The sequence below is a fragment of the Lactuca saligna genome, chromosome 1 (assembly GCF_052625555.1).
Source record: "Lactuca saligna cultivar CGN05327 chromosome 1, ASM5262555v1, whole genome shotgun sequence".
NCBI lineage: Eukaryota > Viridiplantae > Streptophyta > Magnoliopsida > Asterales > Asteraceae > Lactuca > Lactuca saligna.
In genome coordinates, this window is record NC_136417.1 from 39,484,763 (window position 1) to 39,556,851 (window position 72,089).

Sequence of the window (72,089 nt, forward strand, 5' to 3'; positions counted from 1 at the left end):
ATTGTCTCGTAGTTCTCCAAGTTATTATCACAAAATCAATTTTAACACATTCAAATGTGTCCAAAAAATCATATAATTTTTCCTAGACTCTACTAGGACTTCTTCCATGTGTATCTTCAATCATCAATTTTGCATAAACTCGGTTGGTGATGGAAATGTCATACGATGGGATAACTTTATGGATTATACCAAAAATATTTCTTTCTGCTAATTGAACGTGTACTTCTCCCGTACTAGACATATTATTTATTAGACGCATTCTAAAGGCATCATATCAGTCTTACGATATCTTCTGATAGGTACCATTCAGTATCGTAAGCCTTCTCATTTCGTCCATTCACTCAATTCACTACGAGTCTTCAGCATGATGTTCTGCACACCAAAGCAGGCATTTTGGTGTATCGAGACGAGAATATAGATAGAGGAAGATTTAGACGCGTATTCCTCCTTATTACTCCGAAAAGTTACATGCCGGTTCTAACATCGTAATTAAACGTTTAAAAATTTAAACACATAAAATTTCCAGATTCGGTCGGCAACAAACCATGGATCGGATCAAACAATAGCATAAAGCATAACAAGTCATTTAGCATATAAAAGCATTTTAGGCATCTTCCCTAATTAAGCTAGTGCTTGTGTCTATTCAAGTGTACTACCTAAAATATATCGGACACACTCCTCACGATCATCGCTTAGCATTCTATGTGTAAGTCTAGAAATAAATCCTTATTCCTAGTTCCTTTAAACTAATGCTCTGATACCAACTGTGACATCCCCATTTTCACGGCGAGAAAATACCGATTTTGTTTATACTTTATAAAAATCAGAGTACCTCTTTTAATAAAAATCTTGCAAATTTGTTCCTAGTAAAACATGATAAATACGTTATCAAAGCATTTCCGAAGAAAAGTATTTTGATTCATATTAAAACATTTGGGATGTCATCATTAGTACAGAAACATAATCATAAACAGAACTTACATTCATTATCACTAGTGATCTATATCTCCTTAATCTCTCAGTGTAATGTGACTTCATAACAACACCTGCGATATAAATAAACTGAGTGGGTGAGGTTGGGAAACCTGGTGAGTACATAGGGTTTTCAACCCTCAATAAATAAGTTTATTAACTTTATCAAACCAAACAAACCCGATTACCCGTTTCCGTTATCCTCACTTTACATCCCTAAAACATCTAACACAAGGGACCTAGTCTAAGGACTTTCATCGGGGTGACAACACATGCTTTGGGGGTTCCTTAGAAATTCGTGTCAAATAAGGCAACCATGTGGGGGATGGAGTACTACTGGTGAGCACACAATTCAAATAAACACACATTTCAAATAAACAACTACTGGTTGTGAACCTGCTAGCATTCCACTGGACTTTCTAGAATAATCCGTGGTTGTCATCTATACTCCGCTAGATGACTGGATCATCAATAACATCTATATCGAGGCCTCTCATTATTTTATTTGGTCACACAACAACTATTACATCTACCCATGTTTTACCCAACAATTTTTGTAGATATAAAATATATATACAGTTTAAATCATTTAAAACGTGTATAAAAATATTTCACCCAGCATAGACAACAAATATTCAGATAATATGCACACATAACACGTAATTCATATTAAATACTTCATATCTATGTGTAAGATGAAAGGGACCATGCACTCACTTGAAAAGGTGGTGAATCCGAACTCAGACAACGTTTCGCTTCTTAAAAATAATTTCCTTCGATGAAACCTAGTATTATTACCACTAGAGTTTAGTATATTATTCGTCGAGACTAATTTATAGTCTAGCTATTATTACTACTATATAAGCATTAAAAAATACTTATATAACCCATAATATGGTCCAAGTACTTATTATAAGTTCCTAATAACGTTACTATAATTAAATAAAAGGTAAAAAACAGCGTAAGCGTAGATCACTTACAACGGGTTTTATAGAAAAAACCGAGCTTTTCTTGGAGCAACATTCCCGAGCCGAAAAGTTCTTCTTCTCGGAGCCGTCGAGCACTCCGGGGCTTTCGCCTCGTGGTACGGAGGTTCCCTAGGCTTTTCGGGGGGTTTCGAGGCTAGAGAGGTTCTAGAGAGAGAGTAAAGAGAAGAAAGAATGGGAAAGGTGTGAATAAAATGTGGGTGAGAGAGGCTCTATTTATAGGGTGAAAATGGTTGAACTTGGTGCCACATGTCACCATCTAGTGGCAAGACTTGGGGAGAAAGCAATGGCCAACATTGTGCCACATCACCAATTTTCGCACAACACACTTCCGACTCCTAAAATCCGTAACTTTCACATACGACCTCCGTTTTTGACGTTCTTTATATCCACGCGTAGGTAAAAATAAAATCTGCAACTTTGATTTTGACTTTGTCGGTTAATTCTCGACCGATCATAAATTTAGCAGTACGAGGAGATTATACTGTTAAATGTCCGCGTAAAATTCATAACTTCTACATACAGACTCTGTTTTCGTCTGTCTTTTTACTATTGAGTTCCTATTAATGAGATTTTCAATTCTCATTTAGGTTGCATAGGCCAAAAACCGCTCGATCTAAAATTCGAGTTTCGGGTGGTGCACTGCTATGCTAAATGTTAGAAAATTCATAACTTCCTCATACGAAGTCAGATTTTGGCGTTCTTTTTATGGATGCTCTCAGTTTAACATATTCTACGACTTGTGCTTAGATTACTAAGGCTAAAAAGTAATATATCATAAATTCACTATTTACATCTCCCAGTGTCATGCTGGTTTTGCCGAAAAACTTCGACAGGTCATAACTTCTTTGTTATAACTCGGATTTCAGCGTTCTTTATATGTATTGAACCCTTGTAACATATACTACAACTTCGTTAAGGTTAATCCTTCCAAATAATCTTCCATAAAAAATCATTTTTGATGTTTATTGTCTCTAAATTGACTAGCCCGGATCTGCGGGCGTTACAACCTCCTTCCTCTCTCAAATATTATCCTCTTGCTAGTTGGTGTTTGTAAGCCAATTGAGGAGTTACACTTGTTACTCTAAGCTACAAGAACAAGATGATTCAAGCAAGCAACAAGAGGTAATTATCTAGATCTGATTTGTATCTTTAATTTCGAATTCTTCTCATTACATCTAGGATTTGAAAGTCTTGGATGAATGCATGTTTAATTATAGAAACCTAGATCCAAGCATTAGGGTTTACATGATCATATAGGATGTTCTTTTGGCTCAAACCCATCAAATTATAGACATAGTTTTTGTTTTTATACATTGTAAGGACAAGTTCCAAAATTTTTGTTTATTATCAATAAAAGTGAATTTTTTGTTTTATCTAGTTGGTTTACTTTATATTTACATACAATGGTATTTATGAAAGTGTTGGTTACATTTCTATTATTGGGAATGTTAATTGTGGATTTGATTCTTGTTATATCGCTTGTGGTATTTTCATAATTAACCAAGTTAAAAGGAATTCTCATCACCCAAGTTTCAATTGGATACAAACTTGGAGTCGTGAAATTTGAATTGCGTGATGTATGATAATCTTGATCGTTGGAAGATTATGACTAATTCATTGATCACATGTTTTTGTTAGTCAAAGTGAAGGACTAATGGATCTAGTACATGTTGATATCGACTCTTCAGATCCACCACAAAGGACGATAACTTTATTCATCATTTATTGTTGCTATAGTAAATATGGTTGTATTTACAAGATTAAACATAATTATGATGCTTTGAAAAGTTTCAAAGAGTAGCAGGACAAATATGAAGAATCTATTAGGCAGAAAGATAAAAGTTTCTCCAATCTGAAGGATAGTACGTTAGCATCATGTTTTATGATCATCTTAATGATTGTGGAATTATATCATAATTCATCCTCGAAGAACATCTTAGTGCAATTGTATGACTAAGAAGAAGAATCGGATATTGTTGAAATGGTTTAATCAAGGGACGAGTCATACTTCATTTCCAATCAAGTTTTAGAGCCATGCTCTAGTTATTACAAATCGTATCTTGAAGCTTATTTCGTACTAAGTAGGTTTATAACACCTTATAAATGTGGAGTAATAATGTTTTCTTACTCTAGCACATTTGGAATTGGAAGTTGTGATGTTTTTTATTAAAACAAAGGATAAATTGAGACCAACTGCATGAAGTGTTTTTTTATTGTCAGGAATCCACACCAACTTTTGAATATTTATTTTAGTTTGTCAAGGAATGTTCTTTGAGAGAAATTTATATGTCAAGAAGTCAGTGGGAGTCATATTTATCTTGAGAGCTTCAGGAGTCAATCAACAATGAACCTTTTAGTCATCACTAGCACACGACCTGAGGTTGATAATATATCATGTTCAGTTGACACATTCTTGTTTTTTGTGCACCTTCTAGTTGATTTGGCAATGCTTATGAGTTCTGTGGTTCTCATTTGACTGCTAAAGCAAATCACGTTAGTCAGTGAAAGTATATTGATCAATATGGGTGACCTGATTAACAACACAGAAGCACTGGTAAGCAAAGTTCAGTCCATGAAAGGAAAGATAAATTTGAATTTGGTTTTGTCATAAATCTTATCTTATGATTGTAGGCTGGAAATGGTATATTCACATAGATGGGAACATATACACCATAAAATCTAGGTGGCAAAAAAATTCACTCTAATTTATGCGAATAATAATGAGGAAACACTTTCGCTAGTAGATTTTAAAGATCTAATAAATATCATTATGGTTAGTGGTTGTGTTAATTGCATTCTCAAATTCATAATAGTGTTACGACATCCCTTTTCACAGTTTGAATTGTGAGAAATGGCAAGGAATTATTTGAACTTTCAAGACATATAACTATAATTCCAGAAGGGGTTAAACATACATATATGCTATCTAATGAAGGTGTATAAGCTTAAGAAGTATAGTTGAGACTAATCAAAGCATCACGTATCATAAATTTGCACTTCAGTAAGAAAGTCAAGAATACCGATTTGTAGAAATCCAGTTGATTTATGGGTACATGTGGAAGCTAGTGGGAGCATAATTATTATGCAAGTGAGAGCATAATTCTTATGCTAGTGGGAGCATAATTTTTATGGTAGTATTACAAGATGACAATACTATTTTTAGGGAACAAATTTTTCAATTTACAAGTTGCAAAGTTTGGAAATTGTTTCGCTATAGTAAGGCAAAAGGGATATGACACTCATACTTTGTTTCAAATCTAAAAGTTTAGATTGAAAGGTTTAATAAAACTTATTCATAAACATATATGAATATCATGTTGAAATGGTTCAACATAGGAAATTTGATATATGGAAATATTATAGCAAGAGACATAATAGATATATGGTCTTTATGTAAGACATAATGAATAGAGTCCCATATGTTTCGGATATAGGATCGATTACATGATATAATATTCACTTGTTTTGATTTTTCTGAATGCCTTGGGCAATGAAAGGGAAAAAGGACATGAACTTGATGTGACTAAAGTTGTTGTACAACTGTCAAGAACATTCTGAGGTTTACCAAAATATGATTGCTTGTGGACAGTTGGAGGTATGGTATTGCTTGGAAGGACCAGAGTGACAAATTTTAGATTGAGATGATTCTTGGTCAAAATTAATGTTCGTATGGGAATATGGAAATGTTTCCATAGTGGGGAGTTGATTATTAAAATCTACATGTGAGTTAGAAACTTTGATACAAGAAAGGTGTCCAAGGAGTGTACCTTGAATTTGAGAATTCATTCTTTGGAATTGTTTTTAGTAACAAAGTTCCAATGGAACATTCTTTAATATTGTTGGTTAAGTCTTTATGACTTTGAATCCTCGATATCATAGAAGGACAATGCATGTAAGGTTGGAATTCTAACACATTTTAAGTAATGACAAGAATTTGGGATTGTGAAATGAGCATCATTGGAATAGTGTCCAGTCGATCTATTTACAAAGGAATGACCATAGAGAAACATAGTATGCATATTCATAACATGGCATGACTGATGTTTAATTCAAGTGGTTAGTTGATTACTCAAAACATTATACAATTAATAAAGTCATAATTAATATGGTGATTAAATAAGACGAAATTGCATAAATGGTCCCTATGGTATGCATTTTTCTGGGGTTTTAGTCCAAACCGCAACTTTTTGGATTAGTGGTCCTTTTTTAGCTAGTTTCTTTGTGTTTTTGGTCCCTCAGTAAATTGAAAAGACTATTATGCCCTTCTCATATTTTTTATGTCTTTTCTATTTAATTTAAATGAAAAATAAATTAATTAACTAACTTGAGGTCCACATCTCTCTCTCTCTCTCTCTCTCTCTCTCTCTCTCTCTCTCCATTCCAAAAATCAAAAAGCCACCATTCCAATTCATGTCTGAGTTCATGTTCATGATTTCTAGGAAAACCACCATTCCAAAAATCAAAAAACGAACCCCAATTTCAAAAAGATATACATTCCCAGAAATAATAATAAAAAAACAGAAATCAAATGTGTGTTCTTCAAGAAACCATTTTTTTGTTTGTTATTCAACCCAGGAATCATATATCCAAGTGTTCATCTCTGAGTTTATGTTCTTCATTTTTAAGAAATCCATCACTACAGAAATCAAAAATCACAACCCAAATTCAAAAAATCATTTCATAAATCAATCAAAAAACGAATCCAAGGCTGCTAACACACGCCTATAGAACATACACACCCAAATATTAGGTTGCTCAAGGAAACTAAGGGTAAGAGATTTGGATTGTATAAAAAGAAGATACACAAACACATACATAACCTCTGGTGTCTCTCCTTTTATCTTTCTTCTTCTCAGTCACAAACCCAAACACCTCATCGAGTGTGGCATGTTCGAATTAAGAGCCAATCTTCTTCTCCAAAATCGATTTATAGTCTTCGATTTTGATTTCGAGGTCAAATGATAAGAATGATAGGCTGAAGAATGGGGCTAATTGTCATAGCCACGAAGAGGGTTTTAAGAAAGATATGAGAGATTTGGAGGAAATCTTATCAAACCTAAATCCTATGGCTAAAGAATTTTTGCCCCTTCACTCTTAGGAAAAATTATAATAGTGGTCTACTACAACCATTATCTATTGCTACTCACTTTGGCTACGGTGTTGTTAATGATTTCCTACTACAAAATAACCATACAGCTATGGTGCAAGAAACCTTAAAGGCATCAAAACATTAAAAAGAGAAAAGAGAAACCTATGGTGAGAAACTGTTGAATGTACAGATGACCAAAGCAGATGAAATACACAACTTCAATGGAGACCTAATCACAGCCAATAAATCCACTGCCTATGTATGTGTAGATTCTACTCTTTATCTTCCAGACTGTGTTTTGTGTTCTTAATTTTTTTGTGTGTTTATAGTTGGGGAAGAAGAAGCGGGGGTGGAGAGAGAGAGAGAGAGAGAGAGAGAGAGAGAGAGAGAGGGAGAGAAGTATGTGGTTCAGTTTACCGAAGGACTAAAATCACAAGCAAACTACCTTAAAAGGATCACCAACCCAAAAGGTCGTGGTTTGGACTAAAACCCAAAAAAAAATACATACCACATGGACCATTTTTGCAATTTTGTCATTAAATAATAAGAGTTTTATTCATATTCAATAGTTTTGAGACCATAGTCAATTAGGTTATTATTATGTTTCACTTTGCATGTTTTACTTCCTGAATAATTTCATTATTCGAAATTCCACAGTCACTCATACTTTTGGAGTAAGTGTTGAATTAAGGTTATCATGAATTTATTTTTAGATTATATATAGATATTAGATATAGAAATACTTTTGCTTCAATGTTCATGAGTACTTAGTAATGGGGATTTTATGTATTGGATAAACCCATGCTTATAGAATTTCTTCATGGATTTTATTAGGAGTAATTTTGAGACGATAATATCTTTTATTCTTGAAATAGAGATATATGAGTTGTTGTTTACGAATTAGCTATGCATTGATAATACGTAAATGCATCAGTAACTTGATGTTATAAAACCTATTGGTGTGCATGATTTAATGAGTAAATAGTACATGCATATAAGTCAAAGTTTATCCGTTCTTTTTTCCCGAATGGGAAATGTGATATCTTTGGGCCCCTCAGTGATTTGGTGTTGACTTATAAGTGCTAGGCCTAGCCAAGATTAAATTGATGTGTTTAAATAGAAGTCTTATATCCTCATCACAAATCAGAAATCAGGAAACAAAACTTGGACAATGAGATTGATTATAGTTCATGTCTCATGTCCTTATGATATCTTGTATAACGGATGGATATTTGATCACTTATCTTAGGATACGTAACTGGCTGGGTCAGAATTCGACAACGACTTTTGGAAGCTACAAGTTGTTGATCGGTTCGGAAGTAATATTGGAAATTATAGTTACAGACTTGTCCAAATAAGAGACTGTTGGATTGGGTGTCTAATCTGATTACTATAATTGGTTTAAACTTGAATTAATAGTATCATAGTGTTTTTGGGTTGCCCTCAAACCTAGTAATTGAATAGGATAACTTTTAGAGAGAGAGAGAGAGAGAGAGAGAGAGAGAGACTGGTTTATTAATTTATTATATGATTAATAAATTAATTAGTAATCAAAATAAATTATTTTTTAATATATTGTGAGAATAATATATTACCTAGAAATGTTGTTATTTAATTAAGAATTAATCAAAAATTAATTGGAATTAATTTTGGGATTAATTAGATGAATTAAAAGTAGAAGGACTAAAGATGACAGTATTCAAAAGTTGAACATTGACCAGTTCTAGAACCTCCCATAGAAGGGGACGGATTTTAGAACATTTTCTAGTTTTCCTTGGTCATTAAGGGTGCCTTGGATGCCTTACGGAGGAAGTTAACGGATTACGGTTATCTTGAAGATACCTACCTTTGTAAGTCCCAAAACTATGGATCTTATTCGATATCAATCTTAATTGCTTAAAGAATGCAGAATGTTAATCAAGCAATGATTCAAGAACACACAAAACAACATCAAATACACACTGTATATTGATTAATCGTCTGGTACATGTGAATGCTCTCTTGACATTCGAATATAATATAATTAACAACAGGAAAATGTAAACGGTTGTCACATGTATATATGACCTAAATACAAAGTTTAATAAAAGCCAAAGCCCAGCCCACGGAACCTACTCAGACCGAAATCAAGAAGGATTTCGGTCCACCTAACCGAAAACCCTACAAACCCATTTAAATAATATAAAACTAGCATAAACCACATAAATATGTCCCAAAACTATGGATCTAGTATGATATCAATCTTAATTGCTTAAAGAATGTGGAATGTTAATCAAGCAACGATTCAAGAACACATAAAAGAAATTCAAATGCACACGATATTTTGATTAATCGTCTGGTACATATGAATGCTCTCTTGACAGTCGAATACAATATGATCAACAATAGGAAAATGTAAACGGCTATGACCTATATATATGACCGAAATACAAAGCTTAATAAAAGCCCAAGCCCAGCCCACGAAACCTACTCAGACCGAAATCAAGAATGATTTCGGTCCACTTAACCGAAAACACTACAAACCCATTTAGATAATAAAAAACTAGCATAAACCACATAACTATGTCCCAACAATCTCCCCCTTGGTTTATTACTAGTTTTCATCAATGTTTCTTTACAAGATGAACATCTGGTCGTACCATTTTAGCAGCCCACAGCTTCGTCTCAAAAATTTGGGCTATAAACATCTTCTGTAACTTGGGTTGGTCTAGCAGTTGTAGCTGACGTTTGTATAAGGTCATAAATCAACAATCCCCTTTAATATCTGCGTTTTTGCTTCCTTGAGAATCTGGTGGAATCTGATTCTTATTTCTCACTCTCAAATGGTGGTTTTGTGGTTACAGGAACTGTTTGGGGAGGAATCCTCGCAGCTCGATGTAATTCTTCTAGGTAAGCATCCATCTGGTCAGGTGTTGGTACATTTGACTTCTTCAATAAATCACTTTCTCTTTCAGTCTTAGTCATTGTAATCATCACTTCATTGAATATCTCCGTCATTGAATGAAATGAAGGAATGTCTTTATCAAGGTCATCAGAAATATCTTCAGTCTTTGTAAACATTCCAAATTTTGACCGTTCCTCTGTTCCTTCAAAAGAATTTCTTCATCCAACACGGGTACACCTTGAAAAGTAATCATGACTAAAAAGGTCACTGTGGATCACAGAATCATAAAGACCCTTCTCACCACAGTTATTCAAGGATCTAACCTTTGCTCGGATGGAGACTATTGGGTTTTGTGTACTATAACACTCCTATGGTGCACATACAACCCTAATAGCTTTGGATCTAAGTTTTCTCTAGTTATACATGCAATAAAACTTCCAAATCATGAAACCTACAAATAGCATACAATTTTGACTTATAAATCATAAAATCAAGTTAGAAGAATACCTCTTTATTGTAGCTTGTAGTTTTGACCTTTCAAGAGCTTAGCACCTAAAGTGTGATGCCTCAAATGGTTCACAAACACCATGAACAAAGTAAGACTTTGAGAGAGAGGCTAGACACTCCAAAATCGACTATATCTCTTTCTAGAAGACTTAGGGGCAATTTTAGGCTAAGGGATAACACATATGTAGTGTAGGATTCCAAGGGTTATGTGTAAACCCTAATCCATACACATAGGCTTATGATCCATAACTCATGTAGACTAACTCTTCATGGACTCTTGCATAAACTTAGTCCATCATGGATCAAAAGCGCAAACCATATATATCACTAATTTACATAATTAGTCCCCGTTAATTTAATTAGTCTCTTTTGATCACTAAATTAATTCCAAATTAATTTGTGATCACTACTAAGTAAATATTATGATTTCTCATTTAATATATTATTCTTATAATATATTAGTAAATCATAAATAGCCTCTTTCTGAAATATCCATCCTATCAAATTGTTCTGGTGAAGGAAACCAAAATGGACCATGCTACTCTCGGATCAAGAACATACCAATTATAGTTATGGGCTTAAACACCTAATCCAATAGTCTCCCACTTGGATAAGTTTAATAACTATAACTGCAAGTACGAATTCAAAACCAAACTAGCAATCGTAGCTCTCAAAAGTCGTTGTTAAACTCTGACCTAGTCAATGATGCGTCCATTACATAACGGATCATATATTCCTCCATTATAGATATTTTATGAACCGAGACATGGATTATAATCATTCTCTCTGTTCATATGTTGTTTCCTGAATTCTGATTTATGACGATCGACTAATTGAACAAATTAAATCAATCCAGTCTTGGCCAAGCGCTTAGGTTGTCATCACTAAATCATCTAGGGGCCCACATATATCGCTTTTATCCCTCTTAGGGTAAAAGGAACGGATAAAATTCGACTCATATGCTTTCTCTATTTTCTCATCATATCACTCACAACAATACATTTTATAACACCAAGTTACTGGTGTGTTTACATATCATCAATGTGCTACCAACTTGTAACCTGCAACTTATATCTCTCTGTTTCAAGAATATAAGATATTATTTTCTCACAATCACTCATGATAAAATCCATGAAGTGATTTAGATGAGCGTGGGTTTCGTCCAGTACTCAAATCTTATTATAGGAGTACTCATGAATATTGCAGCAAACTTGTGATATGTCTAACACTTTAGACAATCTACAGACAGATTCATAAAAGTCTTGCCTCAACACCTACTTCCAAAGTATGAACGACTGTGGATATTTGAATAATCTTATTATTCGGGAAGTCAAAACATGCGAAGTGAAACACAAGAGTAATCGAATCCAATATTGTCTCAAAACTTTTGAATATAAGTAAAACACTATTTATTTAATCACCATATTGATTACACATTATTCATTGTATAATGCTTCGATTAATCAACTTAATACTTGAATTATAACAATAGTCATCCCATGCTCCAAGCATGCATACTATGTTTACCTATGGTCTTTACTTTGTGGAATAGATCGATTGTACACATTACCAATGACACTCATTTCACAACCCTAAATCCATATTGTAAGTGTGAGAATACCAAGTCCTTGCCACTTACTATAATCGGTTAGATTCTAAGCTTATATGCAGTGATCCTTTTGTAATGACTATGTACACAAGTCACAGAGACTTTGCCAATTACAAAACTTTCCATTAGAGATTTTTATAACACAAGTCCATTCATTACTATACTTCCAACTATCCACAAGAAACCAATCCTTGGTAAACCTCATATTGTCCTTGATGGTTGTTTAATAAATTCAGTCATATGTGGTTCTTGTCCTTTTTCCTTCTTAATGACCTAGGCATTTGGAAAATTCAGAGCACGTAAATATTATAGCATATGAAATCGATCCTATATCTGAAGCATATGGGACACGATTCATAATGTCTTACATAAAGACATGATACTTGACTAGTCTCTTGCTATAATATTTCCATATATGGAATTTCCTTATGTTGAATCATTTTAACATAGCATTCACATATGTTTGTGATTGAATTAAAATTTCAATCTAAGCTTTTAGATTTGATATGAAGTATAAGTATCCTCTCCCTTACTATAGCGAAACAACTTTTCAAACTTTACAAATTTGTAATCTTTGTTTCCTATAACTAGTATTTCTAACTTGCAACACTTCACATAATAATCATGCTCCCACTATTGTGATAATTATATTCTTACTAGCATAACACTTATGCTTCCACTAGCTTTAACATGTATTTAGAAGTCAGTTGGACTTCTAGAAATCAATACTTATTGACTTTCTTACTAAATTTCAGATTTCTGATATGAGATGCTTCGATAAGCCTTTATCTAGGCTCATATACCTTTTATTAGAAATCTCATGTGTATGTTTAAACAATTCAAAACTTACAACAATAAGTTCTGAATGTTCAAACTTTTTTCCATTTCTCACAATTCGAACTATGAAGAGGGATGCCGTAATCATAAACAAATTTGAGAATGAAAATATCACAATTGCTAACTCTTTAAAATCTACTTAGTGAAGGCGTTTCCTCACAATCATTTTCATGAATTAGAGAGAAACCTTATGACACTTAGATTTTATGGTGTATGTGTTCCTATCCATGTGAATTTGTCATAACCATAATCTTAAGACAAGGTCAGTGACAAATCCAAACTCATGTGGACTGAACTTGTTCAATCTTAATTTCTTGCCACCTAGCAGCACAAGGACCTACCATTGCTTCTAATTTGTTATGCAAACAATTGAGTACTAATATAACTCACATGCATAGTCAACCAACTGGAATGGGCACAAAAATAAGAATATGTCAACACAATAGGTTACAAACCTCAAGTCATGTGCTAGTGATTAACAATAGGTTTACTCTTGATTAGCTCTCTAAACTTTCAAGATCCTTAAGACCCCCACTGGCCACTTGACGTATAAGATTCTCTTTGTCAAGAAACATTACTTGACAAACAAATATTCAAGAGTTAGTGCGGTTTCTTATCAAGACAAACACTTCTGACAATCAGTCTTAGTTGATCTTTGTTTTATCCAAAACATCACAACTTACCAATTTTAAATGTACAAGAGTAGAAAACATTTTACTCTACATTTGATAAGTGTTATAAACGTTTCTTAAGATTATGTCACTTAATGCAAAATCTTGGAGTATGACTCTAAGACTTGATTTTGGAACGAAGTATGACTCTCCTTAATTGATTTAACCATTTCAACAATTCCCGATACCTCTTCTTAGCCATGAAAATATACTAAGGTGTCCTTAGAGTATCAACTATGATATGGTTTTCATAATCATCAAGATGATCATAAAACGCGATACTAAAGTACTCTCCTTTCCTTTCAGATTGGAGAAACTTTTATCTTTCTGCCTAATTAATTATTCTTATTCGATCTGATATTCATTGAAAATTTTCCAATGATTCAGTATTATACTTAATCTTGTAAGCATAACCATATCTACGAAACTTTAGTAAATCATGACAAATAGTCTTATTGTTCTTAGTGGTGGACCTGACCAGTGCACAACTATGTGTACTAGATCCCCTAATCCTTCACTTGACTCACATATACATGTGAACAAGGAATTAGTCTTAATTTCCCAAAGACGAAGGTTCTCATTCATCATACAACACAAGTTGCATAATTCCAAGTTTCTATCCAATTGAAACTTGAGTGATGAGAATCTTTCCTTATTTGGTAAATTATGACACTACCACAAACGAAAGAATCAAATCCTTTTTCAATATTGCTAACAATATTTAAACACCAATTTTCACAAATGCCATTGCAAAGAAATATAAAACAATATAAAATTCAAAATTTTATTTATTTAGAAAAATGCGGAAAGACTTTTCCTTACAATACAATTACACATGAAAATTATGTTTCCTAAGCAATCTATCACAACTCCTAACATCAGCTCAGAAATTCGATCATCGAACTTAAGAATCTTCAAATAGGAACTTAATAGAGTTAGATAGTTGACTTACCAGAAGCAGAGTCATACATTGTGATTTTACCATCCTTGTGGTCCTTTAGGTAGATATGGCAGCTTCGCAACCAATACCCCCTTTCTTGGCAATAGAATCAAACAGATTCTTTTGGAATGGTACACGGGACAATCTCAGACTTAGCCTTTCCCTTGGAAAGAGAAATCTTTTCTGTACTTCCAATGTTTCCATTGTCAATGTCCATGGAAGTTTAGGAAGTAGATCTTCCAATCAAATTTGCATTCCCAGTGCACCAAATCATTGTTGATTCAGCAGCAATTAGCAAATATGTAAGATCGATAAGGGACATGTCGTGGACTGTCATATAGTAATCTTTAATAAACTCACCATATGACTTAGGAAGTGACTGAAGAACCCAGTCAACAGACAACTTCCTCGAGACAACAACTCCTAACAATCCTAGTCTGTCAATATGTCGCTTCATGTCCAAGATGTGAGCACATATGGACTTTCCATCTTGGATTTTGCTAGCCAATAGGGCTTGAGTGACCTTGAAATTTTCAAGTCTATGAACATGTAGCTTAGGGAGAATAGTTGGAGGTGGTGGAGGAAGTGAAGTATGATTTCAATTTCCACGATCCAATCGTAGGACATCATATTCATAAGGAAAGCTTTTTCCAAAAGATTCGGGAAGACCATAGTTGATAGAACTAGACATCTATAAGGGAGAAATTCAAGTTAGTTGATTTAAGTCCTTAATATAACACCCAACATGAAATATTAAGGCTAGGACCCAACACGATATACTACCATTCGGAAGAGGGATGTTGTAATCTAATTGTAAAATATTTGAAGGTAGGTAAAAGACTATTTGCAAATTTCCACCATAAAAAATGAAAATGAACTTTAGTTTTTAAATGAGTTGAAATTCCTAGATCATTTGAGATTCATTGAACTTTTCAATGGCATGTTTAATCTCGATTATGCCCTTCAAGTTTGAGACTGGGATGTCGAGGATCACAAAAAAGGTGTGTGTTGGGATTAAAACCCTAATTGTGATTTGATGAACAAGATGCGGAAAATAAGAACAAACACAAATAAAGAAGATATGTCGAATGATCACTCAATTTATTCAAAACATGAGGAATAAATTACACTTTCAGCATAGACTAAAGAATCTAACACTACATAAGAAACCTCACAACATGGCGGCTACATTTTGCCTCACTCTTAACCCTAATAATGAATAATACATGACTATTTATAGGGAAAAGACAAGTCTTGGGCTTTTAACCTACACTTCATCAAAGAGACCCATTGCCATCATCCATGGAGTGCTTTGAAACCCTACAATCTCCCCCTCAAAGTATGGAATGGATGATAATGTTTTAACTTCCAAAAAAAGCATCTACAAATAAAAAGATCTGCAACGAGGAATATATGAAGCAATCCACGAATCTTGATTCCTCAATAGTCTTCAAACACGGGCTCTAGGATATATAAATCAAGCACTGAAGTAATGTCTTTAAACTTCATTTTCGAATGTAATCCCAAAAAAATCTTCATGAAAACCAAACCCGCCATAAAAACCCACTTCAGAACAAAGAAATCGAATCACTTCTTGTCTTTGAAGATCTCCCCCTCCAAGTCACAATGATCTTCAAATAAGCTAATGATATAAGCCATCAAAAACTATCATGTAACAACCCAAACTTTAAGATTCATAATGTCGCTTGATTGAGAAAATACTAGAAGTCGAAGATATAACAAGTCCTTAGCAGAGCTCGATAAAGAACTTCCACTGTAAAAGCTACCTTCATAATTCTACCACAAGCTTTATCAAAAAAAAAACTTCAACTTTGAAAAGTCACAAATCCAATTTTGAATGGCCAGACCAAATTCTCCCCCGATTTATATTCAAAAACGTGATTATAAATCCTTCTTATGGTCATGAGAATGATCTTGTATGGATAAAAATTATTGTGCTCCCCCGTAACAAAATGATATATACAATGAAGTATAAAATCTGAAAAAGTCGTGAAAATTTGTCGTTATCACGAAAAACGACTTTCCGAACCGCCAAGACTTGATGGAATCTTTATTTTTCATATGAACAGTAGAAGAATATCATAATTCCTCATGAACGGTAACTTGAACAGAATTTTGATTCCTAGACGCCAAAACACCAATAATCTTCAATATATGTGTAGAAAATCACCAAATCAAGAACCAATTCTTCAAAAATCAATAGATCTTCAAAGACCCGCTCTGATACCACTTGTTGGGATTAAAACCCTAATTGTGATTTGATGAACAAGATGTGGAAAATACGAACAAACAAAAATAAAGAAGATATGTCGAATGATCACTCGATTTATTCAAAACATGAGGAATAAATTACACTTTCAGCATAGACTAAAGAATCTAACACTACATAAGAAACCTCACAACATGGCGGCTACTTTTTGCCTCACTCTTAACCGTAATAATGAATAATACATGACTATTTATAGGGAAAAGACAAGTCTTGGGCTTTTAACCTACACTTCATCAAAGAGGACCATTGCCATCATGCATGGAGTGCTTTGAAACCCTATAATCTCCCCCTCAAAGTATGGAATGGATGATAATGCTTTAACTTCCAAAAAAAGCATCTACAAATAAAAAGATCTGCAACGAAGAATATATGAAGCAATCCACGAATCTTGATTCTTCAATAGTCTTCAAACACGGGCTCTAGGATATATAAATCAAGCACTGAAGTAATTTCTTTAAACTTCATTTTCGAATGTAATCCCAAAAAAAATCTTCATGAAAACCAAACCCGCCATAAAAACCCACTTTAGAACAAAGAAATCGAATCACTTCTTGTCTTTGAAGAGCTCCCCCTCCAAGTCACAATGATCTTCAAATAAGCTAATAATATAAGCCATCAAAAACTATCATGTAACAACCCAAACTTTAAGATTTGTAATGCCTCTTGATTGAGAAAATACTAGAAGTCGTAGATATAACAAGTCCTTAGCAGAGCTCAATAAAGAACTTCCACTCTAAAAGCTACCTTCATAATTCTACCATAAGCTTTATCAAAAAAACTTCAACTTTGAAAAGTCACAAATCCAATTTCGAATGGCCATACCAAATTCTCCCCTGATTTATATTCGAAAACGTGATTATAAATCCTTCTTATGGTCATGAGAATGATCTTGAATGGATAAAAGTTAATGTGCTCCCCCGCGACAAAATGATATATAAAATGAAGTATAAAATCCAAAAAAGTCGTGAAAATTTGTTGTTATCACGAAAAACGACTTTCCGAACCGCCAAGACTTGATGGAATCTTTATTTTTCAGATGAACAGTAGAAGAATATCATAAATCTTCATGAATAGTAACTTGAACAGAATTTTGATTCCTAGACGCCATAACACCAATAATCTTCAATATATGTGCAGAAAATCACCAAATCAAGAACTGATTCTTCAAAAATCAATAGATCTTCAAAGACCCGCTCTGATACCACTTGTTGGGATTAAAACCCTAATTGTGATTTGATTAACTAGATGTGGAAAATAAGAACAGACACAAATAAAGAAGATATGTCGAATGATCACTCGATTTATTCAAAACATGAGGAATAAATTACACTTTCAGCATAGACTAAAGAATCTAACACTACATAAGAAACCTCAAAACGTGGCGGCTACATTTTGCCTCACTCTTAACCCTAATAATGAATAATACATGACTATTTATAGGGAAAAGACAAGTCTTGGGCTTTTAACCTACACTTCATCAAAGAGGCCCATTGCCATCATCCATGGAGTGCTTTGAAACCCTAAAGTGTGCATAACCATGCAAACTAGCTTGGTACTCTCGAAGTCATTTATCACCTAATCAATGTGCCAGTTAACCACACACTCTTCATTGATCTATGATAATCTCCAAGCTACCCATTACCATTCTACATTAGTCCGAGATTCGTGTGTCGGTTAACCACACACGCTCCACTAACGACTAATAAGGTGCAATGTGCAATTTCATAGGTTAGCATCAAATTCACATTTTTCCTAAGTAACTAAGATTGGGAATTCATAAAATGGTTAGTTACTTTATGTTTCATTATACTTTTAATGAGGATTTAAATGTCTTGTCAAACCTGTTCGACTAACGACCCTCCAGCCGTCAAGGAAGCGGTCAGTGAGAGTGAATACCCATTAAACCACCATTTTATAGGAAGTACCCTTATATCCTCGTTATAAATTGGTTTCGTGAATGAGACCTACTAACGGTAAGACTGACTTGTCTTATACATATATAATTATTAAACTTTTAATATTATAATAGTATAAGGGTGTATTTTACACATTTATAATACTTGATGGTTTAATTCCATTAATAAATTATACTTTTAATTTAATTAACTTTAAACTATGTGATTATGGATTTATTAATTTTTTTAATTAAACCATTTAATCAATTTAATAAAGTCCATAAGGTGTAATTGAACTATTCAAGGCATCAAGGTTATAAAAATTAAAAACTATTTAATTAGTTTTTAAGTTATGAACCCAAGAGTTACACATTTTAAAACTTTTCAAATTACTTAATTTTTAGAATTCAATGTTTAATAATTGTGACTTTTCAACTTTCAAAACTTGAGGAAAAGTTTTGTAACTCTTGAAAACCTTTTAAGTTCCAAACTTGATGGCATGTTTGTAACTCTTAAATAACTTTTAGAATTCCAAATTTTAAAACCAAGTTTTGTAACTCTCCAAAAACATTTAGATCAAATTTTAAACTTAATAAAATAACCATTTTATCATTTACCAATTTGATCATAATACAACTTTTGCATTCCATAACTTATGAGTTAATGCAATTTTATGAATGAGACTTTTCATGTTTCATAACTTGAGGACAAGTTATGAAACTCTTTAAGAAACATTTAGATCAAACTTTAAACTAATAAAATAATCATATCATTTTATGTATTACATAATTGATCTAATTCAACTCTTGTAGCAAAATGATTCAAATTTTACAAATAATTAGGTTTCACAAAATCAAGTAATTATCTTAAAATTTGGAAATCGTCGTCTTGTTAGATGGGGATAATCATTACCAAACAAACAAAATTAAATTTTATAAACCAAACATTTTGTGGTAATGATCTTAATCCAAAACAGGCCAAAAACTCGAAAACTCTACCAACAATTGATCCAACTCGTCGAGTCTGATAATGGATTCGTTGAGTTCATCACTGATGAACATGGACTCATCGAGTCCAGTAGTAAGAAGGTAGTTTTTCAGGTTTTTCAACTTTGAACAATTTGACAATGCATCTATATAACATAAAACTACCCCTGGCTCTGATACCACTGTTGGGTTTTGTATACTATAACACTCATATGGTGCACATACAACCCTAACAACTTTGGATTTAAGTTTATATAGTTATACATGCAATAAAACTTCCAAAGCATGAAGCCTACAACTAGCATATAATTTTGACAGATAAATGATAAAATCAAGTTAGAAGAATACCTCTTTATTGTAGCTTGTAGTTTTGGCCTTTCAAGAACTTAACACCTCAAGTGTGATGCCTCAAATGGTTCACAAACACCATAAACAAAGGAAGACTTTGAGGGAGAGAGGCTAGACACTCCATAATCGGCTATATCTCTTCCTAGTAGACTTAGAGGCGATTTTAGGCTAAGGTATAACACATATATAGTGTAGGATTCCAATGGTCATGTGTAAACCCTAATCCACACACATAGGCTTATGATCCATAACTCATGTGGACTAACTCTTCATGGACTCTTGCGTAAACTTAGTCCATCATGGATCAAAAGCTGAAACCATATATATCACAAATTTACATAATTAGTCCCCGTTAATTTAATTTGTCTCTTTTGATCACTAAATTAATTCCAAATAAATTGTTGACAAACACTAATTAAATATTATGATTTCTCAATTAATATATTATACTTATAATATATTAGAAAATCATAAATAGCCTCTTTCTCAAATATCCATCCTATCAGATTGTTCTGGTGAAGGCAAATCAAATGGACCATGCAAGTCTTGGGTGAAGTACATACCAATTATAGTTATGGGCTTAGACACCTAATCCAACAGAGACTACTTGCAGTATCTGTGTGAACACGAAGGAACGCACTGCAATTTGTTGAGTATCGAAGAACTACTCGTGGCTAGTTTTGATGTTATCCCCTGCATATCCTAGATAAAAAATCTCAATACAAAATTTCAAGTTAACAAGTTAACTTGGCCTTGGCGAGACGTTCAACGATAATCGTGCCTTGCGAGGTGTATCGCCCTAGTGCCAATACCGTTAATTACTTACATGTGAAAAATGTATCCGAGAATACATTTGAGTCTCCACAGTTTTCCACGACAAAGATATTGTCAAGAACTTGTGTGGGATGTTTAACGATGTCTATTTCCCGGTTGGGTGAATCGCCCTGGTTTCGTGACAATTCTTAGGTAAAGATAGCTGACAAGACCAATTTGACAATCTGTACAGTTTAAGACTTTCAATTCCTTAAATACAATAGTTCTTAGAAAGATACTCCTAACTGACATTTTGTATAGTTGCATGCCTACAATTTCTCTAATATGACAGTTCATGAAAAGATATTACCTAACTGACTATATGTACGGTTTCATGCATTCAATTCCTTGTGAAAGTAGAGTAAAGTGTAATGACCGTCAATTCCTTTCAACTCCTTCCTCATAAAATTCCGATACAATCTCCTTGAGTCTCTTATTCGTATTTCAACAATTGAAGATGCATTCAGATGACTTGATAACAGCAAGCAGATGCAGCAATGAATTCATCCATTGCAATGTTTCAATTTTTGAACGAAGTTAACAATATCCAAATTCAACACGTCGTTAAGTACAATCCCTATTTGTGATACTTTCTTTCTTCTTTTCCCGAAAAAGGACACATGCCCTCACTTAAAGTTTTGAATGTTGTGCTGTTGAGAGATGTCTCCTATCGTTTGCGTGGAACATCCACTATCAACCTACTGATGTCTGATGATATTCCTCCATAGCTACTCCAGCACAGTGTGTGGGATTAGTTGGTCTTTGGAACCTAGTCCATTTTGTAACTAGGTTGAACTTTATCATCTACACAAGGTACTATTTCCCATGACATATCCTATTTATCAGACACAAAAGATGACGAAACATTAGACTCATTACATGATTTGGGAGTGTGAACCTTTGGTACTCATATGTAGTCGGGTTTAACCCTTTTCTGTTTGATCGGATGGATGCCTTATCATTTGCTTTAGAACTTGAAACCGATCATCGAGATGGCTTCGAACTAACTGATCTTCATTTAACTGAACCATCTCTTGAATTTTGCTTCTCGTCCGACATTCCCTTCTTATCCTTGGGAGTTTGATTCTTGATCTTTTTTGCATTCCAGTCACTACTGCTCGATTGTGACCTCGAAGGATTTCTTTTGGAGGATCTCCCTCTTAGCACGTTCTGCCAACCTTGTTTGTAGTAAGGAACATATGCATGATGTGGGCAATTTCTGGCAATGTGACCTGGATTCCCACAATTAAACCAAGTTCGTCTTTTCATATAAATCATATTGTAACTTGGTCCTTGTCCAACTAAAGTTCATTTCGAAGAACTTCCACAAGCACAAGCACAAGAACATTTCTTATACTGCTTGATAGACTTTTGTGGCTTTGATTTTTCAATAGGGGGAGTGTCATCATCACAAGCTTTTAAAACTTTGTCAGCAGAACTAGAATTCGTTTCATTCTGCTCACTCCTATCTTGCATTGCTTCTGTCTCTGCATGTGAAGTAGAAGCATTAGAATCGTTCGCCTCATCACATGTTTTTGAATCCTTTTCAGCAGAACAATAATTATTTGTGTTTTGCTCATGCATGTCTTGCACTATAACCTGCTTTGCACTTGAGGTAAAAGTATCAGAATTGTTCACCTCACCACTTCTAGTGGGACCAGATTGTTCACCCTCAATTGAAATTGATACAGAGGGCTGGACATATTGAGCAGGTGTCTCTATCTCATGAGTTTCAAGTGGTGAGGTTTAGTTATCATTGAAGGGTGGTGGAACGTTGTGATACCCTAGACCCTTATTCTGATTATCTTTGAATTTTAACTGTTTTTCTATCATTGTCTCAACCTTATTACTTGACACATCAATCTTTTTAAAATTAAAGTCTGCATTTTCAAACTTATTTTTTAATGTGTTAAGCTCGGTAGTTAGACTGACAATCTTTTGTTGAGCATAATCATAATGTTCACACTTTGTGCTATATTCTTCTTGAAGTTTTCAAAAGTCCTTATTTTTGGCATCTAATTGTTCTTTTAAGGGTTTTTGGACCTTTCTGAGAGTATATCGTTCATATTTGAGGTTCTCTATTTCCCTAATTAATAACTCATGTTGATCACGATAATGTTTAATTTTAGCTTCACAGAACTGAGAGTGTGAAGTTTTACTTACCTCTTTTGTGGTAGACTCCATTTGAATAATACCGAATAAAAAAATTGGTCGAGAACACTGAATGTCAACCAAATTTGTTGACTGAGAACTCCAAGAATCAACAAAAACTCGTTGGCCGAAAGCTCAAAAGTTTGACCAAAAGTTGACCGAGATTTGAATTGAAATCAATAAAAATTGGCCGAAACCAACAAACTCAAATTTTAAGCCGAAATCAAAATTTTAAATGGGCAACATCTCAATCGTTGACCCAAGTGTTGATTGTTTACAATTAAAACCGAAATCACAAAACTAAAATTGGAGAAATTAAAATTGATATATTAAAAAAATAAAGAAAATAAATAAATCACAAATGAACAAAAATTTAGCCTAAAACAAATCAACAAACTATTACTTATATATTGATTTTCAAAAAGCTAGGACCGACATTAATCAACTTTTTTTTTATTGTAACCAAATTTGGCCAAAATCAAATTTTAAAAAATTTAAGGAAAATTTTGTGATTTAAGAAATCAAATCTAAGTTATAGGACCAAAATCAGAAAAATTTGATTTGAAGGAAAATTTGTGATTTAAGAAATCAAATTTAAGGTTGACCAAAATCAGATCAAATTCCTTAAAATCAAATTTTAAGGTTAACCGAAATAAAAATAAAAAAATAATAAAAAAAAAAACTTTTGATTTCATTTATAGGACAGAAATCAATTAAAAAATATGATCGAATTCAAAGATGGAGGAATCAAAATTTGGATCAATTAATTAACCGAAAACACAAAACAAATCAAGTGCATCGAAAATAAGGGAGTTATTTGAAACTGAAACAAATCAAATATTTAAAATATGTGATTCACTTGATAAGGTTCCAAATTTAATCCTGGCGAATCAGAAGAATATGCTAAAGATTCACGATGAACACGAAGAACACTAACATTTTCACAAGAACATAAAAATTTATCAATTTAGCCAAAAATTCCGATTAAATCAATAATTCCAAATAGAAAAATAACAAGCCCAAGGTCCTTGAATCGATTATACCCTTTAAAGCTCTAATACCAATTGTAAGTCCCAAAACTATGGATCTTATACGATATCAATCTTAATTGCTTAAAGAATGTGGAATGTTAATCAAACAACGATTCAAGAACACACAAAACAACTTCAAATGCACACGATATATTGATTAATCATCTGGTACATATGAATGCTCTCTTGACAAACGAATACAATATGATCAACAACAAGAAAGTGTAAACAACTATCACCTATATATATGACCTAAATACAAAGATTAATAAAAGCCCAAGCCTAACCCACGAAACCTACTCAGACTGAAATCAAGAAGGATTTCAGTCCACTTAACTGAAAACACTACAAACCCATTTAAATAATATAAAACTAGCATAAACCACATAAATATGTCCCAACAACCTTATCTAATACTTTCCTGTCACCTATATAAACCCTTCTTGGGTTTGATTTTCGGCCATGCCTTCTAGAGAAGGGTCAGACCAAAATTTCCATCTCGCTCCTCTCTCTTTTCAAGTTCCTTGGTTACTAGGGTTTCAGTGTGAATCATTGGAGGCACGACACTTGTGGTGCTTACTTCCAAGAGTTTTTCAAGAAGGTTTTTGATTAGTTATTTACTATAATAACTAAAAGATATGCAAACCCTAACTTGTTTGAGTTTTTTGAAATTACCCTAGGGTTCATAGGTTTCTTGTTGTTCAATAGAATGTTACTTCAATAGTGTTATGACTTTGATCTTTAGGTTGCAGGCACCCTTAAGTGTTAATGATTTATCCGCGTTAATACATGTAAAACTGATCATTCCTTATATATGTACTAGATGCAATAAAATGATATGTTTTTTCTTGATTATATATTATATGTATTTTATCATACTTTTAATACAGAGGATTGAAAAGCGTTGTGAAAAATGAAATAATAACGATGGGAATGTGACCATTAAGGTACTATTATATCGAGGGTGACTAGTCATCTAAAAGAGTATAGGTGACGAGCACAAACTATTCTAGACAGTCCAGTAGAGCACTGGTAAGCTAGCAACTTGTAGGTGTTAATGAACTATACCTTCATTAGGTGTACTCTATCCCCCATGGTTGTCTTATTAACTTATATTGCTAAGGAATCCTTGAAGTAGTACTACTCGTTTCTTACAAAGATCCTTAGGATATGTCCTTTGAGATTAGTATTTTAAGATCGGAAAGTAAAAATAATGGGAATGGGTAATCGGGTTAATTGTTTGATGTGACATATACAATTAAATGAACTTAATTATTTTGGGTTGAAAACCATACGTGCTCACCAGGCTGCCAAGCCCGACCAACTCAATTTCAATGTATGACATGTAGTGGTAAGAAAGCACATGGATGATGAATTAAAATCTACTAAGATATTTAAGGAGTTTGTAGGTTGCTAGTTTATAAATATATTGTTTGTAACGCTCGTAGATCCAGGATAGTCAATTTAGAGATAATAAGTGTCGAAAACGACTTTTCAACAAAAGATTATTTAGAATAAATAATCTTAACCAAGTTGTAGAATATGTCTCAAGGTTTCCGTACATATAAAGAACGCCGAAATCCGAGTTATAACGAAGAAGTTATGACCCGTTGAAGTTTCGCGACGGAACCGGTACGATACCAGGAAACGTAAAAAGTGAATTTACGATAGAGCAAGATTTAGCCTAGCGATCTAAACGAAAGTCGTAGAATATGTTAAACTAAGAACATCGATAAAAAGAACGCCCAAATCTGACTTCATATGAAGAAGTTATGATTTTTCGAAGTTTCGGATTAGCAGTGTACAGCCCGAAATTCGAATATTAGATCAATCGGTTTTTAGCCAACACGACCTAAATGAGAATCAAAGATCTCGATAAAAGTAGTGTAACGAGAAAAAGATGGGCGAAAACGGATGTCGGATGAAGAAGTTATGAGAATTTAACGGAACAATCTTGTCTCATCCTGTTAATAATATAAAATTTAAAATCGAGTCAAAATTAGCCGACGAAGTCTAAACGAAAGTTGTAGAGTACGTTCCCACCTTCGCGTGGATATAAAGAACGTCAAAAACGGAGCTTGTATGCGAAAGTTACGAATTTTTAAAGTTGAGTGTGCAAATTGCGAAATCTTATACGAAGTCGCTGACGTGGCGCTTTCCCAGCCATCCGATAATAATCGTTGAAGTCACCTCGGATCATGACACGTAGCCCCACTCGCTAGGCCCAACGTCCGATCTCGTACGCGCAGCGTACGACTAGCACTCCTCGGTCCAGCTTGAGCCACGTCGCTCCACTCGAAGCGTGCCATCTGTCCGCCCTATCCGAACTTACGCCCCGCGTAGCCAAGGATTACGCCCATTGTAGTCCGAGGCTCGCAGGCGATAAAAAGGGGCGAGGGTCTCCGGATTTTTCACACCATTTCTCATTCTCTCTCTAAAATTTTTCTCTCTCTAGGGTTTTGAACCCTCCCTAAAGTCTAGGTGAACCCTTAGCACCCTAAGGAAGCCCCGAGGCTCCCGAAGTCCCGAGAAAAAAGAGACTTTCGGTTTCGAAACGCTGCTCCAATTAAGTTCTGGTTTTCGATAAAACTCGCTGTAAGTGTGCTACGCTTACGCAACTTTTAATATAGCTTTCAAATAATGATAGGAATGGTATTAGGTCCTTAAAATAATTATTTGGGCTATTATTATGAGTTATATTGAGTGTTATTAATGCTTATATAATAATAATAATAATAGTCAGACTAATTAATTTGCCGCGGTTATCGTTAGACTAAACCTTAGTGGTATTGGTACTAGGTTTTGTCGAAGGAAATTGTTTTGAGAGTATCGAAGCGCTGTTCGAGTACTAAGTCACCACCTTTTAGGTGAGTGCGTGGTCCCTTTCATCTTACACATAGATATGAAGTATTTTATTATAACTTACGTGCTATGTGTGCATATTGTCTAAATACTTGCTGTCTATGATGGTGAAAGATTTTTATACATGTTTTAAATGATGTAAACTGTATAAAGTATTTTATATCTACAAAATATGTTGGGTAAAACATGGGTAGATGAATGATTAGGGATAAAAGCTGAAATAGAGGAACATTAGTAGCATGGACCTAGTGCCTTATAGGTATACATTGGTAGCAGTGGACCTAGTACCCTATAGATGAGCACTGACAGCTGCGCCATAACCCGTAGATGTTTTAGATCTACGGTAAACGTCCTAGCAGCTGCGCTCTAAGGACAGTATATGCAGCTGCGCCTAATAGGGAGCCTTATGACCATGACAGTAGCGTTTAAAGGTCAATACCAGCAGAAGCGCCTCATAGAAAATGTCCCAATTCTGGCAGCTGCGCTTAAGTGACCAGATTAGCAGCTGCGCTTGACCAATGTGTCATTAGCAACAATGGACTTCATGTTATTTCCTTAGGATGATCCTTAGGGATGAATGAATGAGAAATAGCTGATTCTTAGGGTAGATCCTTAAGAAGAAAGAAGATAATGGGGATGGGTAATTGGGTTGATTGTTTGATTGTTTAAACATAATAATTATATTATTGTGGGTTGAAAATCCTATGTACTCACCAAGTTTCCCAACCTGACCCACTCAGTTTATTTATATCACAGGTGTTGATATGAAGTCACATTACACTGAGAGATTTAAAGAGATGTAGATCACTAGTGTAAATAAATGTAAGTTCTGTTTATGCTTATGTTTCTGTATTAACGATGACATCCTAAACGTTTTGAAACGAATAAATATGTTTCTGGGAACAAATTCCGTAACATTTTTATCAAAAGAAGAACTCTGATTTTTATAAAGCATAAACAAAATCGGTCTTTTCTGGCCGTGAAAATGGGGATGTCACATTGTATGACCTATAATGAACAATTTATGTTTATATTTATGTATTAGTGATGACATCCTATGTTTTAAATATTAATTAAAACGTTTTTTTCAAAAATTCTTTGATATTGACATTATATCACATTAATCATATTTTGGCACAAATTCCGCACAAATAAAAGAATACTTTGTTTTTAAATAAACATAAAGAAAATATATTTTTCAGACCATGAAATTAAGGATGTCACATTATAGATGGATTAGCACACATAATAAAGTAGTCCAAGAACATTACTTAACCATTAAAAAATCATCTAAGATGGTCGTTGGGTTAAATGGGGATCATATCGTAAATACAAACTAAGGTTTATCCATGTGGGTTGGGTGAAGTTTATGCATGAACCATGCATGGTTTTCCCTTTCGAGGGGCATGAAACATGCTTGCGAAGGATCGGTTTGCTTTGCTCCACTCCCATTTACCTTGCTTTGTACTTAACGAGTGTCGCATTGTTGTAAGCCCTTATAAGGTGTCATTCGTGGTTAAATATTGATCAATGCACCTTATGCTCCCTCCAACACAACCCTAACAAGATCAGCTTAGTTGCTAAAACTATGAGCATATACTATTAATCTTCCACTTATTCAAAACATAACAATTCTAACGTAATGTCAAAGATAATGATAGCATACATGTACTCCACAACCCATGTCTATTGGTTGTTGTCCCTTGCATAGTCGTTCAATAAACAGAACTTTATGGTGAACCTGATCATGGTCTATCATGTTTCAATATGTCGGTGCAATGTTTTGTGCCAAACATAAGACATGTATTGCCTCAATCTTCTAAACTCGATGAATCTTTTCACAATCAAGAACAAAACGGTTTTAAGACACTTGTGATCACTAACTACACTTGATCGTGTCCATCAATGTGTATTCATATTCAATCAACGAGAGAACCTAGAAACATCTATCCTAAATGAGAGACATATCCCTTTTACCTGGTACACTTGCACCCGTTCACACCTAATCATATCCCTTATGGTCTTGGCACCTAATCATATCCCTTTAGGATGATGTTAGAATGCATCAACGTGAATCATTTTTCATGTCTAGATAACAAAGATCATAAGTCTAAGAAAATGCCAAGTGAATATGAATATCAATTTTTTATAAATATCCATGAAATGATTTTGACAACTCTAATCCAACATTTTCTCATTTTTCTAAGAAAAAGTCTGTGAAAGTCACAAAACCATTTTCTATATCCAAACTAGGGATGGCAAAAAAAAACCCCATATCCGATGGGGAACCCGAAACCCGCACCCGTTTTGACTAGGAAATCCTCGAGTTGACAAGAGATGGGGAATCCCCGAATAAAAAAGTGGGGATAAGGATACCCCTAATCCCTGACCGTGGATCCGCCCCCGATATATATATTAATATATAAAAATAATACAAAACATATATTTACATTACAGTTTACAATACATAAAATTTAATCCAAGTAACATAACTTATTAACAATTAGTAGGTTGAAATTATAATTTTTCTTTTTCTTTTATATAATTTAAACTCATGTATAATTTTTTTTCTATCTGGTTTATCTATTTTACCTCAAATATCACAATCATATTATTTTTACTTTATTTTTCATGTATTTATTTAAATTTGGTAGAAAATTAACTTATATTTTTTATGCAATCTATCAATATTTTTATATTTTAGTATATTCTTTAAACTTATACCGGTAAAATTAAAATTTAGAGTTTTTTCGTATGAAAAATTATTCATATTAAAAGAGTATAAAAAATCTTCGATTTCCCGCTAGAGATCCCCAGTCCCCAATGGGAGGTGGAGATAGGGGTTTATTTATTTCCCCCGATGGGGATAGGGATGGAGATGAGAATTGGGATTGCTATAAAAAATTAAGGGTGAGGATGGGGATTAGGTTCTTCTCCGCACCTGTTGCCATCCCTAATCCAAACCATGGACAACTTTGTAACTCTATTGTAACCCTTTGATATAAAATACCTACAAGAATAAACCTAGTTTTTCTCATATAGTTTAGGGAAATCTCCAGAAAAGTCCTAAAATTTTAGTCCAATTTATGAAAAAGTCCCAAACTAATTTTTGTTTACAGAAAAGCACATAATACCAGCTAAAACTTCGAAAAAACCCTTTTTGGCCGGTTTCGTAGATTTAGCCGGTATTCTTGTCCTTTTTCGTTAGTTTGCTCAAAATATTAGGGCTTTTCTGAAAATTACCCGATAACCAAAATACTAGGATTTTTTTGAAAATTACTATGGAATTAATGGATATTATTATTAACAAATCATTTATAAACATAAAAAATATTTTTTTATTATAAACAAAGGAAATACATTTGTTGTTAATTTCTAGAAATAGAATGGTCGACTATGTACTTCTCAATTGTTTGTTGACCACTTCAAAGTCTTTATGTTCTTCATATGTATCGTTGTGGTGTCATAGTGAGAAGTAATCTATTAGGCGTGACCAATACAAGAGTTGATAATATTTATTAATACACAATCAATAAGTTTCTACTTGCTATTAAGCATGATGCTATATGATCATGTGTTATTAGAAGATATCATTACACGAACATATAGATCTTTCATTATGTTCTTTAACCTAACTACCACCTAACCTCCAAACATTACCCGGTAACAACCATAAAATTACGCATATCTATCGAGAGTGAAAAGTAAATTTTGAATGACAATTTAAATAGATAATCACCATTCACTTGTTTCCATATAAATTATCATTCTGGGTTCACTTTTCACATTTTATAGATGTGTGTTAACCGATAATTGTTAACATGTAAGGTATGAATGTTGGTTGGTAGTTAGGTTAAACAACATAAGAAGAACACCAACATTAGAGGAATGCTAACTAACTTCATCTCACCATCATACGCACAACAATGCATAGGAAGAACATAGAGAGTTTGAGTGGTCAGGAAACAATAGAGGAGTACTTAGGCCACCAATATTTTAGTTATTATGTAATTTATAAAAGATTTGTTAATAATAATATCCATTAATTTCATGGTAATTTTCAAAAAAGTCCAAATATTTTGGTTATTATGTAATTTTTGGAAAAGTCCCAAAATTTTGAGCAAACTAACGAAAAAGGACAAAATACCAGCAAAATCTGCGAAACCGGCCGAAAAGGGTTTTTTCGAAGTTTTAACCGGTATTTTGTGCTTTTCTGTAAATAAAATTTATTTTGGGACTTTTTCATAAATTGGACTAAAATTTTGGGACTTTTGTAGAGATTTCCCTATAGTTTACACATACAAAGACAAATATTATACGTTCCATATGGGTCAAAATTAATATATAAAATTCTTGGACAAAAGACATTTCAACGAGTACTAATTTGAAGAATGAGACGACCAAAAGACTCATCTTGTGGAAATTTCGTGTTATCTGTTTGTCGGGTAAGAGTACATTGGTGCTATTAAATATAATAAGTTTATTTAAAGTCCTTACTATATATATATATATATATATATATATATATATATATATATATATATATATATATATATATATATATATATATATATATATATATATATATATATATATATATATATATATATGGGTAAAGTGAATATACCTAACAATCTTATATAAGCTTAGGTACCTAACTCTATAATACTACATTGGTTTGTATCATATTTACATTGTAATTGCCTAAGGTTCTTAAACTTCAACCCTATAACTTGATTACTTTCAAAATCTTTGGATTTTGAACAATATCTTTCTTTCACATTACATTTTTCTATCGAATGCCACATAATGAGCTTTATATCCTACCGCTACAAATGAAAGAATGTAGGAGAAATACAATGATGAATTTTCAAATTTTTTTGAAGTAAATCAAGTTTATGGATGAACTTTAAGAACCTTGGATGATTGCAATGAAAATTTAATGCAAAATGATGTAGTTTGATGAGGTTAGGTATCTAAGCTTATATAAGGTTGTTAGGTATATTCACTTTACCATATATATATATATATATATATATATATATATATATATATATATATATATATATATATATATATATATATATATATATATATATATATATATATATATATATAATGTTAACATTGAAACAGACAGGATAAATGTAATAATTAAAAAAACAAACAAACGAACAATTAGATTAATTAATTCATTGGAGTGACTTCTTCAACTTGTTCGTTATTCTTCTCGCAAGTGCACGATGGCTAAATAATTATTTGGATCTTCCTAATAATAAATACATATGAAGAAATACAGACAAACATGTAGCAGTCTTATTTCTAAAACAAAAATGTCGACCTAACTTGAACTTTCAAATTCTTAGCGAAATGATAAATAAATAAATACGTTATCGTATTAATTGCTGTGATGAGTTAATGGCGGACTAATTAATTTTGGTTAGGTTAAAAACACAATTTAGTTGACCGTGAGTTTAAAAGAGTATTCGCAAAGTCTGGAACTGGTGTTGAAGCAGTAAAATCAATAGTGTATTTTTGGTTAGTTGGAATATGCAAACGGATGGGGTCGGAATTTAAAGACGAGAAAGAGATTCGTCACCATATGTCACGGACTTATCTGGAACTTATGGAGACTCATGAATGACGGTGTGTTTAAAGGAGTATTCGCAAAGCCTGGAACTGGTGTTGAAGCAGTAAAATCAATGGTGTATTTTTGGTTAAAATGGAGGGGTAAACAAGTAATGTGCACTTGGGAAGAATGATCAACATATCCGTTTGGGTGATGTCTTTAATTTTCGTTTGTCGTTCTATTATATTTACTTTAGTTTGAATAATGTTTCCGTCTGGTGGTTTGTTCCTTCACTAGTTTCTTGCTAGTCGTTGGTTCTTTTTATAAAAGTTGCCGTTTCAAAAAAAAAAAAAAAAAGTTGATAATTTAAAGCTTTTGGTAATGTCCAAACTTTTTCGATTTTTATTTATTTATTTGTATTATTATATGTTTCAAAGTTACCGTGATAATCAAATTTAAAAAAGAAACTCTAAAGTTTATAAAAATTTTGTGTTTTTTTAGCTTAATTATGCTTTTTTTTTGTATTATAAATATTCATATAGAAAAACGTGTGTGTGTATATATATATATATATATATATATATATATATATATATATATATATATATATATATATATATATATATATATATATATATATATATATATATATATATATATATCCGTATTCTAATAAAAAAATAGTTTTATTTTTCTTTTGACATATGTCATACTATTAGGCCTCCTAATTAATGCATATTTTATTCTTCTTTTGCTATGTATCACCTTATTATGTATCCTAATTAATGTATGTCACTTTTCAACTCCATTTCAAATTTCAAATTTTAAAATTTCCACTTTAACTACATTAAATTAATAACATTATAATAAAAATTAAAATTAAAATAATACAAATGATATAATTTCACATATTTATTTAAATCAATAATTAAAATTTATACAACTAAAAAAAATCTTAATTAATAATTTATTTAAAATAATTAATTAATTATTTTGGGATTTTACTATAAAAATTTAATTAATTTTGTAACTATGGTTCCCACGGGTTATAAACTACTATATATATATATATATATATATATATATATATATATATATATATATATATATATATATATATATATATATATATATATATATATATATATATATATGGTTAGGTTCATATGAAACGATCTAATTTTGTGAGACCGTGAGATGTATTTTTTAATTTTTACTTATTTTTTTTAATTGTTTTTACTTAGTTCAAATTCCGAAAATAATATTTAAAAAAAAAGAATTTTTTGATTTTTCCATTTATTTTGCATTTTAAAATTATTTTTAGAATATGTACAGTGTAATATTGTATTTAAAATATTTCACGTATTTTTCAAAAAAAGTAGGATTGTTTTTATTATTTTTTATTTTTTTTAGTTAATTCAAGTTCCGAAAATAATATTTAAAAAAATATTTTTAGATTTTTCCATTTATTTTTCATTTTAAAATTATTTTTTAGAATATGTCAGTGTAATATTCTATTTATAATATTTCACGTATTTTTCAAAAAAAAAACGGGATTTTTTCTATTTTTTTTAATTTTTTTTACTTAATTCAAGTTCCGAAAATAATATTTAAAAAAAGAATTTTCGGATTTTTCCATTTATCTTGCATTTTAAAATTATTTTTAGATTTGGTCTCACAGTCTCACAAAATTAGAATGGTCTCAAATGAACCTGAATATATATATATATATATATATATATATATATATATATATATATATATATATATATATATATATATATATATATATATAAATAATGTTTAAAAAAAATCAATAAATATACGGTTAAGGTTTTTAGAAATATTGCATAGTTTTTATAAGTATAGATATGTATTTTTACATAGTTAGAAGTATATCATTCAAAAATGGCATTTTTTTACAAATATTAATATGCTTTTTAATAGTATAGATACATATTTTTATGTAGGTAGAAGTATATCGATCAAAGGTGTGTCTCTATGTAAAAAATATATATATTTATATTTATAAAAACAATAAAACTTACAAACTTATACTTCTATATTTTTGAAAACATAAAAATACATACATATATATATATATATATATATATATATATATATATATATATATATATATATATATAGAGAGAGAGAGAGAGAGAGTCAAGATCAAATAAGAAGGAAATTTCTGGTAGGAAGGTAAGAAGTTTTTTTTTTCTACATATTTTTTTCGTGAACAAACAAAATGATTCATTTGTAAGATGATTCACAAGAAAAAATTCTCAAAAAAACATTTCGATGATTCATTTATATAATGATTTTGTTGTTATTCACTAAAACTGTCATAAAAGTAAAAAAAAAAATTAATTTACTTAAAAATGAATCATAAAGATGTTTTTTTGAGAATTTTTTCTTGTGAATCATTTTACAAATGAATCAACTAGTGATTTATTTTTTTTGTTCGTCAAAAAAAATATGTATAAAAAAAACTTCTTACCTTCCTACCAAAAAAAATTTCTTACCATATATATATATATATATATATATATATATATATATATATATATATATATATATATATATATGTATATATATATATATATATGTATGTATGTATGTATGTATGTATGTATGTATGTCTATAGATGTATAAATAAATATTTATAATCCTAAAAACTATAATTCTAATATATATATATATATATATATATATATATATATATATATATATATATATATATATATATATATATATATATATATATATATATATATATAGATCCGGTAAGAAATTTTTTTTGGTAGGAAGGTAAGAAGTTTTTTTTCTACATATTTTTTCGACGAACAAAATAAATGAATCACTAGATGATTCATTAGTAAGATGATTCACAAGAAAAAAATCCCAAAAAAACATCTTTATGATTCATTTTTAAGTAAATTAAAAAAAAATTCATTTTTATGACAAATTTAGTGAATAACAACAAAATCATTATATAAATGAATTATCGAGATGTTTTTTTGAGAATTTTTTCTTGTGAATCATCTTTTAAATAATGATTCATTTTGTTTGTTCGCGAAAAAAATATGTAGAAAAAAAACTTCTTACCTTCCTACAAAAAATTTCCTTCTTATTTGATCTTGACTCCATATATATATATATATATATATATATATATATATATGTGTGTGTGTGTGTGTGTGTGTGTGTTTGTGTGTGTGTATGTAGGTTATTGTATTCTAACTAATTATTGTTTGGATGTATGATTGCTTATAGACCAATCACGTTTCTTATTTTAAGAAAGTAAGTAATATATATTATTAAATTAATAATAATTAAAAAATATCATTTAATTTTATTCTAAGGGTATTTTAGTTAATAAATATAAATTTAAAAAAGAAAGATGTAACGACCCGTTATTTCAAATCAATGTAATAGTATAGATCAAATTGTACTTCATTATTAAAGTAATAAAGAGAAATTATTTGAAAATTTTGTGTATTTAATTATTTTTAAAGATATAATAAAAATGATCGTCAAAATTAAAATGTTAGATAAACTTGATTGTGATGAATAAAGTTGTACAGATCGTGACAAGAATTCTGAAAATATAAAGAAAACCAAAATCCGAGTTATAACGAAGAAGTTATGAGCTATCGAAGATCCCCGACAAAACCAGGAAAACGTTGTGTAGCATAAAAAAGTGAGTTTACAATAAAATGCTTTTTAGCCTTAGGTATCTAAATGAAAGTCGTAGAATACATTTAAACTTTTGAACATACATAAAAAGAACGTTCAAATCTAAATTCGTATGAAAATGTTATGTTTTTTCTAAGATTCGCATAAAAATACACAACCCGAAATTCGAAATAACGATCGAGCTATTTTTAGTCGACACAACTTAAACGAGAATCAAATGTCTCGTCAATAGTAGTACAACGATAAAAAGACGGCCAAAAACGGACATCAGATGAAGAAGTTATGAATTTTTAACGATATTTTCTGTCCCGGCCTGTTAAAAATATATATTAAAAATAAATTCAAAATTAGCCAACGGAGTCTAAAAAAAAGTTGTAGAGTATTATCTCACCTAGGCGTGGATGTTTTAAATATTTTATAAACTATATACGGGATTGACAATCCCACACTTAGACTGTTCACTACAGTTAGGCTGGTATGCCTTTGAGTGACAAATGTTGATACAGTTGTAATGCCCATAAAGCGTTGTATCAGGCTTACTAGTCTTAGTATGGTTATAAAAACTCATAAAAATATATGAACAATAGGATTAGTTTATGAATAATTAAACCAAAGAGTACAAATACAATGTACTAGTTTTACAATAATACGAATTACGGAGCTCGTATGCGAAAGTTATGAATTTTTAAATTTTTGACACAAAAACCGAGAATTTTAGAATATACTAGGCTTGGGTTCGGCAACGTGACCCCATTCCTTGCAAGCATGCCCCGTGTCCGACCTGATTACTCATTCAAAGCGAGGTCCAATCCGGTTTCGACGCGTGTCGCATCCGTGGCGCGTCCAAAGTCCGATGTGTGCCGCCTACGAGCTACCGACGCGTGCCCCTCCCCCTTGCATGTGAGGCAATGCATGCCCCTCCTCCCCTCTTCGGCCGAGACCTCGTACCCTATATAAGAGGTACGAACCCTCCCGGTTCCATTGCTAATTTTACACCATTCTCACAGCTTTTTCGCATTTCTCACTTCCTTAAACCTTCTTACAACCCCTGAAGTCCCGGAAACATATCTAACACTAGAAGAACATCCAGAAGCACCTGAAGTTCACAAGAAAATAGTCTTTCAGTTTCTAACTTGACCCACGCAAAGCCCGGTTTTCATCAGAAACTCACAATTTTGTCAATAAAAATTATTCCTAGAAACAAAATGTTGTCCGAATCACCATTCATCAAGTGAGTTCATACCCCTGTATTTTTACTATTTTTAATATTTTGGGGGGGGGGGGGATACAAGTCTAACACAAGAATATTGTATTTACAAATAAATGATTTCTAAATATTTTAAAACAATTTTAAATGTTTTATAAACTCTTTTTAACAATTTTAAATGTTTTATAAACTCTATACAGGATTGACAATCCTGCACTCAGACTGTTCACTACAGTTAGGTTGGTATGCCTACGAGTGACAAAAGTCATTATAGTTGTAACGCCCGTAAAGCGTTGTATCATGCTTACTAATCTTAGTATGGTTATAATAACTCATAAAAAGATATGAACAATACGACTAGTTTATGAATAATGAAACCAAAGAGTACAATACAACGTACTGGTTTTACACTAATACGAATTACAGTATAATACTACAACTTACAATTACAAGTGGTGGAACCAAGCACGCTCACTTTTACAAGGTTTTCAAAGAGTAAAATTTCAGAATTTGGAAAACATAAACATACCGAAAATATTTTTTATTATTTTATTTTGAATTAAAACTATGTTACGCTATTTTATAGTACAACAACATTTACACAGAATAGTTTTATGGTATTAAAACTACTTTTCTATTAAAATAGAAAATATTGGATTTTCTGGAGCAATAAACATACCCACTATTTAAGGAACAGAAGACAAGTTTTTAAACATAAATGCTTATGCATTCACCAACTTAAATGACGATACTCTCTTTTCAAAATACTTGTATTCTCAGGGAACCAGTAGACAGGTACCCTCCCAGGATTTTGAGAAGACGGAGCAGCATAGAGTCATGTTTTCTATCTTTTGCTATATCTATTTTGGTGTCAATATACAATGATTGAGCACACATGTAAAATTTATACTTTATTATGCAATGGTTGTTGTACTTTGATTACTATGATGCATGTGTTGTGATACTTAACATGAAGTCATCTACCCCTGAATGTTTCTGCCGCTCCAGTTTGGGGGTGTGACAGACTGGTATTAGAGCATTGTTTATAGTAAACTCACTATATCAATTCATAAAAGACATACAACTATAAATACATTGGGGATAAAGAGCTCTGACTACAAGTATACTTTTAAAATACAAGTATTTTATAAGAAGTATACTAACATTCATACATACAGGAACAACATCACAGTAAGTAACAACATAAAAGTATTTGGATGTTGGACACTGCAGTTAAACCTGAACAATTATGTAATCATATCTGGGATAAATATAGTCTGGTCAACTATATTTATTTGAGATACGACCAACATGTGTTTGGGAGTGATAGTAGTGTTGCGACAAGTGTAAAACTTAACAATAAACCATATATAGAACATTTAACATACAAATTTAAAATACTATAAGAGTATTTTGTAATACTATAAAACTACATTCTTTCTATGCATCTTACCTTTAATTTCTCATATAGTCTTTATGGCAGGATATCCCCCACATGGAGATCCATACTTCCATGATCAAGGGAATGATGGTTGGATTGAAAATGATCCTAATCCCGAGGAGGATTCAGAAGGTACAGACTCAGATCCAGAAGTATACAATCCATCGCCGGTTGATCAAAACCCCGCAGCCAGACAAGATTTCCAAGGTTTGATACCAGCATGGGGCGAAGAACTACATGTGTGGAGCCAGCAACAAGGATAATTCCCTCCTTTTGTTATGAATAAGGGATTCTATAACATCAACAATAGAGGATCAGCTGACATGGCCCTCCCTGTTATAGTACGCCACATTTCCCACCAGGTTGATCAATCGAGAATATCAATCAGCCGAATTTTGGAAGTTAACACTTCCTCCCAAGTTAATGCCATTAACCTTCGTCGTCTGGACGGAGATCACGATCACACTAGACATCACACTGAGATGCTTCACGAAGAAATGATTGTTGTTCAAGCTGAAATTAGAGCACTCGGGGAGCATCAAACTGCACTAGAGAGACGTTTGAGAGGAAAAGAGCACCAGGATACAGATTCCATTGCCAAGAATCGTACTCGCCGCAAGTAGTGTTTACACTACTTCTATTTTAATATAAAATGGAATCTCGGATATGTATATTACTTTTATTTTTATGTAAAACTCTACCCTATGATTTAGTGAATACACTACTCGTAGGTTGTAATACTATCAAATTTTCCCTTATGTAGATATTATATAAATCTATATCAAGGTTAAATATTTTCAACTTTATGTACAAAAATATGTATCAAATGAAAAGCATCTTATTTTCATTGGGAGTTACCATAATTTTCATAACATTTTGACTACTCATGGTAAATGTATAATTATTTAATATGGATAAGCATTATGTAATTAAAATTTTATTTACCTAGAAATGATAGGTCCGCTTTAGGCCCTATTCCTTGTTTGGTTGTGGACGCAAGGTAGACGTATTATGTTCAACAGTTTGTTCAATTTTAATTACATACAAATTGTATACACTAAACGATCATAGAAGAACCTGGTACGAAATACATTATACAATACAAGTGTTGTTATAAACAAAAATTTGCGATTGTTTACTTATATTAGTAGACATTAATTGTAAATGACTTAATAGAACACTATTAAGATCTGTCTTATTCAATATCACCTGAATCATGATCAATAAAGAGTACTTACCACCATTTTTATTATATCATTATAAATAAAGATGCCTCCTAGAAGAAATCCAAGGCATGTCAATGTCAATGCAGCTCCAACACCACCTCCACCCCCACCGCCACCTCCACAATGTGACACTGCTATGTTTCAAACAACGGTTACTACAGCTATGGTAGCCACCATGTCACACATAAATACAACCAGTGCCATTGGATCTGGGAGTGGTGCTCATCCCTCCAATCACGGTAAAAGTCATGGACACCCACGGGAGTATACTTATAAGGACTTCACAAATGGCAAACCTAGAACCTTTAATGGGACTGGGGGAGTCATGGCTCTAACTCAATGGATAGAGAAAACCGAAAAAGTCTTTGAAATCTGTTCGTGCCCTGAAGGGAGCAAGGTGAAATTTGTTGTCTACACCTTTTCTGATCGAGCTCTTACATGGTGGAATGGCCATGTAAAGTAACTAACTCTTACAGTGGCTTACTCACTAGGCTGGGAGAATCTACAATCGATGATGATGAATGAGTACTACCCGAGGGGTGAAGTACAAAAGCTCAAGAAAGAACTTTGGGGCCTTACCATGAAAGGTACAGACATAGCAACTTACACCAATAGATTCAGTGATCTAGCAATCCTATGTCCTGGAATGGTTGCTCTGGAGAGCAAGAAAATCGAAAGGTATATCTAGGGACTATTGCCTCAGATCCAAGAGAGTGTGTTAGCTTCAAAGCTTGTTACCTTTGATAGTGCCAAACAACTGGCACAACCTCTAGTAGATAATGGAGTTCGTTAGGGCATCATGGCTATCGTTCTAGAACAACCCAAAGGAAACAACAACAACATAACGACAACAAAAACAACAACAACAACAACATCACAACAACAACAAGAAAAATTCATGGAACAAAAGGAAGGGTCAATCTTCCCAAGAGCCTTCCAAGAAACAGCAGATAGTGGTCGTTCATGCTGCTACTATTACTACGATAGTTCCTGTTAACCCTACCCCAGCAAAGCAGTATGCTGGAAATTTACCGGAGTGCAACAAGTTTAATTTCCATCACATAGGAAATTATTGTGAAATGCACTGTAAGAATTGCAACAGAAAGGGGCACACTGTCCATTTCTGTAGGTTACTTACGCAACCGATCACTCAAGTTCCTGAAGTTGGAATAAGCCAAGCATGTTATGAGTGTGGTGAAACTAGAAATTTCAAAAAGGATTGTCCAAAGGCAAGGAATGCCAATATTGTGGGAAGAATACTGGTATTTGTAACGAGGAAGCCGTTGCGGACCTTATGGTGGTAACAGGTACGTTTCTTCTCAACAATTCATCCACCTGCATTCTATTTGATAGTGGTGCAAAGAAAAGTTTTATGAGCCATAAATTCGAACACATACTTAAGCAAGATTCTCAACAACTAAAAGATACCTTCACTATAGAAATGGCCAATGGGAAAACCAGGTGCACTAACAATATATACATGGGATGTACCCTTACTCTAAATAACTTTTCCTTCTCAATCGACCTGATGCCAGTATCCATAAAAAGTTTCAACTTCATTATTGGGATGGACTGGTTAATTCCTAATCATGCCGACATCCTATGTTACAAGAAAGCTATTTGTTGGATATAGTGTCTAAGTCCATAACTATATTTGGTATGTAGTTGACCCGACCCGACAAGGTCCATTTGGGTTGCATGGCATCATGCACTTGGATAGAATAAATGAGAGAAATAAGACACTTATGGTTTATTAATATATTATAAGTTCTAATATATTAGTAATAAGAATAATAACATTTAGTTAGTATTGATTAAGAGTTAACTTAGAGTTAATTATGTGATCAAAAGAAGACTAATTAAATATATGGGTTGATTGTGTAAATCATCCATAACTTATATAGTGGGCCAAAGCTCCATGGATTATCAAGTTGGGTTAAGACCATAGGATGCTCCATGGAGGTTACATAACCCATGGGCCATGGAAATGAAGGGTCATGACAATTAGGGTTTACATGGTGTAACCCTAATTGTAACACACTATATAAGCATCATATTATTCACCAAAATCGGCCACTAGTGTGAAGAAAGAGGGCATAACCAATTTTACAGGTGTTCTAGTTTCTCTCAAGGTTTATTCCAAGTGTACTTGGTGTTGTGTGAAGCATTTGAGGCATCACACTTGGGGTGCTAGGCTCTCAAGGTTTTCAAGGAATCAATTCAACTACAAAGTATGTAATTCTAGCCATATTTTATGTTAAAAGTTCCCCATGTATGCTAGATAGGATTATGAACCTTGAAAATCAATTTCTCATGAATATTAGACAAACATAGATCCAAGGTTTATTAGGGTTGCATGTACACTTAAGAGTGTTAAAATGATCAAAACCCAACAGTGGTACCAGAGCCAAGGCTTGTTTGTTAATACTTGATGCAAAATAGTGTGAAAAATCGAATTTTGAGCTATCCGCACAGGGGACTCGCTGAGTCCATGGGGAGGAATCGACGAGTCCAAGTGAAAATGCAACTAACTCGGCGAGTCAGTTCGTGCACTCAAAGAGTTGCTCATGCAGATTACAGTTTTTCGATTTTTGCTGCTGGAAATGGACTAGAAACATTACCCTAAAGTGTTTTGGTGTTTTAAAGCTTGTTTTAGATGGTGTAATGGTTATTCTAATCCATTTACAATGGCTAATATCAAGAATTCATGATTTTATGTGTTCTTGAATTTTTGATGTTCATATTCATGTTCATATGTGTTTAGAAGATCACAGGAATTATTTGTAACTTACTTGGTAGTTTAATTCTTGATCATTATGTGTTTTAATGGAGTCCATAACTTGTCCTCAAGTTATGGAAAACCAAGAGTCACACTTGAATAAAGACCATTAAAAGAACACAAGAGTTATAAAAATGAAGATTCTTCATTTTTAATACTCAATTAACTCATAAGTTATGAAAGATGAAAAGTTTTGAAAGTTACAAAACTTGTCATCAAGTTTTGGAATTTGAAAAGTTTTCTTTCATGAGTACTTTAATTCCAAATTAAGCCCTTAGAATTTTAAAAAATTAGAATTCAACCCTTATACTTTATAATATTATAAGTTAATAATAATAATAATAATAATAATAATAATAATATATATATATATATATATATATATATATATATATATATATATATATATATATATATATATATATATATATATAAGAGCAAGTCGTCTTACCATTAGTAGGCCTGATTCACGAAGTCGGTCTATAAGGTGGTATAAGGTTCGTGCCTATAAAATGGCAACTTAATGGGTGTCCATTCTTACCCACTGCTTCCTTGATCGGTGGAGGGTCGATAGCCGAAAAAGGTAGGACAAGGACTATAATTCTCCTTTCATTATAAGTATAATGATAAATACTAAGTAACTAAACCCTTATAAATTCCCAATCTTAGTTACATAGGAAAAATGTGAAAAAGGTGCTAATCCATGAAATTACACTTTGCACTTTGTTAAAGCCATTAATGGAGCGTGCGTGGTTAACCGACACAGTAACTAGACTTAAAAAGGTAGGCAAAGGGTGACTTAATGTTTATCATAGTATCGATGGAGCGTGTGTGGTTAACCGACACTTCGATTGAGGGGTAATACGTTAAGGGTACCAAGTAATTTGCATGGTTACTTCACACCATGTTTTGTGATCCTCGACATCCCAGTCACAAAACCTGAAGGCCACACTCAAGATTGAGACATGCCATTGAAAGTTCAATGAATCTCAAAGATCTAGGAGTTTCAAACCCAATTAAAACCTTATAATTTATTTCATTTTTTCATGGTGGAAATTGGTGAATCGTCATTAACCTGCCGTCAAATATTTTATAGCTTGGATTACGGCATCCCTCTTCCAAGTTTTAAAATAGTTTGTTGGGTCGTAGCCTTAATATTTCATATTGGGTGTTATATTAAGGACTTAAATCAACTAACTTGAATTTCTCCCATTGTGATGTCTGTTTAGACAACAATGATCTTCCCAAATCGAGATTTCCTAATGAAGATGACTTCCCAACTTTGTCTCATGGAATTCATACTTCTCTTCCTCCACTTCCTCCAATTATCCTCCCTGTCCCATAAGCACAAAGACATGAAAAGTTCAAGATCACTCAATCCCTACTCACAATATAACATAAAAGTGGAAGTCTTGTGTGCACTCATGTCTTAGGACTGAAGTCACAAATTGACAGGTTCAGAGAGGTGGGTGTCATTGTCCTAAGGAAGTTGGCTATTGACTGGGTCTTTCAGTCATTTATTAAGTCATATAGTAGGACTACTATGTGACAGATCACTTCTTATTTTCTTATTGTTGCTGAATCAGAAATGATTTGGTGCAATAGTCAGGAAAATATGGATGGAAGGTATGTTTCTCAAACTTCAATGGATATGGACAATGGTAACATTGGATGTCCAGAAAAGCTTTCTCTTCCCAATGGAAAGGGATCGGCCTTGGTCAACCCGGTTGACCGGAAGGTAAAGAGAAAGTTTAAGTCTGGAATAGCCTTTTGTACCATTCCCAAAGAGTCTATATGTTTTTCATTGTGAAGAAAAGGGGCATTGGAATCGAAGCTTCCCCATCTACCTAAAAGATCTAAGAGAAAGGAAAACTAAAAGGTTTGACTCTATTTCAGGTAAATCCACTATCTAACTCTGTTAAGTTCCCAGTTGATGATTCTTAATACCAAATGTGACTCGGTTGCATTTGTGATATTTAGCAGGATCAAGCAAAGGGAAGGAAACTTAAAAAGAAAGGAGTATGTTGAATCTGATTGCAAAGATGGATTTCTATCGCTTGGTTGAAAAACCGGATTCATGAGCTACTTCTTAGGAGTTATGATAGATTGCTAGGAAACATGTAATAGCATAGTCTTTATTTCAAGTTACATTATAAGGAAAAAATTTTTTTTTCCGCATTTCATAAATAAAATAAAAGTTTGTTTTACTTTATATCTCCATGCAATAACACTTATGAAAACTTGATGTTTGTATGTTTCAAGAAATGTTAGAAATATCAATTTGATTATTTCATTTGTAATAATGTCTAAATTTACGAAATAAGGAAAGATTCTCATCGCCCAAGTTTCAATTGGACCGAAACTTGGAATCATGCAAGTTGTGTAGTATGATGAATGAGAAATTTTCATTTTTGGAAAAAATTAAGACTAGTTCCTTGTTCACATGTATATGTGAGTCAAGTGAAAGGACTAAGGGATCAAGTACACATTCTTGTGCACTGGTCAAAGTCCACCAGAAAAAAAATCAATAAGACTATTCATCATGATTTACTAAAGTTTAGTAAACATGATTATACTTACAAGCTTAAGTAATTCTGAAACATTGAGCTAATGCTATGTATGGCAGAACGAATAAGAAGAATCAAATTAGGCAGAAGGATAAAAGTTTCTCAAATCTGAAAAGATGGAAGATTACTTTAGTATCATATTTTATGATCATCTTAAAGAGTAATGAGACCTTATCATAATTCATCCTCTAAGTGCATTCTTATGGCTAATAAGAGGAGTCATGAATTGTTGAAGTGGTCAAATTAAGAAGATGAGTCATACATCGTTCAAAAACCAATCTTAGAGTCATACTCCAAGATTGTAATTTTAGTGACACATCTTAATAAAGGTTTATAACACTTGTCAAATGTAAGAGTAAAAGTTTTCTGCTCTTGTACATTTGAAATTGGTAGGTTGTGATGTTTTGTATAAAACAAAGTCCAACTAAAGCCAATTGTGTGAAATGTTTGTCTTGATTAAAGAATCTACACTACTTCTTTAATATTTGACAAGAAAGTCTTATAGGTGAAGAAGACAGTGTGAGTCTAAAATAACCTGAAATAGGTTCAAGAACTAATCAAGAATAAAATTTTTATTTCATCACTAGCACACGACTAGAGGTTTATAACCTATCGTGTTGACATTTCTTTGCCCATTCCAGTTAAAGTTGGCAATACATTTGAGTTCTAAATGTTTTTAATTTTTTTGCACAACTACTTGGAAGCAATGGTAGGCCATTGTGCTTCTAGGTGGCAATAAGTTAAAATTGCATAAGTTCAATCCATATGAGTTTGAATTTTCACTAACATTGTCTTGTGATTGTGGTTTTGACAAATTCATGTGGATAAGAACACATACACCATAAAATCTAAGGGTCATAAGGTTTCTCTCCGATTCTTGAAAATGATGGTGAGGAAACACTTCCACCAAGTAGATTTTAAGTAGATAGCAATTGTGATATTTGCAGTTCTCAAACTCGTTAGTGGAGCGTGTGTGGCACACTATCATAGACTTATGAGAAATGGCAAAAGGTCGAAACAATTGAGACTATGATTACGGCATCCCTTTCCATAGTTCTGAAAATGTTTAGACACACTTGTAAGCTATCTAAGAGAAGGTGTATGATTCTGATAAAGTCTTATTAAAGCAATCAACTATCAGAAATCTGAACTTTGGTAAGGAAGTCAATACAGTATTGAATTCTAGAAGTCCATCTGTTTTCTAGATACATGTCAAAGCTAGTGGGAGCATAAGTGTAATGCTGATAATCATCATGTTAGTGGGAGCATGATAATTATGACAAGTATTGCAAGATTAGCAATGTTAATTATAGAAAACAAAAGATTTTCAAATCGTGAAGTTGCAAGGGTTGAAAAAGTTGTTTTGCTATAATTAAGGGAGAGGAAATTATACTTCATTTCAGTTCTAAAAGGCTTAGATTGGGAATTTAATCATTTTAAAAGGCTTAGATTGAGATTTTAATCGTTTTAGTCAAGATTATATATATGAATTTCAAGTTGGGTTGGCTCAACTTAAGGAAATTCTATATATATATATATATATATATATATATATATATATATATATATATATATATATATATATATATTGCATTCTCAAAATTCGATTATGATTATGACATCCCTCTTCATAGTCAAATTTTGAGAAACATGGCAAATAATATTATGTTGTAGCAGAAGACTAGTTTAGAATCATGTCTTTATGTTAGACATCATGAATCGTGTCCCATTTGCTTTGGGTACAAGATTGATTTCATGTGCTATAATATTTATCCTTCCTAAATTTTCCAAATGCCTTGGGGCATTAAGAAGGGGAAAAAGGTATAGAAGTGGATATGACAAAAGTGATTAAGCAATTGTCGAGGATAATCTAAGGTTTACCAAAGATTGGTTGCTCGGGGACAGTTGGAAGTATAGTGTAAATTGTGGAAGGACCATATTGACATATTTTGGAAAAAGAGGCAACTCTTGTTCATAATTGATAGTCAAAATGAGAATATGGAGTTGTCTCCATAGGTGGAAGCAATCAATGTAAGGTTAGAGAAACTTAATGCAAGAAGCATGTTCAAAGAATTGTGCTTTGAATTTGAGACTTCATTTCCATGGAATTATTCTCCATTGGAATACTCTGTAATGATTGTTGCCAAGTCTTTGTGACTTTGTGCATAATTATTACAAGAGGTTCAGTGCATATAAGTTTAGAATCTAACAGATTTCGATGAATGTTAGGAATTTGGAATTCTTACATTTACAACAAGGATTTGGGAGTGTGAAAAGAGAATCATTGAAATTATGTTCAATCGATCTAGTTCACAAATTAAGGATCATAGACAAACATAGAGTGCATACTTGGTGTATGGAAAAGCTATTGTTTAGATAAACATAGAGTGCATACTTCGTGTATGGCAAAGCTATTAAAAACATAGTGTACATGCTTGGAGCATGGGACACCTAGTGTTTTAATTCAAGTATAAAGTTGATAAAACTGAAAAAATGAATAATGAGTAATCAGTATGGTGATAAATAAAAGTGGTCTATTTATATTCATAGGGTTTGATACCATATTTGATTCATTTAATTCTTGTGTTTCACTTTGCATGTTTTGACTTCCAAAATAACTAAGTCGTTCTTCCTGAATGATTAAGTTATTCAAACCATCCATAGTCGATCATGTGTTGGAAGTAGATATGAATCAAGACTGTCATGGGTTGGCTTGTAGAGGTCCAAGTTAGTGGATAAAGTGGTGCTAAAACACTCATGAGTGCTCATAAGATCTGAGTATTGGATTCAACCCATGCTCACTGGTATCACTTCATGGAATTTATCTCGGGTGATTATGAGACAATAATATCATATAAGTCTTCAAACCTAGAGATATGATTTGTGCCTATGAGTTGGTTATGCATTGATTGTGCGAAAACGCATTGGTAACTTGATGTTATAAAATGTACCTTTGTGCATAACTTAACAAGTAGTAGAGCAAACATATGAGTCAAAATTTATATGTTCCTTCTAGGATTAGAAGCGATATCTGGGCCCCTCGATGATTTTGTTTTGACCTATGTACCGGGCACGGTCAGAACTTAATTGATTTGTTTAATTAAGTTCTATGTCAAACAAATCGGAAATCGGGAAGCAAATGTTGGACAATAAGCAAGACCATGTTCCATGTATTTGTTCGGCTGATATCTAGAACAGAGGATTATCTGATCACTTATCTAAAACGGCGTATCTATTGGGTTATGAGCATTCTAACACTGCTAAGTGTACATGCAACCCTAAATACCTTGGATCTATATTTTCTCTATTATACATGCAAATAAGAACATCCAAGGTATTATCCTAATCTAGCATACAAAACAATGACTATAGCAAGATAGAATACATACCTCTTTGGTGTAGAAAGTCTTCATGAAGCTTGAGTGCCTAGTGCCCCAAGTGTGACACCTCAAATGGTTCACACAACACCAGATACACTTGGAATAACTTGAGAGAATTCTACACTTCATGAAAATCGGCTAGCCCTCTCTAGAATAATACTAGTTGCCGATTTTGTCAAGAATAATATCTTTATATAGTGTTACAATTAGGGCAAACCCTAATTGTCATGACTTTCCATTTCCTTGGATCCATGGGTTCAAATACACCATGGAGCATCATATGGGTTTTGGCCCAACTATATAATCCATGGAGCATTAGCCCACTATACAAGTATGGATGATTTACACAATCAACCCATATATTTAATTAGTCTTCTTTTGATCACTAAATTAATCCTAGATTAATTCTTGATCAATACTAATTAAATAATCTTATTATTCTTATTATTAATATACTAGAACTTATAATATATTAATAACCGTAAGTGTCTTATTTCTCTCATTATAGTCTATCCAAGTGCATGATGCCATGCAACCCAAATGGACCATGCCGGGTCGGGTCAAGTCTTACCAATTATAGTTATGGACTTAGACATTAATCCAACAATATCATCATCATCTCAGTTCCGAGAGACCTTGAAAGAGCTACGATTGCTGATCAGTTCCTGAAGTCATACTTACAACTATAGTTATTAGACTTATCCAAGTGGGAGACGGTTGGATATAGTGTCTACGTCCATAACTATATTTGGTGTGTACTTGACCTGATCCGGCATAGTCCATCTGGGTTGCATGGCATCATGCACTTGGATAGACTAAATGAGAGAAATAAGACACTTATGGTTTATTAATATATTAATAATAAGAATAGTAATATTTAGTTAGTATTAATCAAGAGTTAATTTAGAGTTAATTATGTGATCAAAAGAAGACTAATTAAATATATGGATTGATTGTGTAAATCATCCATAGTTTATATAGTGGGCCAAAGCTCCATGGATTATCAAGTTGGGTTAAGCCCATAGGATGCTCCATGGAGGTTACATAACCCATGGGTCATGGAAATGAAAGGTCATAAAAATTAGGGTTTACATGGTATAACCCTAATTGTAACACACTATATATCATTTACCAAAATCGGCCACTAGTGTGAAGAAAGAGGGCATAACCGATTTTACAGGTGTTCTAGTTTCTCTCAAGGTTTATTCCAAGTGTACTTGGTGTTGTGTGAATCATTTGAGGCATCACACTTGGGGTGCTAGGCTCTCAAGGTTTTCAAGGAATCAATTCAACTACAAGGTATGTAATTCTAGTCATATTTTATGTTAAAAGTTCCCCATGTATGCTAGATAGGATTATGAACCTTGGAAATCAATTTTGGATAAATATTAGAAAAACATAGATCTAAGGTTTATTAGGGTTTCATGTATACTTAGGAGTGTTAGAATGCTCAAAACCCAACACTATTCGCCTTAACCTGCCAAGTAACTAACCCCTTATCATTTACGGCAACAAATCCGACGCAAACCTACAAATCATTTCCTGTATCAAGGCACAAAAGTATCTTCACAAGAATTATTGTGCCTTATTAGCTCATGTGGTAGACAAGAAACAAGAAGTGAAGGACTTCGAGAGCATTCCTAAAGTTTGTAATTTCCCTGATATTTTCCTAGATGATCTTCCAGGAGTTCCACTTGAAAGATAAGTAGAATTCATAATTGATTTAATCCCTGGAGCTACCCCCATAGCCAAATCACCTTATCGTATTGCACCTTCAAAAATGCAGGAACTATCCATCCAGTTGAACGAACTCCTTAGTAAAGGTTTCATTAGACCAAGCTTCTCACCTTGGGAGCACCGGTCTTGTTTGTGAAAAAGAAGGATGAATCATTTCGCATCTGTATAGACTACAGAGAATTGAATAAACTCACTATCAAAAACTGATACCCTTTACCACGGATATATGACCTCTTCGATCAACTTCAAGGGGCAAGTTTCTTCTCTAAGATTGACATGAGATCAAGATATCATCAGCTACGATTTCAGGAGGTTGATATTCCAAAGACTACTTTTAGAACTCGCTACTGTCACTACGAATTTTTAGTGATGCTCTTTGGTCTAACGAATGCACCTACAATACTCATGGACCTGATGAATCGAGTGTGTCGACCTTACTTAGACAAGTTCGTTATAGTTTTTATTGATGATATACTAGTTTATTCCCAAAGTAAGGCCGAACACAACCAACACTTGTGATAAGTCTTGGAAACTTTAAGGGTGGAAAAAGTGTATGCGAAGTTCTCAAAATGTGAATTCTAGATTCGAAGAGTGGAATTTCTAGGTCATGTAGTCAACAAGGAAGGGATACATGTCGAAGCCTCAAAGATCAAAGCTATTGATAAGTGGGTGAACCCTCGAACACCAACAAAGATTCACCAGTTTCTAGGTCTCACTGGCTATTACAGAAGGTTCATCCAAAAAATTTCAAAGATTGCGAAGCCACTCACCACTCTGACTCAGAAAGGTGTAACCTTCAACTGAGAGGAGAAATAAGATACTACCTTCCAAACACTAAAGCAATCCCTATGCAGTGCACCGATCTTGTCCCTTCCAGATGGGACAGAAGATTTTGTAGTTTACTGCAATGCATCCAAGCAAGGGTTAGGCTAGGTTCTTATGCAACGAGGAAAGGTCATATCTTATGCCTCGAGACAACTTAAGAACCACAAGGTCAACTATACCACGCATGATCTCGAACTGGGAGCCGTGGTTTTTGCTTTGAAGATCTGGAGGCATTACCTGTATGGTACAAAATGCACAGTCTTTACTGATCATAAAAGCCTCCAGCATATCTTTGATCAGAAATAACTAAACATAAGACAACGACATTGGGTGGAACTACTAAATGATTACGAATGTGAAATTTGTTATCATCCTGGTAAAGCCAATATAGTAGCTGATGCCCTTAACAGAAAAGAATACTTGGGACGTCGAGTAAAGTCGTTGACCATAACTATCAATTCACACCTGTCCACATAGATCAAAGAGGCTAAACTTGAGGCCTTGAAACCCGAAATGTGACAAGTGAATCTTTAATAGGAATGGACAAGAACTTAGAAATCAAAGGTGGGGGTGCCCGATATCTCATGAACCAGATCTGGACACCAAATTTTGGTGGTTACATAAAGGTTATTATGAAGGAAGCGCACAAGAAAAGATACTTCATTCACCCGGGTTCAGACAAGATGTATTTGGACCTTAAGAAACTTTATTGGTGGCCTAACATGAAAGCTGAGATTACTACCTTTGTGGGCAAGTTTCTTACTTGTTCCAAAGTCAAGGTAGAATACCAATAGCCTTCGGGTCTACTCGAGTAGCTAGAAATTCCCGAATAGAAGTGGGAGCAGATCACAATGGACTTCATAACCAAGCTACCCAGGACAACGGGTGGTCATGACACCATTTGGGTAATCGTTGACAGATTAACCAAATCCGCATACTTCCTGCCAATAAAAGAAACTAAAAAAATGGAGAAGTTATCAAGGACATATATTAAAGAGATATTCCGATTGCATGCTGTGCCAATATCCATTATCTATGACCGAGATGATAGATTTACCTCGTGGATTTGGCAATCATTGCAAAAGTCTTTGGGAACAAGTCTTGACATAAGTACAACTTACCATCCTCAAACTGATGGGCAAAGTGAGGGAACTATACAAGCTGAAAGATATATTAAGGGCTCGTGTGATAGATTTTAGTAAAGCTTGGGATACCAATTTACCACTAGTTGAATTCTCCTACAACAATAGTTATCACACTAGCATCAAAATTGCACCCTTTGAAGCTCTCTATGGCCGTAAGTGCAGATCTCCTCTGTGTTGGGCTAAAGTGGGCGATACACAACTAGCCAAGAACCATATACCCGATAGTACTCTAACCAGTCCCGAAATCATCCGAGAAACCACGGAAAAGATTGTATAAATCCAGGAATGGTTGAAAGCTTCTAGAGATACATAGAAGAGTTATGCGGACAAATGATAAAAAACCATGGAATTCCAGGTTGGTGACCGTGTCTTGTTAAAGGTCTCGCCCTAGAAAGGAATGATACGCTTTGGCAAAAGTGGAAAACTGAGTCCAAGGTACATCGAACCATTCGAGATTCTTGCTAAAATTGGTCAGGTTGCTTATAAACTCAAACTACCGCATGAATTCAGTAACATTCATCCCACTTTTCACATCTCAAATCTCAAGAAATGTTTGTCTGATGAGACTCTTGTAATTCTACTTGATGAAATCGAATTAAACGAAAGTCTACGCTTCATAGAAGAACTAGTGGAGATTATGGATAGGGAAATCAAAAGAACAAAACAAAGTTGTACACCAATAGTGAAGGTTCCGTGGAATGCCAAGTAGAGACTTGAATTCACTTGGGAACGGGAAGATCAGATGAAACAAAAATATCCACATCTTTTCCCTAGCTCGTGAGTACCACTTTAGAAATAATTTTGGTACGAAATTCCCTCTAACAGGGGAGGATAATGTAACGACTCGTTATTTCAAATCAATGTAATAGTATAGATCAAATTGTAATTCATTTTTAAAGTAATAAAGAGAAATTATTTGAAAATTTTGTGCATTTAATTATTTTTAAAGATATAATAAAAATGATCGTCAAAATCAAAATGTTAGATAAACTTTATTGGGATGAATAAAGTGGTAGAGATCGTGAAAAGAATTTCGAAAATATAAACAAAACCAAAATCCAAGTTATAACGAAGAAGTTATGAACGATCGAAGATCCGCGACAAAACCGACAAAACGTTGTGTAACGTAAAAAGTGAGTTTACAATAAATAGCTTTTTACCCTTAGGTATCTAAATGAAAGTCTTATAATACATTAAACCATGAACGTACATAAAAAGAACGTCCAAATCTGTCTTCTTATGAAGAAGTTATGATTTTTCTAAAATTCGACATAGCAGTACATAGCCTGAAATTCGAAATAAAGATCGAGCGATTTTTAGCCGAAACAACCTAAATGAGAATCAAAGGTCTCGAAAATAGTAGTACAATGATAAAAATACAGACAAAAACGGACGTTGGATGAAGAAGTTATGAATTTTTAACGGTTTTCCTGTTTCGACCTATTAAAAATATAATATTAAAAGTAAATTCAAAATTAGCCAACGAAGTCTAAACAAAAGTTGTAGAGTATAATCTCACCTACCCGTGGATATAAAGAACATCAAAAACGGAGATCATATGCAAAACTTATAAATTTTTAAAGTTTTGGACACAAAAATCGAGAATTTTCGCATATACTAGGCCCGAGTTCGGCCACGTCTTCCCATTCCTCACAAGCATGCCCCGTGTCTGACCAGATGACTCATCCAAAGCAAGGTCCAATCCGATTCTGACGCATCCGAATTCTGATGCGTGCCGCTTGCGAGCTTCCGATGCGTACCCCTCCCCCTCGTATGCGAGGCGACGCTTGCCCCTCCTCCCCTCTTCGGCCGAGACCTTGCACCCTATATAAGAGGTGCGGACTCTCCCTCTTCCTTTGCTAATTTTACACCTTTTTCACATTTCTCACTTCCTTAACCCTTCTTACATCCCCCCCCCAAATCTCGGAAACATATCTAACACTCGAAGAACATCCCAAGGCACCTGAAGTCCACAAGAAATGAGTCTTTCAGGTTCTAACTCGACCCTCGCAAAGACAGGTTTTCATTAGAAACTCACAGTTTCATCAATAAAAATCATTCCTAGAAATGAAACACAGCTCAAATAATCACTTATCAAGTGAGTTCACACCCCTGCGTTTTTACTATTATTCACTATTTTAGGGGGGGGGGGGGGGGGGGGGGGGGATACAAGTCTAACACAAGAATATTGTATTTACAATTAATGATTTCTAAATATTTCTAAAACAATTTTAAATGTATTATAAACTCTTTTTAACATATATTTTACCAAAATCATATATATATATATATATATATATATATATATATATATATATATATATATATATATATATATATATATATGATTTTGGTAAAATATATGTTAAAAAGAGTTTATAAAGCATTTCAATCAGATTTATATTCCCTTTTTAACATGTCGAGTAAAGGGGATATTTTCATGAATATTAAATATCAAACAGAATACACATATAAATTATAATAGGTATAATCTATGGAACTTGCATATTATTTTCATAAATCAGTTATACAAAGTTTAATGGTATACTCTCGTACAAATAGTTTACAGTCAAGTGTATTAGAAAAAGAGACATACTATCAGTTCATTAATTTCAAAATGACTTTTTATCATTATTATATACGTAATCGTCAATATGGTTTTTGTGAGATAAAGTTCACTCACTTATTCATTTAAGCAATACTATTAAAGTCCTGATAATTATAACCAGAATCTCCAGGCAGAGAGCGAATGTTGTTACAGTTCTAACGCTCAGACTGTTCGCTACACTTAGGCTGGTATGCCTATGGGTGACAAATGTTGTTACAGTTCTAACGCTCGTAAAGCGTTGTATCAGGCTTACTAATCTTAATATGATTATAATAACTCACAAAAAGATATGAACAATACAATTAGTGTATGAATAATTAAAAGAGAGAGTACAAATACAACGTATTGATTTTATAATAATATGAATTACAGTATAATAGTACGACTTACAATTATAGTTGGTGGAACCAAGCACACTCACTTTTACAAGGTTTTCAAAAGAGTAAAAATTTCAGAATTTGGAAAACATAAACAATACATAAAATATTCTTTTTATAATTTTATTTTGAATTAAAACTATGTTACACTATTTTATAGTACAACAACATTTACACATAATAGTTTTATGGTATTAAAACTACTTTTTAGTTAAAATAGAAAATATTGAATTTTCAAGAAAAATAAACATACCCACTATTTCAAGGAACAGAAAACATGTTTTTAAACATAAATACTTATGCACACACCAACTTAAATGTTGATACTCACTTTTCAAAATACTTGTATTCTCAAGGAACCAGTAGACAGGTACCCTCCCAGTATTTTGAGAAGACGGAGCAGCATAGAGTCATGTTTTCCATCTTTTTCTATATCTATTTTTGTGTCAATATACAATGATTCAACACACATGTATAATTTATACTTTATTAATGTAATGGCTATTGTACTTTGATTACTATGATGCATGTGTTATGATACTTAACATGAATTCATCCACCCCCGGATGTTTCCGCCGCTCCGGTTTGGGGGTGTGACAGAAAATTGCAAATTATAAGGAATAATTAATTCTTTAAACTTTAAAAATCTGACTTTATGGATAATAAATATATTAATTCGACCATTGTAAAAGAATGTGAATATGATTATCTTGAAAAACAACATTAAATTCTAACAAAATACTATAAACATATATTATCAAAATTAATATTTTTTAACGAATACAAATCTTATATGAAATGAATTTTAATATCTTAAAATCAATGATTAAATTCATTCTTAGCAATATAGCTATGAACATACGTAAATGATATTCATTCTGAAGAATGTACATTATAATGATTAACAATTATATTTATTCTGAAAGAATAAAATAGAGAATGATTAAAAATCAAATAAAAACATTAAAATCTAAGTAAAACACTAATATATTCTGACAGAATATTGTTCCTAATAATTCTGAAGTAAAACATTGAAAAATGCTAATCCATTCTGAACGAATATTATCATCTTCCTTTCCATTCTTCACCAGGCCTCCAACCGATTTTAAATTCTTCATGAAGCTTTTTTTTTCTTTACTTGATGTTATTTCTTTCAGAATTTTAGTTTCATAAGAATTTATAACCTTCTTAAACCTTGCTTCATTATTTTACACATACAAAAAAAAAAACATTGCAATTTGCTTAAGCGTGATAACTTCTAGTCGGAAGGTTACAAATTCATTAGTGACTAAATCACTTAAAATGTTATCAAAAATAAGGTTACAAATTTTTTATACCAGCCTTTTTCACGTGTTGACATCAATTGCTTCAAAATTAGTAAAACATTCCCTCAACAAACTACCCAAGATATATAATTACCTCATATGGATCCTTTATAAATAGAAAATGATTATTGTCATTCAATGTGCAAAACCTGTGTTTGGCCATTGTTAAAGAAAACATACCACCACAACCCAAGATTCTAATGCCTTATAATCACAGGAATCAAAATATGGGTTTTGCCTAATCAGAGTTTAGACATACTAAAAAGGTAAACTGAAAGAAGGCAATAGATACCTCACTTCATAATCATCATCACCTGGTCCAATAAGTCATCATCCAATAACTTCAAACCCTTAAAATGATGTCTTAACAGTAGCTAAACTAGGGTTTGATTTCTTCTCATCAAAGACTAATAGGGAGCAAATTGGAACACCACCCACAACCAACCTAGGGAGGTGGTTAATAAACAACGATGGCAGCCATGGCCAATGGCCACAGTGGTCCTCGATTAGAGAAAAAAATCGAGAAGAAAGAAGATAGAAGGAAAGGAAGAAAGAGAAAGTGAACTTGAGAACTTTTACATGTTGTAGTCGATCCCACAAAAACACCCCCCCGCCCCCCCTCTGAATTCATAGTTAGTCCTGATCTTTCTTTGTTCTCCTTTTCTTCAGATTTGTCCAAGAAAACCTCCACTAGAGGTGGAGATTTCTAACACTAAAGATGGAAATAGCCCCCCCCCCCCCCTCACATCTTCCCATCATCAGACATGTTGTTGTTTCCTTGCTTCATTTGAACCAATTTCCGCATATTCATCTCGACGATTGAACCACCAACCTATCTTCCCTTCACACATTATTCTGGAACCGAAAGAGAAGAAACCGAGAGTTGCTTGATTGTTAAAGGTCGATGTTTCTTCTATGTAGGGTTTTAAAGCAGTAAACGATTTTGCCTAAATTAAAGGGGTTAATGATTTGAATATTTAATTACCAAAATTAATTAAAAGCTAAGATTACAATTTTACACTAATCCATGTTTTCAAAATGATTGGCTCATATTTAGCCCTACATCTATACAATAATTAGTTAGAGTATTTGAACATATCTCTCTCTCTCTCTGTCTCTCTCTTTATATATATATATATATATATATATATATATATATATATATATATATATATATATATATATATATATATATATATATAGAGTTTTCTAAACTTCTAAAACATAAAAATATGTATTTATACTTTAAAAAAAAAAGTAAAAATGCATATTTATTCTTTTGAGAAATATAATTATGTAAAAATATGTAATTAAAATTGTAAATACATATTTTTAGAAGTATAATTAGTTACAGTATTTAAAATTGTAAATACATATTTAGCCCTACATCTATATAATAATTAGTTAGAGTATTTGAACCTATCGCTCTCTCTCTCTCTCTCTCTCTATATATATATATATACATATATATATATATATATATATATATATATATATATATATATATAGTTTTCTAAACTTCTAAAACATAAAAGAATGTATTTATACTTTTAAAAAAAAGTAAAAATGCATATTTATTCTTCTAAGAAGTATAATTATGTAAAAATATGTAATTAAAATTGTAAATACATATTTTTAGAAGTATAATCATATTTTTTTGAAGTACAAATATATATTTATACTTCTTTAAAAGTATAAATATGTATCTTCACCTTTTCAGAAGTATAAAAGTATAAACATGTATTTTTATGTATTTAGAAACATAGAAGTATGCATATGTATTTATATGTTGATATACGTATTTATACCCCTTAAAATCCTATTTATATGATGTTTAATTAAAAAAACTAGTGCATAAATACGTTTTTTTGCATTAATATGTATAACATGAAATAAAAACATACATAATGTAAGGGCATAAAAGATTCCTAGAGTTACGGGTTTTTTGAAAATTTTATTTCAAGGTAACCCGGAAAACTTACTATTCCATGTAAGAAGGGAAAAAACTTGACAAACTTCGGGAAGAAAAAACTTGACAAACTTTGTAGACTCCTCCAAAACCTTGATGTGAAACGACTATCACGATCTGATACAATCGTTAAAGGAAAAATGTGAAGTCTTACTACCTCCTTCACATAAGCATTTGCAAGTTTTTTTATAGCCCATCTTTCATTAGCTGCTATGAAGTGTGCACTCTCAGTGAACCGATCAATGACCACCCAAATCATGTCGTGACCATCCCTCATTCTAGGCAGCTTAGTGATGAAATCCATGGTGATGTCTTCCTATTTACCCATAGGTACATGTAAGGGTTCTAAATTCCTATATGGTATTTGATGTTGTGCCTTAACTCTCTCACATGTCACACACTTGGACACATACTTCGCAACATCGAGCTTTAACATCTAGCTTCATCGAGCTTCATCGTCAGCCACCAGAGTTCCCTAGGGTGATGAACTAGGTCTAACGAAATCGTTGTCCAACAACTCCTAAAGTTGGTCATAAGCTCCTTCATCTCCATCGGTGCTAATCTGTATGGTGCTTTTGCTATTGGTGTCGATCCTGGCAGCAAGACTATTTGAAACTCTACTTGTCTATCAGGGGGAAGTCTAGGAAGATCTTTAGGAAAGACTTCCGGATAGTCACACACCACTGGTACATTTTTCATCTTCTTCTTCTCCTTCTTAGCATCGATTATGAACGCCAAGTATGATGTGCATCCTTTAGACAAACATTTTCTGGCCTTCATTAGGGAAATGATTCTAGAATTTACTGTACATTTGTCCCCATATACCATAAATGACTCTTTTCCATCCAGGTTTACCCTCACTATCTTCTCCTTGCATAGTATCTCGGCATCATTGGTGCTAAGACAATCCATTCCATGTACGATGTCGAAACCATTCAACTCAATGGGTAACAGCTCCTCGTGGAATTCGTTTTTGTTGAAGTCGATGACAATATTCTTAATGCAATCTCTAACAGGTATGAATTTGCCGCTGGCAACTTCTACAACTAGGGCATTATCAAGTTTTTCTATAGGCAATGCTAGTGTTCCATGAAATTTATGTGATATAAAGAGGTAATTTCCTCCAGAGTTAAACAATATATTGGCAAAGGTACCTGAGGTGACATCTGTTACATCCTTCTCGGCTTCCATGGTCATCTGGAAAGCTCTCGCATCCGGCTTCAGTGGGATATTGGCATTACTAGAAAAATAGCCTTTTATGACGCTCATTGCGCATCGTAAAAGGCTCAGACGACGTGCAAATACGCGTCAAGGAAGGCCCTGTCATAAAGAGAGACGATGCGCATTTACGACGCTCATTTACGACGCGCGTTTAAAACACGCAATGCGTATCAAGAAAGGCCCTGTCATAAAGGAAGACAACACGCATTCGCATGTCGTAACCTTAATATGCGCGTGTTAATGACACAAAATGCGTATCGAGAAAGCCCCTGTCAAGAAAGGCCATGTCATAAATGAAGATGACACACATTTTTGCGTATCATAATTTTAAATGTTTAAAAAATATTATTTATAGATTTACTAATTTTCAAATTAAATTTGTATTTAATGTCTCATAATAGAAAATAAAATTTCATATACAAAAAATACAATCCATTGCATAAAATTTAATGTCATACAAATAATCGTTCCATGGAAAGATAAAACAAATCAATAGTTGTAACAAAAATTTACAAACTAATTACTTACAAGAAATATTATATATATATATATATATATATATATATATATATATATATACCCTCAAATGATTTTCAAAGTCTAATCTCCAAGTGATGGAGGCTTTGTTGCAAAGTGAACGACCAAGTCATCTACAAGAAACATGACTAAAACTTCCAAAATCTTCTGTGTACCCATATCCCTCTTCTTTTAAAGTTTCCAGAATGTTTAGAATGCTCTCCTTGCCCTGTTATTTCAAGTGTCAGGGGAAAAAAAAGTCACAAAGTCGTAGAAAGTAACTATATTTATTAAAGAGTAGCATGTAAACTTGTATGAAGTACATATAGTCATATATACATGCAAGATTCTAAACAATACCTCTTTAACGGAATGGTGTTATTTTTGTAATCCAAAGGAACTGTTGAAAGTGCAGGTTCAAGTGGAAAAGTCGTAAATGTTTCATTAAGCATTAATTTTGCCTTCTGTAGTTCATGTTGCACTTTATCCAAATTTCCTTCAATATTGTAAAGCATTGCTTGTAAAAGCATCTGCTCACTCCTGACCCCTCACTTTTGGTTCCCTATCATATGCAACATCGAGAACAGAGAACATGATCTCACCAAACATAATCAATAATCAGATTGAAGTATATATTATGCGTAAGTAATAAAGTACATGTAACACAACAAAGTATTATTAAGGAACTTATGATTTCAAATATTATTTTTTACACTTAGATGCCAAAATATTTTATGTTATTCTTCTAAAAGTTGAGAACCAACTCAGTCATGAAAGATAATAGTCCATCTGGCAGCTTTTGATGACATGGCAAATGAAATTTCTCAGAGATAGAATAATACATGTACTATTAAAATGATGGCAACCACAACAGGTGGTCCAATAACTACAACCAAAAACATGCCTTTAATCATGTCACGAAAGAAAAGCAAGATTGTTTGCTGCAATCATAAATCCCATGTGTTACAAACTTATGTCCAAATTTAAATTTAATAAAAAGAGATAACTATAAAAACAAATGGAGTCATGTTCTATAAAACTATGTTGCTCTTCAATTACAAGAGTTGAGTAAAGAGAAAATGGTAAGTCTGTCAACTGCAAAAACTATATTAGATAAAAATGTAAATCAACAGTAAGATTAAATTAAAAGGCAGTGAAAAAGACTAAAGAACCCACGTATGTACCTGAGACCAAATCATAACACCAGCTTAGAATGCAAGTGTATGATATATTTCATTCTTTGAATCAAAGCCAATTGATTTCAAAGTATCACCTGATTTCTGTTGTCATTCAAAAAGTTGTGAATACAACTAAAAACTTGTTACATAATTGAACTTTATGGGAAAGACTAAACTGCCCACCTTCCATAACCAAGGTAATACACCATACAACAAAATAGCAGAGTCCATCAATATTGCTACAAACCCATGAAGGAAGTGGAAGTTACTGGAAAAAAACATATGATGTGAGGCATGTTCTCCATTCTTCCTAATAAGATAAATTGAGAAGCATTTTTCAAAAAAAACACCATTTTCTTAATTATTAAAACACGTTAGGAAAGCTTTATACTCTTTGATTTAAGAAGCTAAGTAAACTATAAGAAATCCACAACAAAAAGAATGAAAGATCCAATAAAAATTTGCCAAAAGAGTTTTTAATAATGATGATGGTAAAGATAAATAGTTAACAGAAACAAATTTATACTTAATCAATTTAACAAGGGAGATCAATTTCTTCCTCGTTTGAGTGATTGGTTGTGATCATACACTCCACATTCCAAACCTTTTTAATACTTTCGACTACAAGAAAAGCACCATCCATTCCATCTACAATGACAACTGGATACCTATCAGATTGCAACCAACTTAAGATTAAGATTATCAGATACTCCTCAAAGCACATGACATGGACAATCTTTGCTCATGGTAATATCATTGTTTTTGAAGTACGAAGCATTGTATATACACAACACTAAAAAAGAAAAATAATAATAATAAAGGAAATCATACTTCTGCCATTTCATTTCCTCTTTATCCACAACCAACGTATAACAACAGTGTCCGCATTTGACTACTGCATAGCAATTAATGGTGGGAGTGAATAATAATAATAATAATAATAATAATAATAATAATAATAATAATAATAATAATAATAATAATAATAATAATAATAATATAATAACATAACAATAATAATAATAATAATAATAATAACAATAATAATAATAATAATAATAATAATAATAATAACAAGAACAACAACAACAACAACAACAACAACAACAATAATAATAATAATAATAATAATCAAGATTATCTCAAAGAGTGTGGAATAGTTTCACAATTGACGCCACCTAGGACACCGCAGCTGAATGGTGTGACAGAAAGGCGTAATCAAACCTTGTTGGACATGGTTCGCTCTATGATGAGTCGTGCTTCACTATCTATCACTTTTTGGGGGTATGCCTTAGAGACTGCCGCCCATATCCTTGACCGAGTCCCTACTAAGAAGGTTGCCAAAACACCTCACGAGATGTGGACAGGGAAAGCTCCCTCGTTAGCACATATCAAGGTTTGGGGTTGCGAGGCTTTCGTAAGACGAGATACTCACGACAAGCTCGAACCTCGTAGTGAGCGATGTATCAAGGTTTGGGGTTGCGAGGCTTTCGTAAGACGAGATACTCACGACAAGATCGAACCTCGTAGTGAGCGATGTATTTTTATCGGCTACCCGCAAAAATCCTTTGGATATCTCTTCTATAGACCGAAGGACAATGTTGTCTTTGTTGCGAGGAAAGGAGTTTTCCAAGAGCGAGAACTCATAGGCCAAGGAGACAGTGGAAGGCAAATCGAGCTTGAAGAGATTCAAGAGTTGATAGATGAAGGAACCTCTACCGCTGGCACTCAACCCGAGGAGGAAACTCCGGTTGAACCGATTGACGTATCATTACCTCTTAGACGTTCCGAAAGAGTTAGAGTTCAACACCAATTATATGGTTTTCATATTACTACCGAAGGGGACACATATATTAGTGATAGTACACTAATAAACCTTGATGAACCTAATAGCTATAAGGAAGTCGTGGCAGGCCCGGAGTCTGCAAAATGGAAAGAGGCAATGGATAGAGAGATCCAATCCATGTATGATAACCAAGTTTGGAATTTGATTGATAATGTGCCCGGACATAAGACCGTTGGGTGCAAATGGATCTTCAAGAAGAAGACCGACGTGGATGGAAAAGTACACACGTATAAGGCGCGATTGGTTGCGAAGGGCTTTACTCAAACTCCCGGAGTTGACTATGATGAGACCTTCTCACTAGTTGCGAAGATAAAGTCTATTAGAGTGATGCTAGCTATTGCCGCATTTCATGATTATGAGATTTGGCAAATGGATGTCAAGACCGCTTTCCTTAACGGGAAGTTGGCTGAGGATGTTTACATGGCTCAGCCGGAGGGGTTTGTGCATCCGAAGCATCCGAATAGAGTGTGTAAGCTTGAGAAGTCCATTTATGGACTTAAGCAAGCGTCTCGCAGATGGAATCTTTGCTTCGATGAGAAAGTCAAAGAGTTTGGATTTGTACGAAGCGAAGATGAATCGTGTGTATATGTCAAAGCCAGTGGGAGTATAGTAAGCTTCCTCGTTCAATATGTCGATGACATATTACTCATAGGAAATGACGTCCCGACTCTGCAGGAAGTTAAGTCCTGGCTCGGGAAGTGCTTCGCTATAAAGGACCTCGGAGAGGCTTCCTATATTCTGGGAATAAGGATATTAAGAGAAAGAAGTAAGAGACTAATAGGACTTAGTCAGAACACTTACTTAGAGAAGGTACTAAAACATTTTAGTATGGAAAACTCAAAAGAAGGGAGAATTACCGATACAAAGTAATGCCAAGTTGAATAAGAATCAAAGTCCAAGTACCGAAGCTGAGATAGCTGAAATGAGCCGAGTTCCATACGCTTCCGCAGTTGGCTCAATCATGTACGCTATGACTTGTACTCACCCTGATGTAGCCTTTGCTTTGAGCGTGGTTAGTAGATATCAAGGGAACCCTGGCAGAGCCCATTGGATTGCGGTGAAGAATATCCTTAAGTACCTTCGGAGGATGAAGGAATAGTTTTTAGTCCTCGGAGGGAGTGATGACTTGAAGGTGCGAGGGTATAGTGACGCCAGCTTTCAAACCGACAGGGACAACTACTGTTCGCAGTCGGGCTAGGTCTTTACCCTAAATGTAGGAGCAGTAACTTGGAAGAGATCCAAGCAGGAAACCGTAGCTGATTCAACGTGCGAATCAGAGTACATTGCAGCGAGTGAAGCGTCGAAGGAGGCAATATGGTTGAAGAACTTCATCGGTGACCTTGGAGTTGTACCTGCCATAAAGGAGCCCATGGAGATTTTCTGTGCTAATGAAGGAGTGGTTGCCTTGACCAAGGAACTGAGGGATCATGGTAGATCTCGACATATCGACAGAAACTATCACTTCATCAGACATCATGTAGAAGAAGGACAACTCGTAGTGAAGAGGATATCATCAAAAGATAACCCAGCAGATCCGCTTACGAAGGGACTGAGTAGGGTTAAGCACTTGCAGCATGCTAGGAGTATTGGGCTGAAAGATGATATTAGCATAGATTAGATAGTAGTAGAAACGTGTAATAGATAAATGTAATTAACATTTGATGATAAAATAAAGGAGTTTTATTTATGAGTAATGTTATTGTCTTATGTTAATTGTTTAAATATTGTTTCACTTTGCATGTTTTGACTTCCAGAATAATTGAGTTTATTAAGAATAATCGAATTATTCAAATTGTTCACAATCGTTCATGTCGGAAGTAGATATGAATGAAGATTGTCATGAATTGGTGTGTAGATTGTCTAAATGGTATTAGACATAGCAAAAGATTGCTGCAACGTTCATGAGTACTTATGAACTGGTTTTGAGCATTGGAACAAACCCGCACTTGCTGGAATCACCTTATGGAATATGATATAAAAGGTCATCGCAAGACGATAATATCATATAGTCTTAAAACCTAGATATATGGTTTGTTATTTGTTAATTGATTGTACATTGATAATGCGAAAACGCATCAGTAACTCGGTGTTATAAAACGCATTGTTGTGTATAGTTGATTAATGAATAAGTAAATGCATATAAGTCAAAGTTTATCTGTTACTTTTATCCTAAGAAGGAAAAAGCGATATCTCGAACGCTCGATGATTTGATTTGACTTATGTGTCAAGCCCGGTCAGAACTGAATTGATGTGTTCGATTAAGTTATATGTCAAATAAATCGGAGATCGAGAAACCAAATGCTAGACTAATTATTCCATAAAATTGTCAGCATGATATCTAACAGAGGACTGTACGATCCCTTATCTAAAGGACACGATTGATTAGATCAGAGTTTAACAGCGTCTTTGAGAGCTACGATTGCAAACGGGATTGTACTTGTGCATATAGTTACTAGACTTATCCAAGTGGGAGACTATTGGAATAGTATCTAAGGCTGCAACTATATTAGGCAAGTACTTGACCCGATTGTGCATGGTCCTTTTGCGTTGCCTTCACCAAAGCAACTTGACTAGAGAAATAAATAGAGAAAGAGGTTATTATGATTTATTAATATGTTATAAGAATAATATATTAAAGGAGAAATCATATTTGTTTAATTAATATTGGTCAATAATTAATTAGGAATTAATTTTGTGATCAAGTGTAATTAATTAAACTAGAGGGGCTGAATTGTAATAGTTGCAAAATAGGGCAATGGTTATCCTTGTTAAAGGATGGACGAATTCAAGGATAAGGATATCCTTAAAATCGTCCAAGGTCCAAGAGATAAGGGTTTTCAAGGCTTATCTTGTGGTTGCTTGGTGGGCAAGTAACTGGATAAGGATAAGGACTGAAACCCTAATCCCAACCCTATATAAAGACCCCTAAGGCCTTAGGATTTCGTCCACTTGATCCCTGGAGCATCTAAGGATGATTTCTACCTCCTCTCTTCTCTCTCTATAGCCTCTCCAATTGCATGTGGTGTTTGTGAGCCATTAGAGGCACTACACTTGTGGTGCTTGCTTTCAAGACTAAGGGTTTGAAGATTTAAGTTGTAAAATATAACAACAAGAGGTATGTGATCTAACCTTATATATGAATTTCGAAAATAGCATGCTACATTAGGGTTTTATCCATGTGATCATAATGTTGTGTATCTAATAGTGAAAACATAGATCCAAATTTAGGTTGCATGCACACACAGGATTGTTTGTAGAAATCCCAAATCCCATCATATACATCATAGCATACATGATCGAGCCAACAACGAAAGCATAAGGTACTTGGCTCATCTCGGATATCTCGTCTTTGGTACTCGGGCTTTGAGTCTTACTTAACTTGGTATTTCTTTGGATTGGTAACTCCCTTTTCTTGGAATTCTCCATGCTGAACGTTTCAACACTTTATCAAAGTAAGTACTTTGACTAAGTCCTATTAGTCTTTTACTCATATTTCACAATATCATTATCCCAAGAATATAAGCAGTATCTCCGAGGTCCTTCATAGCGAAGCACTTCCCAAGCCAAGATTTAACCTCTTGCAAGGTTGGGATGTCGTTTCCTATGAGCAATATGTTATCCACATATAATACAAGAAAGCTAACTATACTTCCACTTGCTTTGACATATACGCAGGACTCATCCTTGCTTCTCAAAAAACCAAAACCTTTGACTTTCTCCTCGAAACAAAGATTCCATCTACGAGATGCTTGTTTCAATCCATAAATGGATTTCTCAAACTTACACACTCTATTAGGGTGCTCTACATTGACAAAACCCTCTGGCTGACTCATGTAAACATCTTCAGCCAACTTTCCATTAAAGAAAGTGGTTGACATCCATCTACCATATTTTATAATCATGAAATGTAGCTAAGGCTAGCATAACCCTTATAAATTTAATCTTCACTACTGGTGAGAAGGTCTCATCATAGTCAACTCCGGGAGTTTAAGTAAATCCCTTCGCAACCAATCGCACCTTATATGTGTGTACTTTCCCATCCATGTCGGTATTCTTATTGAAGATTCATTTGCACCCGACCATCTTACCACCTGGTACATTGTCAACCAAGTTCCAAACTTGATTGTCATACATGGATGGAATCTCATTGTCCATAGCCTCTTTCTATTTTGTAGACTCCGGACCCGCCATGGCTTCCTTATAGTTGTTAGGTTCATCCAAATTTATCAGTGTGTTATCACTAATAAACATATCACCTTCACTTGTTATATGGAAACCATATAAACAGGTGAAACACTAACTCGATTAGAACGTCTAAGAGGTGAGGACTCGTCAATCGGTTAAACAGGAGTTTCCTCCTTAGGTTGATCACTAGTGTTAGAGGTTCCCTCACCACTTTATTCTTGAAGCTCTTCAAGATCAATTTGTCTCCCACTATTCTTTTTGTAACGCCAGCAGATCCGGGCTAGTCAATTTAGAGGCAATAGGGGTCAAAAATGGCTTTTCGACAAAAGATTATTTAGAATGAATAGTCTTAACCAAGTTTTAGAATATGTCACAAGGTTTCCGTACATATAAAGAACGCCGAAATCGGAGTTATAACGAAGAAGTTATGGCCCGCCGAAGTTTTACGGCAAAACCGGCACGGCACCGGAAGACGTAAATAGTGAATTTACGATAGAAGACGTTTTATCCTTAGCAATTTAAACAAAAGTCGTAGAATATGTTAAACTAAGAGCGTCGATAAAAAGAACGCCCAAATCTGACTTCGTATGAGGAAGTTATGATTTTTCTAAGATTCGGCTTACCAGTGTACAACCCGAAACTCGAATTTTAGTTCGAGCGGTTTTTGGCTTACGTGAAATAAATGAAAGTTGAAGATCTCATTAATAGGAACTTAATGGTAAAAAGACAGACGAAAACGGAGTCCGTATGAAGGAGTTACGAATTCTTCGCGGTCATTTAACAGTCTAAACGCCTCGTACTGTTAAATTTAAGATCGGTCGAGAATTAGCCGACGGAGTCAAAATGAAAGTTGTAGATATTATTTTTACCTACGCGTGGATAAAAAGAACGTCAAAAACGGAGGTCGTATGTGAAAGTTACGGATTTTAGAAGTCGGAAGTGTGTTGTGCGAAAATGGGTGATGTGGCACAATCTTGGCCATTGCTTTCTCCCCAAGTCTTGCCACTAGATGGTGACATGTGGCACCAAGTTCAGCCATTTTCACCCTATAAATACCACCTCTCCCACCCTCATTTTCTTCACACCTTTCCCATTCTTTCTTCTCTTTACTCTCTCTCTAGAACCTCTCTCTAGCCCCGAAATCCCCCGAAAAGCCTAGGGAACCTCCCTAGCACGAGGCGGAAGCCCCGGAGTGCTCGACAGCTCCGAGAAGAAGAGCTTTTCGGCTCAGAAACGCTGCTCCAAGCAAAGCCTGGTTTTCTATAAAACCCGCTGTAAGTGAGCTACGCCTACGCTATTTTTAATATAGTTTTTATTTAATTATATTAACGTTATTAAGAACATATAATAAATACTTGGACTATTATTATGGGTTATATAAGTATTTTTTTAACGCTTATATAATAGTAATAATAGCTAGACTATTAATTAGTCTCGGCGAATAATAGACTAAAATCTATTGGTGATAATACTAGGTTTCGTCGAAGGAAATTATTTTAAAGTAAACGAAGCGCTGTCCGAGTACTGAGTCACCACCTTCTCAGGTGAGTGCATAGTCCCTTTCATGAACATGATTTTAATACAAGTATTGATTGAAGTATTAATTATATGTTTATGTGCGAGTTAATTGATGTTGCTTGAAATTCGTGTTAAAGAACATACCTGATTATATTTGATAATTTAGGATAAAGAGTAGACCTAAATTAAAAATGAGGAATATTGGGTAGTATATTCTTACGAGTACAAGTGAGTAAAACTCAGAGAATAGAAGTTAGTATATGTCACTTATCCGGGAGTATGGATTAGACATAGTCATTGTCCTTAGTCCGAGAATATGGATTAGGCATAATCATTCGTCGTTAATCCGAGAGTATGGATTAGCTATTGTCCCTAGTCCGAGAGTATGGATTAGGCATAATCATTCATCTTTAATCCGAGAGTATGGATTAGTCATTCGTCCCTAGTCCGAGAGTATGGATTTGGTAAATTCGTTCATTTCTGATCCGAGAGTATGGAGGAGGTAAAACGACTAATCTTAGGCCCGAGAGTATGGATAGCCTCGTTGCGAGGATCGACGGGGTGGGATAAGAGTTGTTTATATATATATGTATGGTGAAATTGTATATTTTGTGAATTTTAAACTATATATATGGTATAACATTGTGGGATTGAAATCCCTATGTGCTCACCAGGTTTCCCAACCTGACCCACTCAGTTTATTTATATCACAGGTGTTGATATGAAGTGACATTACACTGAGAGATTTAAAGAGATGTAGACCACTAGTGTGAATAATTGTAAGTTCTGTTTATGCTTATGTTCCTGTATTAACGATGACATCCCAAATGTTTTAAAATGAAATAAATACGTTTCTTCGAAAACGTTTTAATAACGTATTTACCATGTTTTTCTGGGAACAAATTCCGCAACCTTTTTATAAAATGAAGTACTCTGATTTTTATAAAGCATAAACAAAATCGGTCTTTTCTGGCCGTGATTTTGGGGATGTCACAGTTGGTATCAGAGCATTAGTTTAAGCGAACTAGGAATATGGATTTATTTCTAGACTTAAACTTAGAATGCTAAGCGATGATTGTGAGGTGTGAGCACTAGCTTATTTTAGGAATTATGCCTAAAATGCTTTTATGTGCTAAATACTTGTGCCTGATATGCTGTTAGTTGTTTGGATCTATGGTCTGTTGCCGACCGGATCTGGAAACCTTATGTGTTTAGGATTCTAAACGTACGACTACGGTATTAGAACTAGCATATAAACGTTTCGGAGTGATAAGGATGATTTAACCGTCAATCCTAAGTAAAGATCTAGATTCACCTTATTCGGTGTATAGATCAAGATGGCAAGAACCCGTAGCAGAAACGTGAATGCAAATGGGAACAGAAACCAACCCCCAGTGATTGAGAAAATACCGGTGATGGAAGTCGCCGCTGAGCCAGTCACAATGGCCAGAGTGCAAGCAATGATCCAAGCGATGTTGGATCGTCAAATGGAGGAAACTAGACGTTTGCTCCAGCAAAATCGTGAGGAAGCCACTATTCAGATCGAACAGCCCGAGTTGAACGAAGGGCAGACTGAGGAAGGAAACTACAGTGAGACTGTTGGTCAAGTCAACCCACCAATAGTTCGACAAAACAACCAAGATGACGAGGTCGAGAGGAATGGATGCAAGTACAAGGATTTTTTGACTTGCAAGCCATCAACTTTCACTGGAAAGGAGGATCCGATCGGGGTCATGGATTGGATCTCGGAGATGGAGTTAGCCTTCATGACATGTGGTTGTAGAGGGAAGCTACAGACCACATTTGCAGTGCGTCAGTTTCGAGGAGGCGCTGTACGTTGGTGGAATACCTTGGGGAAGACTCTGAGCCCTAATGAGCCTCTGCAACTGACATGGGCAGAATTTCTGGTGCAATTCAAACGAAAGTACTGCTCAGCTCAAAACCTATTTGAGCTAGAGAACCAGTTTCTAACCCTGAAGAAGGGAAGCATGTCAATCGATGAATACACCAACAACTTCACAGAGAAGATGGAGTTCGCCTTGCGTCTTATTCCGGATGAGCTGATGAAAATCGACAAGTACGCAAAGGGACTTCCATGGGAGTACGCGGTGCCAGTGCGTCAAGCACCTACTCTAGAGGCAGCTATCTGGGCTGCCAAGTCTGTCGAAGATATGATCAAGGGAAGAGCCTCCAGCAAGATGGAGGTTGGCGAGAAGAGAAAGTTTGAAGGATCTTCAAGGTCCAGCGAGAAGAGAAAATTCTCGAAGTTTGAAGAAGGAACGCAATGGTGTGACAAGTGTAGAAAGAAGCACATCGGGAAATGCTCTAAATATACGACATGCTTTAAATGTGGGAAGACTGGTCATTACGCCAACGAATGCACAACCAAGAGAGAAGTCTGCTTTAAGTGTGGAGAAGAAGGACACTTCAAACAAGACTGCCCAAAGAGAGAAGGGGCTACAAAGCCAAATGTGCCACCAAAGCCAAAGGCGAGAGCATTTCAAATGATCCTTGACGAAGCAGATGACAATGCAAGGATTCAAGAGTGAAGGCTTGACATCCAAGGATCGAGTTATGGAGTAATCGTGTAGATAGTACTTCACGATGTAGCCCGTTAGAGGCATAGTCTAGGGTGAACTTGAACACCTATGTAATAGTTTCAAGAAATAATATAAAACCTTTGTTTTGTTATCTGATGTGTTAAGTTGTTGTATGGTTTTCTTGTATGGTGACTTGGAAAAACTGCGGGACAATACTTGGGACGAGTATGAGTAGGTGTGAATGGTAGTAGAGGCCTATACTACCGGAAGCACAGGACTCACACTTGGATCAGGGAAAGTCACAAGGTTACCAAGAAGCCAGTAATTGATTTCGTTTTATTCAAGTATGCCGTTAC